At 40.5% G+C, this 72,089-nt stretch overlaps 2 protein-coding genes across 6 annotated transcripts in view; both read left to right on the top strand.

Annotated features, from left to right (window-relative positions):
- Positions 1-10,595, top strand: part of LOC122656609 (protein ENHANCED DISEASE RESISTANCE 2-like) — a 24,104-nt gene extending 13,509 nt beyond the window's left edge. Inside the window, exons 16-22 of one of the 2 annotated variants that reach the window (XM_043851207.1) lie at positions 229-330; positions 458-508; positions 621-764; positions 1,453-1,548; positions 1,892-1,993; positions 10,029-10,193; positions 10,235-10,595. In XM_043851207.1, coding sequence (XP_043707142.1) covers positions 229-330; positions 458-508; positions 621-764; positions 1,453-1,548; positions 1,892-1,993; positions 10,029-10,121 — 588 coding nt within the window. In that variant the 3' untranslated portion in view covers positions 10,122-10,193; positions 10,235-10,595. Of the gene's footprint in view, positions 1-228; positions 331-457; positions 509-620; positions 766-1,361; positions 1,549-1,891; positions 1,994-10,028; positions 10,194-10,234 lie in introns of those variants that run through there. The other variant, XM_043851208.1, reaches the window with a different exon arrangement.
- A 2,729-nt stretch (positions 10,596-13,324) lies between these two features.
- On the top strand, positions 13,325-53,701 carry LOC122656749 (protein-tyrosine sulfotransferase-like). Of its 4 annotated transcripts, XM_043851387.1 has the most exons (13): positions 13,325-13,412; positions 14,066-14,171; positions 14,769-14,946; positions 15,047-15,115; positions 18,238-18,526; positions 29,214-29,357; positions 37,220-37,324; positions 37,438-37,590; positions 39,525-39,569; positions 39,680-39,748; positions 39,907-40,035; positions 51,374-51,508; positions 53,006-53,701. In XM_043851387.1, the coding sequence occupies exons 2-13, from the start codon at positions 14,123-14,125 to the stop codon at positions 53,147-53,149; spliced, it is 1,509 nt and encodes a 502-aa protein (XP_043707322.1). In that variant the 5' UTR covers positions 13,325-13,412; positions 14,066-14,122; the 3' UTR covers positions 53,150-53,701. The 4 variants fall into 4 exon arrangements, with proteins under 4 accessions (XP_043707322.1, XP_043707323.1, XP_043707321.1 ...); XM_043851388.1 differs by lacking the exon at positions 13,325-13,412 and having other exon boundaries at positions 13,860-14,171; positions 37,438-37,585; positions 39,520-39,569; XM_043851386.1 differs by lacking the exon at positions 13,325-13,412 and having other exon boundaries at positions 13,860-14,171.
- The last annotated feature ends 18,388 nt before the right edge of the window (positions 53,702-72,089 follow it).

Genomic DNA, 72,089 nt, shown 5'->3' with positions numbered 1-72,089 from the left:
ATAATTGTTGAGTTATTTGAATAGTTTATTTTAAATGGAGAAAACAAAAAGATGATAAGCTCTAGCAGATATTGACCCACTTAATATATTGTGCGAGACTCCATGCTCACTATGTCAAACATAAATGGACTAGAAATAGATTCCAGTTTCGGAAGTGATACTTCTCTTGGAACTTGGAAGTTGTTATTTATGGTTTCATTCTCTACTGATGTGTTACCTTTTTGCCAGATCAAGGCAAAAGGAACCTTGATGCAAATGGTTGCAGCAGATTGGCTTAGATCTGACAAGCGAGAAGATGATCTTGGTGGCCGTCCTGGGGGTATTGTTCAGGTCGATCTATTACTGTGGTTCTTGAAATACTACATTATTGCAACTAGTCTTTTCATATGCATGTGCACACAAACCCAAAGAAAGACTTAAAATCTACTCTTACTTGTGAAGGATTGTTGTTATGCAGAAGTATGCCATGAAGGGTGGACCAGAATTCTTCTTCATCGTAAACATACAGGTCAATTTGATCTCTCTCTCTCCCTCTCTTCTTTTTCACCCCAACCTTCTTTGGGGTTCCTCTGTATTCAGAATTATTGGAATATTTAACACGGTCAGTACCATTAAACCAGGTACCTGGTTCAACTACATATAACCTTGCGTTGTATTACATGATGAGCACTCCTATGGAAGAAAGTCCCTTACTCGAGAGCTTTATCAAAGGAGACGATTCGTATAGGAATTCAAGATTTAAGCTCATACCATACATTTCCAAGGTTAGTAGGAGGAGCAATCTAAATTTGTTTGTGACCCACAGATGTGACTAAACAGAAGTATGTTTACTAGAAAGATATTTTTGCAATTTTATTACTGAGTATGCTTATTATCTGTATGTTCATGAGGTATGCAAAAGAGAAAATTCTGCTCCCTCCTCTGCACCCTTTGGTAAGAAATAAAGTAACAGACATGCTTACATGGAACATACACAGAGAGAATTGTGGTGAGGAATTCATAAGGTCAATTAATAATGTTATTATAACCTGACTTCTGGTTGATAGTGATTTTGTATCGCAAGGATAGAGACCTAGAGTCCTAGATGATAAATCGGGAGACAGAATCTCATGAGTTTGGGTCCGTTTGTTTTCATGTAAGACATTGAAAATATATTCCCAAACATTATTTAATAAGTAACAGGTTAATTCTTGTCATTTATCTAAATTATGGAGTTGATTGAATAAAGAGTCATTTCCTATAAAATTAGTAAAACAAAAAACTATGTGCTTCATTTTTCTCATTCATAAAATTAAGGATTATTTATATAAGTATAATTTAGCACTAATTTTCTGGATAATATTTCCATTTTTATCCTCAAGACAAACAGTGCTTACAAGAACAACAACGAGTGTGCAGCTTACAACTGCAAAGAGTGCTAACTGCTAATTAGGGGTTTTTACCATCCTGTAGGGCTCCTGGATAGTAAAGCAAAGTGTTGGAAAGAAAGCAATCCTGGTGGGTCAAGCTCTTGAAATAAACTACTTTCGGGGGAAGAACTACTTGGAGGTAAAATCACACCAACCTCTGCATTGATAGGCTATGGACTTAGGAATGCCATGTTTGTTTCATACAGTATTTGTTATGCATGCCATGCAAAAACAGTTTTGATGACAAGATTTGGACCTATTGGTTCAAGAATTTGGGAAAACCCCCTCCCCCCTTTTTTTTCAGTTATAGGTGATGGTTTGAGGTTGCCCTGACTCAAATGAGCTTGTTATAGATAATGAGTGTCTGTGTGTGTCTGCATGTGCGTGTGTGTGTGCACTCGCATATATTGAGCATGTTGCATTAATAGCATGCATATTAGTGTGATAATATACTAATCTTGCACATGGAATAAAATTCTCAGCTTGGAATCGACATTGGCTCATCCACAGTTGCAAGAGGTGTGGTCAGTCTTGTTCTCGGATACCTAAACAATCTGGTAATAGAAATGGCATTTCTTATACAGGTAAGACAACCATCCCTTAATACTGTGACAAAGAAATTTGTTGATTCTTCATTTTGGCAATTGTGATATGTCAACTCCCTTGCAGTTACCCAAACTCACATGTAAATGATATCACAACCTAAACCACCAGAACACAAACTGACATCTAGATTTCTTGATAAAGCCGTGGAGATACATGGAATTTGTCTCCATTAAAGTTCGAGGATGGGATAGTTAGAAAACTTGTTATGGATCGATTCTAGTAAAGGAACAAAGATTAACAGCTAGAGAAAGAAGAAGGAAAGTTGGGAGAAATCGTAGGTAAGAGGGAATAGTCTCCACTCACCTATTTTGTTCATTAACAACTCCTTGAAATTACATATGCCTCCCTGGGATGGTAAAAGATAAAAAGAACAAAAGGTAAAATTACAACTTAACATGACTTATAATGAGCCAGTGACAAAAGTACCCCTTACTACATAAACTCTAACACCTCCCCTCAAGCTGGAGAATAAATATCATGCATTCCCAGCTTGCACAAGAGGGTACTGAACTGGTGAGGGATGAGACCTTTGGTGAAGATATCTGCCACTTGATCACCGGTCTTCACAAAGGATGTACAAATGTAGCCAGAGTCCAACTTTTCTTTGATGAAGTGCCTATCAACCTCAATGTGCTTTGTGTGGCCGTGTTGCATTGGATTATGAACAATACTTAAAGCAGCTTTGTTATCACAATAGAGCCGCATAGATCCCTCAAAGTCAAACCCCAACTCTTGAATCAACCGTTGTAGCCATATGAGTTCACACACTCCATGAGCCATGGCTCTAAATTCTGCCTCTGCGCTCAATCGAGCTACAACTGGTTGTTTCTTACTCCTCCATGTAACTAGATAACCACCCACAAAGGTACAATAACCAAATGTAGATTGTTTGGAAACTGAACCAGCCCAATCAACATCAGTGTAGCCCTTTATCCTCAACTGATTATGTCTGGCATATAAAAGAGCTTTTCTTGGAGAAGATTTCAAGTACCGGATGATGTGATAAACAACATCCAAGTGCCCCCTCTTGGGAGCATGCATGAACTGACTTACTACTCCAACTGCATAAGTGATGTTTGGCCGAGTCAAGAAGAGATAAAACAGTTTCCCAACCAATCTTCGGTACTTGCCTGCATCTATAAGAGGAGAGCCACAATCTTCACTAAGCTTGTGGTTTTGATCAATTGGGGAGTTTGCTCGTTTACACCCCAACATTCCTGTTTCCTTCAATAAGTCCAGTACAAACTTTCTTTGGCAAATATTGACTCCCTTCTTTGATCTTGATACTTAAATGCCCAAGAAGTACTTTAAGAGTTCAAGATCTTTAATCTCAAATTGTTGGGTCAGGTAAGATTTCAATATACTTATCTAGGCATTGTCATTCCTAGTCACTACAATGTCATCAACATAAACAATGAAAGCTATGACTGTACCTTTTCCTCGCCGTATAAACAAAGTATGGTCAACCTGACTCTGGGAATAACCATTCCTTAGAATGACTTGTCTAAATCGCTCAAGCCAAGCCTTAGGTGACTGCTTGAGGCCAAAAAGTGCCTTTTTTAGGAGGCAAACTTTCCTTTCTGCTGAGGGTAACTTAAAACCAGGTGGAGGCAGCATATAAACTTCTTCTTTTAGGTCATCATGGAGAAAGGCAATCTTTACATCTAATTGATACAACGGCCAGTCTCTATTGGCTGCCATTGATAGGAGAACTCTGATTGAGTTGTGCTTGGCCACAAGAGCAAATGTCTCTTGATATCCAATGCCATACCCCTGATTGTACCCTTTGGCCACCAACCGAGTCTTATATCTTTCCACAGAACCATCTGATCAATACTTAATTATATAGACCCACCTGCATCCAACTGGAACTCTCCCCCTGGGAAGATCTACAAGTGTCCAAGTGCCACTCTTCTCAAGGGCCATCATTTCCTCAGACATGGCCGCCTTCCACTTTGGGTCAGACATAGCCTCAGTGACATTTTTGGGAATGGAAGAAGAAACAAGAGCAGTAGAAAAGGCAACACCTTTAGGAGAAATAACATCATAGGAAACAAACTTGGCTATAGGATTAGTACATGCTCTCTTCCCCTTTCAAACAACAATGGGAAGATCTAACTCAGAGGGAGGAGGAAAAGTGTTACCTGACTGAGGAAGGTTGAGCTCAGGATGTGGATCCAAAGAGGACTCTAGGCAGGTCTTCTTTCCCTTTCCCTTCAAGCATTCACCTCTTTTGTACACAACAAACTCCTCTTTTTCATTGCTAGCATCAACACCTGAATTTTGCATCACTTCTTTGTATTTCCCAATGTCAAGCAGGAATGGGGAGTTGGAGGTAGGAAAAGGAGATAGAAAAGGAATGACATCAGTAGCCTGTTCACTTCCATTAGTCACCTCTTGAAGAGGATGCTGATGAGGAGAAAAGAAAGGAATAGACTCAAAGAAGGGTGGCATCTTTGGAGAGAAGTCACCTTCTGGAGGAAGGGTGGTAGCATTTATACCCTTTAGTACAAGAGGAATAGCCAAGGAAAAGACATTTGAGTGCTTTGGGCTCAAGTTTTGTCCAGGCTGATTTATTGACATGGATATAGCAGATACACCCAAACACTTTACGAGGAAGAGAAAAAACAGGAGCCTAAGGTGAAAGGTTTTCCAATGGAGATTTGGAGCCAAGGAGCTAAGTTGGCATCCAATTGATTAGAAAGGTAGCAGCAAGAAGGGCATCAAACCAAAAGGTCTTAGGAACATGCATGACAAATGGCGGTTTTTCCTCTCAGCCACCCCTTTGTTGAGGGGTGTCAACACAAGCAACTTGATGAATGATGCCATTGTCAGTAAAAAATTGTTGGAGCCCCCATACATATACTCTCCCCCCTTATCATAACGAACTGTTTGAATGTGAGTACCAAATTAAGTAAAAATCAATTGGTAGAAAATTTTTAAAGTATCATAAACATCACTCTTTTGTTTCATAAAAAAAGTCCAAGTGGACCGAGAATAGTCATCAACAAAAGAAACAAAATAACGATATTCAGACAAGGAGGTAATGGGAGTAGGTCCTCAAACATCAGAATGAACAATATTAAAAGGAACAGTAGATCTATTACCATGATAAAGATAAGAGGAACAACAATGTTTAGCAAAAATATATAGTTCACAATGAAAAACATGAGAAGAAGAAAAAGAAGTAAACAAATGTGGTAATTGTTTTCTCATAACAACAAAGGATGGGTGGCCCAAACGTTGATGCCAAAGCATCACAAAATCCATAATGCTACTGTCGCTCCGACTACACACATAAGGTTGAGCAATAGGCAAAACATGTGTCAAAGCAGGTGCCCGAGACTCAAGAAAATAGAGTCCTTTTTCCTCACGTCCACTGCTAATGATCCTCTTCGTCACCAAATCCTGAAAAAGACAATAGGAAGGGAAGAAGGTGACACAACAATTTAAGGATTTGGTTAGATGGCTTACAGATAATAGATTGGTGGCAAAATTAGGGATATGAAGAATGGAATCAAGAGAAATAGAAGATGTGACTCGAACATTACCCTTACTAAAGATAGAAGAGGGAATCATCAACAATTCTAACCTTGTCTCTACTAGAGCATATAGAATAGGAATAAAAACATTGAGACATACCAGTCATCTGATCGGTGGCACCAGAGTCAATGACCCAAGAAGGAGCAGTGGAGGGTGCAGAATTAGAGGCTTGCAAGGTTGAGGCTGAAGAATCTAACTTTGCATGAGTAGTAGAAGAGTGGCCTAGACGAGGCATCATCTTCCGTATTGCTGCAATGTCCTCTCTAGAAAGGGAATCAGGGTCGGTTTGTAGTCTAGATGACGCTGTCTTAGCTGTCACAGTGTGGGCTCTAGCACCCCCTCTCCTACTACCTCATATACTAGGAGAACCACCACGCATACCGGGGGGTTGGCCATAAAGTACCCAACATCTTTCTTTAGTGTACCCCAGCTTCCCACAATGATCACATTTAAATCTATCTCAGTTATCTCCACGGGGTGGCCCTTAGCCTATCCCCCCACCTTGCCAATCTCTATGAGAACTAGAAGTAAGAGTAGATCTCTCCAAGGATGGTGCAGTATCCATGCATACTCTCCTTGTCTCCTCACTCTGTAAGTAGATAAAAACTTCATCTAAGGATGGAAGAGGAGACCGCCCCAAGATTTGCAGTCGGATTGACTCAAATTCTGGATTAAGCCCACCAAGTAAAATAAGGACACGCTCCTTCTCAAGTGTCCTATACACCTTTGCTTCATCCTCAGAGTTGGACAACTGGAGATCCCTATAATGGTCATACTCCTCCCAAAGACCAATGACAGTGTTGTAATATTCATAAATGCTTCGGTCACCTTGTTTCATATTGATGACTTCTTGGAGAATTTGGTAGACTTTTGCTGAGTCACCTACTCGGTCAAAAGTCTTAGATACATTGTCCCAAATTTCCTTTACAGTCTCCTTTCTCATAGATCTCCTACCTATCTTAGGTTTCATGGAGAAAATCAGCCAAGTCATGATAGTGGAGTTCTTAGTCTCCCACTTCAAGTATGCTAGATCAGTTGTAGCAGGTGCCTTGATAGAACCGGTAATGTACCCCAGTTTCCCCTACTTCTCAACGATAACTTCAGAGAATGAGACCAATCCAAACAATTGATATTGTAAAACTTCACAATAGCTATTTGAGTATTGGGGTTATCAAATGGAGTCATGCTAGGGTGATAAACACCCAAACCACTAGCTAAAGCTTCACTAGGTCCACTGACCTCAGATCCAGACATGATGTGCAAACACTCAAAAAATCACTAAAATATCTTGAACAAGTGGGAAATATACTTCTCCCAGAGAAAGAAAGCAAACCAACAACCAAATATATCACCAGCAAGTAAACAAACAATAGTTTCTTGATGATAACCAACTCAAATATACTTCTTGCACCTTAGCTTCATTATATAACAACCAAAGACATTCAAACAGTGTAACTCTTTAACTCACAACAGCTATTCAACACCCCACAGTCAAAAAAACTTCAAACAGAGAAGAAAGATAGCACTTGGCGGTACCTTCGCAGCTGCAAAGAAGAGAGCTATGCTTTCCAACCATCCCTCCTTACCAACCGAGCCCTTAAAAGGAAACTCTTCGGCAGTCCAAATGAGCTTGGCCTGATTGCAAACAAAGGTGAAATGATGTTGAATCGAAAACAAGAGGAGACAAGCTGGCGGTAACTCTGGTTTTACCTTCTAGGGCTTCAATCGACTCCTACAGCCCTTCAACTCCTTCCATTAAGCATTGGTTTGAGGATTACGACTCCAATGAATATGCTATGTGAAATATTTTACATAATATGGCTTCTGTTGGAACCCTCTACCTTTCTAGGGTTCCAGAGAGAGGTGAAGAGAACAAATGAACTTGGTCGACTCTCAAACCAGCTCTGATACCAAGTTAGAAAACTAGTTATGGATCGATTCTAGTAAAGGAACAAAGATTAACAGCTAGAGAAAGAAGGAAAATTGGGAGAAATCGTTGGTACGAGGGAATAGTCTCCACTCACCTATTTTTCTTCATTAACAACTCCTAAATTACAACTTAACATGACTTATGATAAGCCAGTGACAAAAGTACCCTTACTACATACACTCTAACAGGGATATCTTTACGTCAAAAAGGATAATGACAGTGAAGAATAAAGTTAGCTAAATGAGTCGCTTATCGAGGAGATTATCAAGTATCAGAAATCTTACTCATGGAAGCTTTTTGGTGTTAACCGCAGAAGGTTGGCCTTGGCTGTCTAGTCATTGTTCCATGTGAGTAGTTTCTTGTTTGGAGCTATCGTCTCTGGCCTTATGAAATAAATAAACAAATATTACAAGCCTTAATCTGTGGCTTTTATTGCTTGGGAAAGAGCTCCTAGCAATGAGGTATTCTAATCACCCAAGGGATTAGGATTAGAAAACCTCATTTAATCCAGGATCATAGGGATAAGAGACTCAAAATTGAAACCAAATTTAGCGACTTCCCAAAAAGCACCTTTGATTGAGAAACTCATAAAATAGCAAGCTGCCAAAATTAGTAGCTATCAATATAATAACTAACAGATTTAGAAGGTAGAAAATAGAAGCTGAAATTAAAATTAGAAACAAGGGACAGAATTAGAAGTAATTGAAATAGCAAGTCCAGATAGAGCAACTACTGGGAAATAACAAGTAGGAGCCGAGAAATAGGAAGTCAAACTCAAAATAGAAACATAGAATAGCAAGTGAATCAGAATTAAAATTACTGAATAAGGAGGACAGAAGTAGCAAGTGAATTAGAATTGAAAACTAGTAGGAAAATAGAAAGTAATGGTAGAAGTAGTGTTGTAACAGCATCAAGGGAGAAGCAATGAACTGCTAATACAATTTGTGATCGATGGGAGAAGAAGATGGCAATATCAACACTAGAACAACAACAAACTCAGCCTTATCCCAACTTAATGGGGTTGGCTACATGGAGTCAAACAAAACAAGGTAGGAAAAAAGAATGAAGAGATGGGGAAACAGGTACGAGAAGAAAAATGAAAACTGGGAAATAAAGGAAAAATGAAAGATGAAAGATCAAAGCAAGAGGAAAAGGCACAGCCCAGCAAGTCAGGAGGATCTCAGCTAAATGGGATCTGCTACATGGATCCTTGCCTCCTATAGGCTCTATCCGAGGTCATACTTGGAACAAGACCTAGACTGTACATGTCCTTCCTCACAACTTCTCCTATGATCATTTTAGGCCTGCCCCTAGATCTTTTAGCTCCTTCAATCGGAATCATATCACTCCTCCTTACTGGGGCATCCCTAGGCCTCCGTTGGACATGACCATACCATCTTAAACGACTCTCTTGGAGCTTGTCATTGATCGGGGCAACTCCCAAGTCAGTTCTAATACGATAATTCCTTACTTTATCCTTCCTAGTTTTTCCGCACATCCATCTTAACATCCTCATCTCTGCTACACAAAGCTTCTTAATAGGATACTTCTTAACCGCCCAACATTTCGCCCCATACATCATGGCCAGTTGTACAACAGTCCTATAAAATTTTCCTTTAAATTTTAAGGGAATACGTCGGTCGCATAGCATTCCGGACGCACCTCTCCACTTCATCCATCCCACTTTAATTCTGTGTGAAACATCTTCCTCTATGTCACCTTCTTTATTTAAGATTGACCCTAGATATTTAAAATAGTTACTTTGTGGTATCTCTCTTTCTGCAATTCACAACAAGTCGGCATCCATCATAGTATGATCATAAACTTTCCTTCTACCAAAAAAAAAAAAGTTCATCAACTTTCCACAATTTGCACAATATCAACACTAGAACCTGATCTAAAAATTTGATTGAATGAAGAAGGAAAAGATAGAAGAAGATACGAACTAGGTTTCCCACCTGGAACTTGATTAGCAATTAATGAAGTAGGAAACCCCTATTTATGGTAGGAGGAATCCCTTACAGTCTAAGTCTCTTCAAAATGGGAATTATTCTAGAACATTATAAAATGGATCGAGTTTCCCACTCACCATGGGGCTTCAGATGCATGTGGGAGGTTATCGGGAGGTATTTTGGGGAACATACTAAAACTCTATAGGGGTTTGTGAACCCTAGGATGGTGTGGTGAACCTTCACCAAACTCTTCTTATAAAATAGAAATTAACTACTTAATCCCATATTGGACTTAAATCCCTTATATTTGGGCTTATAGAATTGACCCGTTACAATAGTAAATCCAAAATTAAACATATTAGTCAATTCTTGGTCCAGTTTGATGGACTGGTTTGCTGCTGGCCTTCTTGCTCTTCTGAATTGCATCACCTAGATATTATGTGACTGAAGCAATTCATCTGGCAATCTGAAGGATCACCTAACAGATGAATGTTTTGTATTGACCATTAGTCTGTCTCTGTGCAAGTTTCTTAGTTTTGCTTCTCTACAAGTTTAGTTACATGAACTTATTTTTATCATTCATTGCAGGCTAATACAGAAGAGGAGTTACCAGAATTCCTTCTTGGAATGTGCCGTCTTAATCATCTAGATGCATCTAAAGCAGTTCTTGTGAAACCATGATCTTCACCCAAACAATTTTAGATTACAACCTCTTTATGTCCACCACTCCTCCACCTCCCCCTCCCCCTCCCCCTCCCCCATGGCCAAGAAAAAAGCCTCCTTTCCCCTCCCCCATGGCAGGGACCAAGAAAAAGGGAAAAAGGACAAGCTGAAAGAAAAAAAAAGTGGTGATTGTGCAGAGCTGTTCTGGTGCATGCTCTGAAACTAACTCACTTATGTAATTCTTTTATTCAATTAAATGTAAATTGTTATAAATGTATGTTATTATTCTGTTCTTGCTGAGGGGGCTGCAATGTTTGTATAGATAGCTTGTCCCTAGTTGGTGTTCATTCTTCAATTTATTGAGTGTTACAATGAATTTGTATTCACCATCATATTGAAGACTAATTTTTTTTCCCTGGTGGAAGTGAAGATTACTATTATAATACAAAGTGTTATTTGGAATTTGTTAAATTGCATTGATCATTAGCTCTTCCTTAATGTAAAGAGTAAATGTTAGAAAACTGGAATCAAAAGAAGGAGAGGACGGAGAGGCTGCCTGAGTCGAATGAGAACACTTTGTCCTTAAGACAGTATTTGTACCCTTACTACTGCACTGGGTTGCAGCAAATCTGCCTCCCAAGATAAAACAGGTTGGATTGATTACTGATTTGCAGAGACAGTAATCACTTGAAACCATCAGAGAATTGAGAAATTGTTAATGCCTAACTGACTGAAATTGTACCACAAAAATTGAATAATTTGGGTTGTCCATTTCACCTCTATTTATAGTGGTGGATGTATCCCTTCAAGATACCTCATGGAATGGGTGTGTCCATTGACATGAGTGGATAGGATTAAAAGATTCTAATCCAAGCACTTATATGTAAGTGTCTCTTGAAGATACCCCATGGTGTAGGTGTGTCTCTTGGTTCAATGGATTAGATTAAAAGATTCTAATCCAAGTGCTATGAATGCACCTATACAAATGGATGTCTCTTTGAAGATACATGTTCCTTAGTCAAAAAATCTGGCCAACATTGAACCAAAGAATGACCCAAAATTGTCAAAAAATCAGATCAACATTGAACCAAAAAATGACCCAAAGCCATCCACACAATTATTGAAAAAATTCCAACAGTGAAGAATGCTCAGAACAGGTTCCAACCCTAACTACCGTTATTTGGCTTAGTCAGTGGCTTAGCTATGCCACTATTGGTGATACAAAGAAAAGCTCCTGACATGTTGAATAACAACACTAAGGAGTTAGTGGCAATAGGTGTACTCCATCCAAAGTGAATCATTCAGTTACTAGTTTTTTTAAATTGAGAATTGAACAACTTTTTTAATCCTTACTTAAATTCAATTAATGGGACTTAGTATAGAGTTTGAATGTTTGATAGTTGTTAACAGTAGATCATATCTCTACAAGGGAAATAATAAATAACAAGCATATCATATAGGCGACTTATGACCCCATATGTCTTTGGAAAGCAGTCGCTCTGCAAAACAAAGCTAAGGTTGTGTACATTATGACCCTCTCCAGACCTCATAGTGTTGGGAGGCCTTGTGCACTGGGTACGCCCTTTATCATATAGGTAACTTCCAACCATGATTTCAAGGGCCCGGGTCAGGTGTTTCTGCATTGATTCTGGTTCAAAAAGATTTTCAGCTGATTCCAACTGATGCTGGCCGAAGTGATCGGACCGATCCTGTTGTCGATTCCAATTTTCTCGAATGGTGACAGCCAATCTAGATTTTGATAATTGAGTAAATTACTCAGACCTCCCCTAACCTTTTGACAAATACGCGAACCTCCCTTACATTTTTGATAATTACTCGAACTTCCCTTACTTTTCAAACTTTGTTGCATTTAACCCCAATTTGTTAACGGTGTCAGTAAAAAATCTACTGTGACCAAAATACCCTTATTTATAAAGGACCAACATCAACACACACCCTTTTCCTTTTTCTTGTTCTTCCTCCTCCTGCAAACCCACCTGCCCCCACTCCTTTGCGACCCCATCCACGCAGGCCGTAACCCCCACTCTCTTATTTTTCTTTTTTCTTTTTCCTGCAACCTCACCCACCCTCATCCCTCTACAACCTTGCAATCCAAACCCTAACCAATAAAAACCCTATCCATCCACGCAAGCCGCAACTCCCACTCTCCTCTTATACTACAAGACGATGGGTGGATCGATTGGATTTGCAGGTTAGGGTTGAGTTGAGAGAGTTTCTGGAAAGTAGCAGAGACAAGGGGTCAGAGACGATTAGATTGAGTCATCATTTCATTAAGGGCAAAAAAGTAACTTCCTTAAGGAGCAAATAGGTAACATCAACCCCATCAAATGTAATATGATCAATAAAAAATCGATTTTCAAATTAAATTGTTACATAACCTTAAAACACTAACGGACTAGGGTTGAGAAATTTGTAAACTAGGGGAGATTTGAATAATTGTCAGAAACGCAGAGGAAGTTCGTGTATTTGTAGAGAGGTCAGAGTAATATACTCACGATCTTTGCACGTGAAATGACTGGCATATCCCTAGCCCTTTACACTTTTCTAGACGTAGCGGCACACTAATCCTAGATTCTCTCTTCAGTGGATGAGGAGATTTTCTCCACCATGAATGGGGTGATGGAAATTTTTTTTCAGAAAATACCCACCATCAAGAGCTAAGTTATTCTTTGGATTGACCCCATTACAGTATTTCTTCCCCTTTGTCGATAGAAAGAAAGAAAGAATTTAGAGCTTTGTAAAACCGAGCTCCTTTGGTTCACGTTGACCAAAAAGTGCGCCTTTTTATTGCTTTTTCAATTACCGTTTTGTCCTGTAAGTGTCTCTCACATGTGTATATCTTTTCGCTCGAGTTTTCCTGCAAGAAGAAAGGAAGGATCAAACGTTGAATTTGGTCTTCTAGAATTCCATTAACGTTCCGCATTAGATGTCTTCGGACACACAAAGAGAGAGAGAGAGAGAGAGAGAGAGAGAGAGTGAGAGAGAGAGAGTAAACGTAAGGTTTCCAGGATCATTTTCAGAAGGGGGACGATTGAAGAAAGGGAAGGAAAGGAAAAGAAAAGTTGAATTTTTGATTGCATGAGTTTGTTCGACTTCTACTTCTGTGCTGTAATGCAGTTTTGTTTCTCTGGTAATAAAAGGGTATTGGGAGCTTTCAGCGGCTCGTGAGATTAGAAGGTTCTAATGTCGGTCTCTGTGTGATCCCCCTTGTTGATCGTGAGTTTGTCTGCCACAATTCCGACATAAGTTCTAGGATTTATGAGCACAAGATCCCGGAATCCCAGACTGGTAGGGGAAACCCTTTTTCATTGTTTTTCTGGCGTAAATGCATTTTTTGCCGTTGATGTTGCGTCTTGGGTTTTGCTTTGGTTTCTTTTTGTTCTTTTTATGAGAAAATCCAGAGGTCACTCGTTCTTCCGCTCTGACGCTCGAATGTTTATGATTCTTTTGAAACCTGTAAAGTTTTTGGCGAGTTCTCTTCTTTTATTGTTCCCGGAAATTGAGCTTTATTTATATGATTTTAATGCCTGCCCTTCTCTTGAACTTCGTTGTTTCATTTGGTGACTGGTTGGTGCTTCTCATATTTGAATCCCAACCATTTCATGTTTTCCTACACAACTAGAGTTGGGTTTTGTTATACTAACGGTTGAGTTCAAAACTGAAATGCAGCACCTTAGCTTTTTATGGGCTTTTACTTTTGCCACATTTGCTAAGTTGCGTATGTTACACAGTTTTGAGATTTTTTGTTGCCGTTTCTTCATGATATCTTGAATTCTAATTTTCCTCACTATCTCGATTGTAAACTGGGAGGAATTTTGGTAACTGTTCGGTCTTTGGTAGTAAATTGTCTTTTTTCCCCATGTTTATGTATATATTGTGGCAACTGGGACAACTATTTGTTCCTCTCATTTCTTCCTCCTCTTTTGCCTTCCACTGATGATGTAGTTTTGTTACTTTTGTTTCTTGTGTGAACTAACGGGACAGGAGAAGAGGTGGATATGGCTTCTGCTAAAAAATTTGCCATGCTGATGACGTTTTTTGCCTTGGGTATGTATATACATATGACTCATTTTCTCTATTCATCTCAGTTGTTTCCCCAGTAATTTTATTTGTCTATTTTGGAAACTAACTTCATACTTTTCTACTCCAAAAAAGTTTTCTTCTGTTGACAATACTTTTTTGCACTGGGTATGGATTTAATTTATGTTTCCCCTATTCATCTTAGTTCTCTATTGTCTAACCCGGAAAAAAAAAGGATTTTTAATTGTCGACTGTCATTTTTCCCCCTTTTAGTTGTCTACTGTAGTATGATTTTTTTGGCCTTCACATAGCCAATGCGTTTTCCACTTTTTGATGTACTTTTTTCTATCAGAAAGCAATTTCTGCCTTTCCTCCTTTCTACGTTGTTTTGTCACCAAGTTGCTTTTCTTTCGTGCTATGGTTTCCTAACACGTCTGTAATATAAACATGAGGATTCTCATTATAAGTTGACAAGTCATTCATGCAAACTTATCTCATTTTTCTATCTCTGTTAGTGGCTAAATGTCCTGCAATTGATTTGTTTCTTTGTACTTCTCTCTTTTAGATGTATTATAGGGTTTGTTGGTAAAAAAATTAACATTTGATGTTCTACTGTCTTCCCAGCGTATACACCAATAAATGCTTATTCTACTGAGAAAGATTTTGTGCGTTGTCAAAGTACTGTCAAGAAGTGGGCAGCTTCTTCTCTTGATACAGTGGTCAAAGAAGACAAACACAGATTGCGGGATTTGCTGTTTTTCCTCCATATCCCCAGAACAGGCGGGCGCTCATATTTCCATTGGCAAGTAGTCATACGTTCAACAACACATTTCTCCTAAAATTCAGACTGTGATTCCAAATTATTGGTCTTCTCCACTTATGACCATCTTTTTATCTGACAGCTTTCTGAAAAAACTATACACTAATCTCGAATGCCCCCGATCATATGACAAACTACGGTTTGATCCAAGGTAATTTTTCCCAATTTTATTACTCTTAGATGTCTGTAGTAGAGTTTTTTTTTTTTCTCTATATATTTTGTATTTATAAAATTCTATTAAGTTAGTCTGGACTTTAATAACATATTGACAATTGAAATGGTGCCTGTTCTTCTGAGTTATTTGGCAGGAACTATGTGGCAGTTATTGTTTTAGACTTTTAGTTCTGGTTTTTGTAACGCTCCTCCACACCCCCTCCACACCCCCCCCCCCAAAAAAAAAAAAAAAAAAAAAAAGGAAAAAAAAAGGGAAAAAAGGGGGGGGGGGGGTTTGCCGGGAATACCTTTCATAATCATGTCAATCAAAAAAAAATTGATAAAAAATGAAAATTCTGCTGAAAAAGATGTTGAAGATATAACACTGAATTGTCTAAATACAATGATGGTTTATTTATGCCTTCCATGTAGGCCATGTTTGGATTCAATTTTAATTCTCAATTCTGCCAATTCTGTTCCATTCTCAGAACTCCAATTCTGCCTCCCCTTCTCAGAGAAATGGCTGTGAAACCCTTTCAAATCCATCTCAAGTCATGATAAATTAACAGTACACACACACAGAGAGAGAGAGAGAGAGAGAGAGAGAGAGAGAGGGGCATGATGACTTGACGTCATCCTCACCTTCCTCTGGCTTATCATCGGCAGTCTGTTCAGGGTTCCAAACTCAACGGTGGCAACTAAACACGAGGGTTGCGCTCGTTGCGGGACTTAACCCAACACCTTACGGCACGAGCTGACGACAGCCATGCACCACCTGTGTTTGCGTCCCCGAAGGCACCCCTCTTTCAAGAGGATTCGCGGCATGTCAAGCCCTGGTAAGGTTCTTCGCTTTGCATCGAATTAAACCACATGCTCCACCGCTTGTGTGGGCCCCCGTCAAGGGGGTCGGCTGCTCTTCATTAGAATATCCATATATAATTCTGGTAACAGCCAGTTCATCGGAATAGAATATTCAAATTCGGTTGGAAAAACTTTCCTATTATCTAGATCCCTTTTCCTTTCGAAATAAGAACACGGGAATTCTTGAAATAGTTGTTTGATTGAAAAGTTATTATTTGTAATAATACATTACTTTACTTTTACTTGTACTGGATTCTAGTAGAATTTTGAAATGAAGATATTGTTATTTAACAATTGATAGAGTTTGATTACCCAACTTAATCTTAATTATTAATACCTCTAGAGTCCACTTCTTCCCCATACTACGAGCGAAAGAGAAAATGTAAAGACTACCATTAAAGCAGCCCAAGCGAGGCTTACTATATCCATGTAAATTATGTCCCCTATCTCTATGAATATATAGAGGATGAAGATTGGTGCCACAACAGTATTTTCCAGACTCATGTGAAGTGCAATAACCAATTATGTAACATGGTGATCGATGGAGGTAGTTGCACTCATGTTGTCTCTGAAGAAGTTGTTCGTAAGTTGGGATCGCGGACATAGCCACATCCAACACCCTACAAAGTTGCATGGGTCAACAACACTAATCTCAAGGTTACTGATAGGTATTTGCTCACCTACTCTATTGGTGGATTTGTGGATATAGTACAATGCGACGTCCTCCCTTTGAAGGTGTGTCATATTCTTCTTGGTTGACCGTGACTGTTTGATAAGAAGGCACAACATTGTGGCTATACGAATACCTACTCTTTCATGCATGACAACAAAACCATGAAGTTTCTTCCGCTAAGGATCTCTCCAACATTAAACTCAAGAAAGTAGTGGGATTGTTCCTCCTCCAGTGTGTTGACTTAGACGGCCTCCTTGGTCCTTTTCCAAACTCGACATAGTCGAGTTCTTTTCAGAGGAGGAGAATTGATACATTAACACTTGATTGGTTGGACCAGCATGACCAACTTTGGAAACCCAAACCTATTTTTTATCTTTTAGTACCAAGGTAAGTTATGTAGAGTTGTCTGATTTGAACTCTATTTTAGTTTTAGAGTTGGTTTAGGATTCTTTTGCTTTTCTTTATTTATACATTGTAACCAACGTTGAAACATACAGATTTTTTAACACAAATTGTTGGTTTGTTCAAGGAGAATGGTTGTGCGTGTGTGTTCCCTCTTCTCTCCCTTGCAACTCTGAGATTCCTCTGAGATTCCCCCTTCTTCCCTAGCTGGCCCTCCATTAATGATGCTTCAGCAGTGCTCTCCGTCTCCATCTCTGGCAAAACTTTTCCCATCTAAATCTCTGTTTTTGGCCAGAAATGACAGATCAGATTGTGAAATGGAATTCATATTTGACACCGACTCTCTGTTTCAGTTGCTTTGCTTCGGTTGAATAGAGCTTTTGAATGGGTTATGATATTTTTACCCCTAATTGTTATACTGTGGACCCAATCTTCATTGTTTGGTATTCTAAGTCACCAGAGAAATGTAGTGGCAGAGTGCCAATTGCCAGAGGCTGGTCGGCCATTCACTAATTGAAACGAGATCCCAAGGGTTGTCATTGAAACCTTTCTTTTACCCCTTTTGTTCTATAAGTTGATAAAAGGCACAAATGTCCCCTCTCATCCGCCTAATGAGCATGTGTTTGCAAACATATAGCAGAATTGGCTTTCAGAATTGTCTTCTTTGAAGGAAAAAAAAAACACAGAATTGGAGAATTAGACTTCCGGACAATTCCGGCATGTACATAGTTGGTAATGATATCAAGGGTGAAAATGTTATGACTTTAAATTAAGCAATAGTTGCATTCTAAGAAGTGCTAGGTACAGCATGAGACCCTTGCTCTTTTTTTTTGGGGGGGGGGGGAGGGGGTGTTGCAAAAGCTATGGGGTTCTATATTCTCTTTGAATTTTTTCATATGACTTGGATTTCACCAAGTATATAGTTCTCTCAAGAAATGAACCCAAAAGTTTAACATTTTGCTGAAATATGTTTCTTACATCATTACACAAATATCATCTTTTTCTGTGAAAATACGTAAGTGGCTGGTACTGTCAGGAAAAAAGGTTAATATCAGTAGCTCGATTACGAACTCAAGGTCAAAGAAAGCAGTTTCTTACTCTTAAGGCTTCGAAATCAGCTACAGTAAAACTTTTAGTTGGTTTTATAAGGTGTTGTGAGAGTTGGTATTTTGCTTTTTATGCAGCAAACCAAATTGCAGATTGATGGTTACTCATGATGACTATAGCATGGTGTCCAAGCTTCCAAAGGAGAGAACTTCTGTGGTTACAATACTGAGAAACCCAGTTGATCGTGTCTTTAGCACATATGAATTTTCGGTGGAGGTCGCAGCTAGGTTTCTGGTGCATTCTAACCTAACTTCTGCAACCCAAATGATGGGACGTATTCACTCAAAGAAAAAGGGAGTAAGCACTTTGGATATTTGGCCATGGAAGTGTTTGGTTCCTTGGATGAGGGAGGACCTTTTTGCGCGGGTATGTTCTGTCTAAATTTTAATGTAGTTTGTTCTGATGAATGTTTCCTTTATTTGTTAATGCTAATGATGAATTTCATGAATAATGGCTTATGAACAATGCTCCCACAACCTCTTTATTTATAATCAAGGGTCATTACAATAAAGGATATAAAATCCTAGTCAAATCACATGTGCAACATGTGCATAATGAACCTGGACACTTTAATGTATCTGGATCCGGGTCACGGGTCAACTGGTAATCCGTGAACATTCAACACTCCCCCTCAAGTTGGTGCATGTATATCATGCATGCCCAACTTGCTAATTACAGAAGAAAAAGACTTATAACAAAGACTTTTAGTAAGGACATCTGCTAGTTGATCACTGGACTGAACAAATGGAACACATACAACTCCTTGCTCCAGCTTTTCCTTGATGAAGTGCCTATCAACCTCCACATGTTTGGTACGGTCATGCTAGACTGGTTTGTGTGCTATACTAATGGCAGATTTGCTGTCACAATAGAGACGCATGGGAAGAGTTGTGGGAAGGTATAGGTCTTGTAGAAGACCTTTTAACCATAGCAACTCACATTCTCCAAGTGCCATGGCTCTGAATTCAGCTTTAACACTTGATCGAGCAACAATAGATTGCTTCTTGCTCCTCCAAGTGACTAAGTTCCCTCCAACAAGGGTACAATACCCTGATGTAGACCTCGTGTCATCAGGGCAACTAGCCCAATCAACATTCGTATATGCTTCTACTTGAGTATGGCTGTGAGGAGAATACAAAATTCCTTTTCCAGGTGAAGACTTCAAGTACCTCAAGATTCTGTAGGCAGCCTCCAAATAAGAAGAGTGAGGGTCATGCATATATTGATTGACCAAGCTCACGGAAAATGCTATGTCCGGTCAGGTATGAGATAAGTATATCAAGCGACCAACTAATCTCTAGTAGTTGCTTTTATCAACTGGATCTCCTTCCTTGCTCTTCAGATGAGTGTTAGGCTCTAGTGGTGTGTCTGCAGGCTTACATCCTAGCATTCCCGTTTCACTGAGCAGATCAAGGGTATATTTTCGTTGAGACAGAGAGATGCCACGTGCTGAGTGGGTAACCTCAATTCCCAAGAAATATCTAAGTCTCTCTAGATCTTTTACTTCAAATTCAGTCCCCAGGTACTTCTTTAACTTCTTCACTTCTTCAGTATCACTTCTAGTGATCACAATGTCATCAACATAGACAATCAACACTATGACATGCTGCCTCACTTTCTTTATAAATAATGTGTGATCAGCATTACTCTGCTTCTAGCCATTTGACACCATAGCTTTGTGAAATCTCTCAAACCAAGCTCTTGGTGATTGCTTCAAGCCATACAATGCTTTCTTCAGATGACAAACTTTTCCCTTAGTCTTTGAAGTAGCAAACCCAGTTGGAATCTCCATGTAGACTTCCTCTTCAAGATCACCATGGAGGAAGGCATTCTTTACGTTTAGTTGCTGAAGTTCCCAGCCTTGGTTAACAGCATAGGAGATTATCACTTTAACTGTATTCATCTTTGCAACTGGGGCGAATGTTTCCTGGTAATCAATGCCGTGGGTTTGTGTGAACCCTTTTGCAACTAATCTGGCTTTATACCTCTCAACAGAGCCATCCGCCTTTTGCTTAATGGCAAAGACCCATTTGCAGCCAACTGTTTTATTCCCAAGTGGAAGAGATGTCAATTCCTAGGTTTTGTTCTTTCCCAGAGCATCCATCTCGTCATTCATTGCTTCTTTCCACTTCTGTTCGGCAATAGCCTCCTGTCAAAAGTTAGGAATAGAAATAGAGGATAGGGAAGAAACAAATGCTTGAAAGGAAGGAGATAGAGAGTTATAAGACACAAAATTAGAGATTGGATGTTGAGTACAACTCCTTTTAGGTTTCCTAATAGCAATAGGTAAATCAAGACTAGGATCATAGACAGGCTTACCAGAGTTTAGAGCAGGTTAAGTAGAACTTGGAGCCGGTAGTACAGGTGGAGGTGGGTCAGTGGTGGTAGTCTTTTTGTGCCATGTTCCTCTGGCAAATGTTTCATTGAAGGAAGTATATTTTCCAGTCTCCCCCTGAACAATAGGCTGCTCCTGAAGCTCCCCCCAATCCTGTTCTTGCCCAGTGATCCCTTCTTGAAGCTCTATTTCTGTAGATGATTCATCAATAGTTGGAATCTCAACCTCCAATGGCTCAATTAGAGGAGTCATCTCTCTACTCCTAGGCTCCCCCTAAAGAGGTGTAGTAGGTGAAAAGTAGGCCTCAGATTCACGGAAAACAACATCCATTGTAACAAGCATCCGTCGTGTGGGGGGATGGTAGCACTTATAGCCCTTTTGAGTGGCAGAATATCCTAAGAAAACACACCGTAGACCTCGAGGATCAAGTTTACCAATGTGGTGCTGATTGCGTGCAAAAACAACACACTCAAAACACCTTTGGAGGTACAACAAAGGATGAATTACCCAGAAGGACTTCAAGAGAGCAGCGAGCATCCAAGACCCGAGTAGGTAGTCGATTAATGAGATAGGAGGCAGCAAGCACAGCATCTCCCCAAAACTGTGGAGGGACATTCATGGTAAACATGAGGAAGCGAGCAACCTCCAAGCGATGGCGGTTTTTTCGCTCAGCAACACCATTTTGGGCCGGTGTGTCAACACACGAGGTCTGATGTATAATCCCATGAGTGTCAAAGTAGGTCTGAAGACGGCCGTCCATGTACTCCTTCCCATTGTCAGTGCGGACAATCTTCACTCAGGCAGCAAATTGATTTTCCACCATTTTATGGAATAATCGGGCAAGTAAATACATCACTCTTCTGATTCATCAAATAAACCTATGTGGTCCGACTAAGGAAATCAATGAAAGTAACAAACCAACGAAACCTAGATGTTGACACACAACGAGCAGGGCCCCACACATCCGAATGAATCAAACCAAAAGGAACTAAACTTCTTTTGTCAGAAATAGGAAAAGTAGCTCTAGTTTGTTTAGCAAATATGCAAGCATCACAATTGATATTGTTCGGATTACATCTTTTAACCAAAGAGGGAAATAAAGTAGTTAAGACCCCAAGAGAGGGATGGCCAAGACGTCAATACCATTTATTAAGTTCATCAAGGGCAGAATCTGGAGGGCCAAAAGGAGAGCCGTGTGAAGCCAAAGTAGAATTTGTAGAAGAGGATCCGTCAAGTACATAGAGACCACCAAGCACCTTACCACTACCAATCATACGTCTCGAGTCCAAGTCCTGAAACAGGCAGTGAGAAGGATAGAAGGTTACTTTGCAGTTCTAGTCCCGGGTGAGACTAGATTAGTAGAAAATTTTAGGACATGTAAAACAGAGGAAATATGCATAGAAGGCAAGCACTGTACAGTCCCTTTTCCAGAAATAGGAGAAAGGGATCCATCAGCAACACGAACTTTGGAATTACCAGATAAAGGAGAATAAGTTAAAATATTGGAAGGAGAACCTGTCATGGGATTTGTTGCTCCAGAGTCAATTACCTAAGAAGTGGAATCGACGGAAGAACAAGAACCACTAAAAGAAATACCTGAACCAGAATTTTAGGGCCTAGAAACGGTAGAGGCAACCGTAGAAGTAGAAGAAACATTAGTGTCCAGTCGGCTCATCAAAGTACGAAGGTGCTGCATCTTGTCCTGGGAAAGAGCCCCGGTCTGATCAGAAAAGTGATCATCAGAAACAGCTTGGTTTACCCGGGCAGAACAGTTTGAACCACATCCCCAGGTATCAGCAGGACGCCCATGGAGCTTCCAGCAACGGTCCTTGGTATGATGTTCCCTGCCACAGTAGTCGTACTTGACCGGAGGGCGATATTGCTCATACGATTAGTCCTAGTACCACGGGTAGAATTCCCTTGGGCCCCAAATTGAGAACCAAAAAGAAGAGCAGATCGTTCTTGGGTAATAGGTTGAATCATTGCTGTCCGACGATCATCTTCAGCAGCAATCAGAAAATACGCTTGTTCAAGAGAGGGAAGAGGATCTCGATTTAGGATGGAGGCCCGGATCTGATCAAACTCAATGTTGAGACCAGCGAGAAAATAAAAAACACGCGAGTCTTCCCATTTTTGAAAAGCAGTAGTATCCGCATCATAGCCTCACAGGTAGCAGTAAAGGTCCCATAAAAGTCTAGTTGTTGTCACATGATACACTACTTGGAATCATATTGGAAAGAGTCAACTCCAATTGCTTGGTCTGAAGGAAGTTCATACCTAGCAGCAACATTGCCAATCTTAGAGTAAATATCCTTGGCTGTTTTCCAAATCTTCGCAGCCGTATCAAGAAGAAGATAATGCCCGACGATTTCTTGTTCCATAGAGTTCACCAAATAGGACATGACAAGAAAGTTAGACGTCACCCACTTGTCCTGGGCAGCACCAGCATCAGTTGGTTTGGCTACCGATCCAGTAATATAGCCAAAAGTCCACGGGAACCAGAGTGAGACCACAATAAGTAATTGCTACCGTTTAATTTAATGGAGCTGGTTTGGAACAGAAGGAAATCATGCAGAGTCGTGCCTTCGTGTCCAGATGTGGCAGTGGTAATGTCAGAATCTCTTGGCATGATGGCTGGTTGAAGAAACCCGAATGATAAATCACCAGGTAGGGTAAAAAAATTCCGGACAGATGCTTGAAGCGTATGGATCAGAAACACCCCTTGGTGGGAGTCAACTCACCACCAAGGGTGAAAAAGGGGAGGCGGTAACAAAAAAGGGCTGACAAACCCTTCCGCGAAAAAAGAAGATGGGGCGGAAGGGCTTAGGGAGCATCGTTCAAGAACTCGCGAGAGATCTCCCCGAGATCTCGCCGAGTTTCTCGGTTATTTCAAATCTCGAGATGAGAGAGCCTATGGTACATGAAATTACAATTTTTCTCCGAGATCTCGGATCTCGGATCTCGGTTTTGGTTTTGCCCATGGTTTCCACCTAACTCGACAGAACTCGCATATCTCGGCGAGTTCTGTCCTAAAAGGCTAAAACACTCTCCAAACACCCCAAAAACGATATTTCTTCTTATTGGCTTCAATTTTTTGATAGATTGCAAGTTTTGAAGTGTGATTCAACTACAAACTTGAAGATTCAATTCTAATATTGCAAGAATCATCACATATTTGAAGGTTTTTTCAAAGGTATCCCTTCTTTTCCCCAAATCTATTTTTTTCAACAAAAATTGTTCAATCCTTGGTATGTTCATGTGATTTTGAGATGCTCTACAGCCTCATGGATCAGTTTTTTATTTTCACCCATTAAAAAAATAATTTATTTTTTAGAATTAATAAAAATAGTATTAAAATAAAAAATATATATAATATTAAAGAAAAGTACATGTTGCTTATAGAAAATTATGCACAACATATGTACATAATATTCAACTTCAAATAATGTCAAATACATCATTACATTATATTTTTCTTATACTTTAAGATATAAATATTTTTAATAAAAATTCAAAATATTATTTTTAATTAAGAAATAACTACTAGGGTTAGGGGATAAATAAGAGATAGCTATTTAATTGTTCTAGTAGCTTGACATTATGTTTAACAGTTATGAATAGAATACTTTAAGTCTTGAATACATTACTTTAAGTCTTTAATACAATACTTTAACTTTTTAATACATTACTTTAAGTCTTTAATAGTTACTAATACATGCTTTTTTATGTAACAGTGTAAAATATAAGACATTTTGTACACAATGTCTGATATAGCATGGCAACATGGAGTCCCAATGTCCGGAGACAAAAGGAGTTCAAATGCAATTATTGTGAAAAGTTGCTATGTGGAGGAGCCACTAGGTTAAAGCAATATTTGTCTGGTACAGGCGGATGTTGCCTCATGCCCAAATGTTCCGACCCAAGTGAAACTGGCTATGGCACAACACTTGAGAGGAGGAAGAGTAAAGAAAGCTGAGAGGGAAAGAATACAACAACAGTTTGACGAGGCAGTACTAGAGAGGCTTGGTGTAGAGGTCCGTGGAGGAGATGATACTGAATTTAGGCCTCTACCTGGTGAGTTTGAATCAGAAGCTGAGAATTTACCAGCAGACTTTGGCAGAGAGTAGACAAAGTTTGCATTTTGAGAATGTGAGAAGATATGAGCAGGCAAGAGGAGCTGGTGGATTTGGCTTAGCTGCACCAGTGCAACAAGATGAGAGGAGGAAAAGCACTGGGTCAAGACATATACCACGGCTCCTAACCTGACCACGAGCACATTCCCCAGATCCCATTTTTGAGCAGGATCCAACAATTTTTAGGCAACAAGATGCCTACCAGCCAACCATCTCGCAAGTGTTTGGTGGTAAACAAGAGGAAGCACGAAAAGCCTCAAGTAAGTTCATGTTATACAATGACATTCTAGCTAATGTAGCACACGGAACATACTATAATACATTCCTTGATGCTGCACGGAGGGCTGGCCCAGGATGGAAGGGGCCTTCACTACATGAATTATATAATGTATATTTGCCTCAGGAGGTACAAGAGCTGAAAGAGTACATTGATGGTTTGAAGCCAATGTGGGAGACGTATGGGGTTACCCTTATGGCTGATAGTTGGACTGGACCTATTAGACTGTCCATTATAAATTTCATAGTGAGTTGCAATGGGAAGACAGTATTCTTGAAGTCTGTCGATGCATCAAAGCATGTAAAGGATGCATCATACTTGTATAAAGAGTTGAAGCTAGTAGTAGACGAGGAAGGGGGAAAGAACGTTATCCAAAGTGTGACGGATAATGGTTCTAACTTTAAAAAAGCTGGAGAGAAGTTGATGAATAAGAAGAGTAAGAGGATCTGGCTCTTTTGGACTCCATGTGCAGCATATTCCATTGATTTAATGCTGAAAGATATGGGGAAAAAAACTTTGGTGGTGGGTATGGTAAATAGGGTAAGACAAGTGACAAATTTTGTATATAACCATGGCTATGCTTTAGCTACGTTGAGGGAAAAATGCAATGGGGATTTAGTGAGGCCTGGTGTCACTCGATTTGCCACCAATTACATTGCATTGAAGAGCTTTTAGACACAGGTGATAGGTCTGAGGTCTATATTTGAAAGTGAATAGTGGTTTGGTCGGCATGGTTCTAAGTCAGAAGAAGGGAAGGCAGCACAACAGACCATTGCAAGTGACAGATTCGGGAAGGACTTGTATAAAGTGGTTGTCATATTAGAGCTAGTGGTGGCAGTACTGAGGATGGTTGATACAGAGAGGAAGCCTACCTTGGCCCACATTTATGCTGCCATTCAAAAAATGAAGGAAATGGTTAGAGCTACTATACCTCAAAGTACAAAGTCCTGCATTAACATCATTGATGAGCAGTGGGAGAAGCACTTGAGTCATCCATTGCATAAAGCTGGTGAGTTCAACATACTTTACTCTTTAAATGTTAAAACTTTTTATATTTACATAGTTAAAACCTAAAGGCACTAAGTCACTAACAAATTATATTTGTGGTGTCTGCTTTACCAGCATACTATTTGAATCCAAAGTATCAGTATTCCCATAATCTTGGGTTACACACAGATTTGTTGGTGGGAGTTCAAATTGTTATTGAGAAGTTGGAGCCTAATCCAAAGATACAAGCTACTTGCAATGATGAGGTGAGAGTATGAGACTTTGATACTTTGGTAGTTAGTTTATGAATGTAATTACTAAATAGCAAATACTAATGTCTCTAACAATGTTTGAAATTTAAAATGAAAATAGATCAAATACTTTAGAGAGGCCTCAACAAGTTTCGGTCGACAAGCTGCAGTGGAGGGTAGACAAAAGTCAGACCCTGGTAGGTGGCATAACATTATATTTATGAATTATAATTTTATCCTTTTAGAATGCACATATTCTTAATATTCTATATTTGTAATGCAGCTGACTGGTAGGTGCTTTATGGTACAAGTTCACCCAACTTGAGGAAGGTAGCAGTGAGAGTGCTCTCACAAACTTGTTCATCCTCCGGATGCGAGCGCAACTGGAGTACTTTCTCATCGATACACTCAAAGAGGCGGGACAGGTAAGGTAGCGAACGACTGGAGCAGCTTGTGTAGGTGCCCTACAATATGAGATTAAGGATGAGGCACATACGTGAAGGAATTGAAGCCAATGACAAAGAACCCATCGAATTGTCTAACATTTTCCAGGAGCACTCTGATGATGATGAGGATCCCCTATTCCAGTGGGTGAGGGATAGTGGTACACCCGATATGGATCAGCCTGGGGGTAGGCCCAACCCCACCATTGCGTCTGTAACCGGTATTGATGTTGAGGACTATATGTTGCAAGAGGGGCACATTCAGAGTCACCGAGACCTTTTGAGGCTGCAGTAGGAAGTCCTGCTGCTGCTGATGATGATGATGATGATGATGATGGTGGTGATGGTGGTGGTGGTGTGGCATGCGGAGTGGTGGTTATTATGATGATTGTCATGAGGGGATGCGCGAGCAGTACCAATATGATGTGGAAACGTAAGCGGACCCGGTGCGTTTCACAGGTGAGTCTCAGTTTACGCATGCTACTCAAGATCAAAACCATGGTGGTTACACTAAAACGTACAATAAAAAGAAGGGTCGCAAACACTCACATGCTCAGGATGATGACAACAGTATAAACACCATACTTGTAAGTTTCGGAAGCATGAGTATGGATACTACTAGTGAGCATCAGTCATGGCATTCATCTCAGCATCATCATGACTATGAATATGGCCAGGAGAGCACCGGTTCTGAATATAGTGGCTATGGTCAGTTTGGGTAGTCAGCAGTTGAGTTTGACAATCAAAGCACTGGGTCAAGTTTTGAGCACATATTCCCAGTCCCAAACCAGCCATACACGCCTCAAACTCAATATGACAGTAGTAGTGGATCTCACACCTCATACCAACAGCTTCCCATGTACCCTAGGATAGGGGGTTTGATATATGTTGATAACTACACTGATATGGAGGTTATGTCACACTATGTGCAACACTACAACAATTCTATGACATGGGAATTTTATGTGGATCAATATGGGGAAGAATTCATTACTCAATCACATTTTGTGTAACAAATTCAGAGAAGATTGATGTACTGTACTCGTTATTTGAATGTTTTGATTGTTATGTATTACTAAATTATGTGTAGAGTAGGGTGTTTTAGTACGACTCGTCGCCTACCAATCTATGGTCCAAAGTGAAACTCATATTTGGACTTGTTTTTTGGAAAATCTGGGCATGCCATTGTGTTTAAATGGCCTGAAATAGGCTGAATGCCAAGTTTCAGATCCAAAATATGCGTAAAACCCACCGAGTTGGGCGTCTGAGTCCCAAAAAAAAAAAAATGCACAATCTCGGTGAGATCTCGACTCGTCTCGGTTTTCCAAGGGACTGAGATCCCAACGAGACCCAATTTTTCAAACCTTGTTAGGGAGGCGGAAAAAAAAGGAGGGGAGGGGGTGGCAGAAGGGTTGAAGATGGTGGTGTGGCGGAAAAGAAAAGGCGGAAGGTGGAAGGGAGGTGGAAAGTGGAGGCTGGCGGTGGCTAGAGGCACAATCATGAGAAAGAGGAGAGGAGAAAATAGATAAAACTCAACTCCAGGATTCCCACTTTGATACCATGATGAATTTCATGAATAATGGCTTATGAACAATGTGCCCACAACCTCTTTATTTATAATCAGAGATCATTACAATAAAGGAAATAAAATCCTAGTCAAATCACATGTGCAACATGTGCATAATGAACCTGGACACTTTAATGTATTCGGGTCCAGGTCGCGTGTCAACGGGTAATCCGTGAATATTCAACAGCTAATCAGTTTGCTCCCTTTCTTCTCATAATGATCCACAAGTGCACTTTGAATCCAACTTGCATTACCCAAAGGATCCAACTTCCATTACCCAAAGGATTTTATGACTAATTTAACCTCTTCCTCCCCTCCCCCCCCCACCCCCTTGTTTTCATGAGAGCTTTGCCCTTGGTTTCAATCTTCCAGAGATAAATTGGCATTGGCTACTACAAATAACTATGGATTTGAACGGTTTGGCTGGACTTACATAAAATAGACTACACAATGCTTGTATTATTCCATGGATAGATTGGAGTGGCCCACAGTGATTGTTCGATCTGTCCATGGGTTCGGTGTCCCAGTCTGCATCCCAATTTGGCCCAATCTTTATTTCTATCAATTGGAACCAATGATGGCTCCTGATCCTAAAAACCATGTAACCACTGTTTAGGATGGTTCACTTTTAATCAAGGAAAGTTTTTCACTTAGGTGCAGTTTTTTTTCACATCCTTTTTTTTTTTGGGTAAAGTTTTTTTCACATCTTAACACCGTTCTTTTTGTTACTGATATTTTAGAGGATGGGGAGACATCAAGTGTAATTCTGAATTTCTCAATAACGACTAGAGTTTTTAAAACTGATGTTGAAAAGATAGCTATGAGCTTCCTAGACTTGACATGAAATCCCAATTCCAGGGGACAGCGTTGCCTTCTTTTTCCTTGTGGGGATGCCCCCGGTTGGGGGTGTTTCATTCTTTTTTCCGCGATGATCAGTAACTTGATCCTATCTTTCTAACAGATTGTTCTTTATTGTTTTCTCTTAAATTTTCTCTCTAGTGAGGAATTCCCCTAACAAATTATGTCTACTGATCAATTTATCTTTTCATTCAATGGACAGAGAGATGCTAGAAAACGTGGTGATTTTGGTTCTATTAGAGAAAGCAATGATCCATTTGACATGGAAAATATTGTTATGCCTCTACGTGAATTCATCAATGATCCTGTAGCTCATGACATCATTCACAATGGAGCAACTTTCCAGGTATCTTAGCTTCTACAGTCATCAAGTGTATGAATCCGTATTACAATATTGCGTGGTTTCTTCAGATTACAATTATATTTGATGGTGCCTTGAATTTTCTCAGCTTGTAGTTTACAGCTTGTGCTAGTGCCTAATAAGCTTGACAGAGGTTAAATTGTTGATTGCTAATGACCCTCTGATGGAATGATTATGCGCATAGAATTGATTTTGTTCTACATGTTTCCTTGTTTTCCTTTCTTCACATTTCTTATTTTAATAAATCTGTTCTGACCTTTAGTGTTGACAGTGAAGGTGATACAGGACTATACCAATGTAGAACATTGACTGCATAATGATAAAAGTTCTCCCCTTTAAAAGGGATATTAAATTTAGGATTTAGATCAGTTATGTCGCAGGTGCTAGTGAGAAAATGAGCCTAGTATTTGTTACTTCCTGCAGGTCCCCACTACAGGGTTTGGATACCTAGAAAGGCCAACCTCGAAAATAGAAGACAAATGAGAAGGTTTGTGAATGTCATTACATATATATGCTTATGTATCTACAAGATTTAGGGGTCAGTTGGTGAAGCTTATTTTACAAATAAGTGCTTAACGAATAAGGACTTTTTTTTAACTACTTGTTTTGAGCAGTCATTTACACTTAAATCCTGCAGCCAAGACTGCTGATAGGGCTTAAGAAGTCCAGATTTTTGGGCCATGGATTAGTTCTATGAGCCTTAGGCTACTTGTTTATGGGTTATTTGTTGTAATGGGCCTTAATTGTAAGCCCATATATGGTGGGACTTAGGTGTACATATGGGAATAGTAGTATGAAGAGCCTTAGTTGCTGAGTTAAAAGAGTTTGAGTTAGATTAGGATACTTATTAGCTAGATGTAGTTCTGTTTTGAGTTTATTAAGTTAAGCATGATTTGATAATTGAAATTAAAGTTTTTTTCAAGAGATTTTTTAGCTATTGAGCATGGATCGAGAACTTGCGAGATCTCGGCGAGATCATCGCTGAGTTTCTCGGTTTTTGGAAAAACCGAGACGAGATTGCCTGCGAGTCTCAAAAGTGCAATATCTCGGCGAGATCTCGGATCTCGGTTTCGACCCTTTTTTTACCCCACCTACCACTTAAATACCTTACCTAACTTGCCAAAACTCGACATATCTCGGCGAGATCTCGGCCAAATCTTGGATCTCGGGTTGACCCAAAGTTGAGGCTTCGAGTTGGGAAAAAAAAAATGCACCAACTCGGCGAGATCTCGACTCATCTCGGTTTTTCCAAGAGCCGAGTTGGTACCGAGACCCGAGTTTTAGTACCTTGCTATTGAGCTCTTCAAATGTGGGTGAAGGCTCTTATTTTGGCCTATTGTGGTGGAGGGCCGGTTAGGGAAGAAGAGTAAATCTATGAAGGATCTCAGAGTTGCAGGGAAGAGAAGAGGGAACACACACACACAACCATTCTCCTTGAACAAATGATGCAGGGAAGTCACATAATGGGCTTATTTTATTGGAAATAAGCCTTGGGTGGGGTTATGTATACATTGGGCCTTTGATTCTATATGTTTTCTTTGTAATGGGCCACTTTTTTTTTTGGTGAATAAAAAATATATTACTAAAGCCCCAAAGGGGTGGGGGGGGGAAATACAAGATGGGGAAGTGAGGGGGGTGGGGGGGTGGGGAAACTATACAAGCCTCACACCTAGCAAGAAGAGGGAGGAGGCTGCAAAATAGAAATGTCTAGACCCTAGGATACAACAATATGCCTCTTCCTCGGAGTATCTAAATTGGGACCATGGTGGAGAAAACTAAGCTTGGAGGAGACAAAAAAAAAAGATGGCTTTCTAAATCAAGTCAAAAGAGGGAGAGTTGGAGGTTCATCTCCTAATGTTCCTCTCCATCCAAATGTGGGAGAGAGCAGTGCCAAACACAAGCTTGCCAATTGTGTCACAAATAGAGTAGCCGGGAGAAAGTCATGATCAACCGGAGCCGTTCTCTTGCAAAGGGCAGGGGTTTCCTGCTACGAGGCCAAATGAACGAAAGGGCTTTCTTCCAAATGGTGGAGGTGAAGGGGCAAGCGAAGAAAAGGTAGTCAATGTCTTTGGTTCCATTCCAACAAAAGATGCAGGAAGGGGGGACATGGATGTTGCGGTGGATGAAGACAGCTTGGGTGAGAAGGCAAAGGCTAAGGGTTCTCCAAGCTGTGAAGCTGTGACGAGGGATGTGTCTTTTGAACCAAACGAGCTTGTGCCATAGGACAGTGTGGGCTTGGTGTCTTACAAAATTCCAGGCAGATCTGAAACTAAAGAGGCCGTTGGGGGAGGGGAGCCAAATAACCTTATCCGTGAGAGAAGGGGGGAGGGAAGGGCAGATCTGGGAGAGGATAGGGACAGGGGGTAGGGGGAGACCAAAAACCATGGGAAATGATGGAGGAAAGGGGGGCAGATAAGGGGATGCCAGAGGAATATATTGATCTGGTCCCGAAGACACAGTAAAGGACCCCTAGGGGGTGCTAAGAGTCAAGCCAGAGGGAGGTGGTTGATCCATCCATGATAGAGGAAGAGGTAGCTGTAAGCACGAGGAGGCATAGGTGGAGGATCTTACGCCAAATCCAAGAGGAGTTAGAGGGGATGGAAGCAGTCCAGATGGAGTAATTTTTGAGAGGATAGGAATAGACCCAGTTGACCCAAATGGAGTCATGCCTAGTGGAAATTTTCCAGATGAGTTTCAGAATGCCCTCGATATTGGAATCACGGATGCGGCGAATGCCAAGGCCCCCTTCAGATTTAGGGAGACAAATGGATTTCCAGCTAATAGGGTGGAGGAATTCGGAAGTGTCTTTCCCTTTCCGGAGGAAAGCACTAAAAAGGTTTTCCATAGCTTTGATGGTGGCTTTAGGGAGGCCAAAGATGCCACACCAATAAATGTAAAAAGATTGGAGAACCAATTTGATGCATTCAAGCTGACCAGCATAGGATAGAAGATTGCCTTTCCAGAGTTGGAGACGCTTGTGGATATTGTCAAGCATGGGGGTGCAGTGGTGACAGGAAAGCCTAGCAGGGATGAGGGGAAGGCCCAGGTAGTTTACTGGAAGGGATCTAAGGGTAAAGCCAGTTAGGCGCAGGAGGAGGTCTCTGTCAGAGTCTGAGATGCCAGAGAGAAAGATTTTAGATTTAAGGAGGTTGATACGGAGGCCAGAGAGGCGCTCAAAGAGATAAAGGGAAAACATGATGGCAGAGATGAAAGAGGGGGAAGCTTTGGAGAAAATCATCAGGTCATCCGCGAAAGCCAGATGAGTGAGATTGGGGTTTTTACATTTGGGGATGTTGGAGATGAGGTGAAGGTCAGTTTTGGCTTGAATGCTCCTAGAAAGGACTTCCAAGGCTAGGGAGAAGAGAAAAGGAGAGAGGGGGCAACCTTGACGGATCTCGACTCCATAATGGAAGAAGCCAGTGGGGGAGCCATTGGCGATAACAAAGAAGCTAAGGGAGGAGATGCAAGTATGAATCCAATGGATGAAAACGGGGGGGAAGGCCATCTGGGAAAGCCCATCGCAGATGAAATCCCATCGGAGGGAATCAAAAGCTTTATGGAGATCAATCTTCATAAGGGCAGTTGGGTAATGGGATTTACCGTCGAACCCACACACAATCTCAGACCAAAGGATGATATTGTCTGCAATACTTCGGCTAGAAATGAAGGCTAGTTGGTTTGGGCTAACAAGAGAAGAGATGACAAGCTGAATTTTGTTGGCAAGGATCTTTGCAATGAACTTATAAAGGAGATTGCAAAGGGAGATTGGTCTGAAGTTAGACAGGGAGGAGGATCCATCTTTCTTAGGGATTATGCACAGGTAGGTCTGATTGATCTTGGCGAGCTGGTTGGGGTTAAAGAAGAAGCTACAGATAGCTTTGATGAGGTCCTCTTTAATGAAGTCCCAGCATCTGAAGATGTTATACCCGCACCCAAGATCCTAATTATTTTATATTATTCCTTGTGACGTGTAGATGGTGCTACCATGTATGTTGGTGAGCTGTTCGCAATGGTTGTCAAGCCCAGTCACAAGATCATTGACTATAATACGTGTTTGCCTGTTGAGGAAAGATTCCTCAACCGGGTGTGGGGGAAATTCGTCGATGATGACTTCACTGACTATCCTCTTAGCACAAGTCCCAAGAGCGAGGAGTACTGGAGGGCACATCCTGTGTCGTGCCATATCGACACTTCGTCTCACGATGAGGTTAGCTTTGAAGTGAGGAAACTCTTCGGGATCACGAAGGACACACCGTGACGGTCAAGAGGTAAGTTACCTACCTTGTTTACACTTATGTATCCTCCCCTCTACAACCTTGAAGTGCGGGCCAAGGCCTGGTGACTTTTCTGTGGTTGTTCAGCCTTTTTGGCTGGAACGGATACACGAACGGACCCACTGCTGATGGATCCGTTCGTGAATCCGTTCAAGCTGTTTGTTATGTTTGGTAAGTTATCTTTGTGGGCCCCACTTGCCCGTGTCTCGGACACCATGGCAAGGTCTCCGAACAGGGTGGACCCACCCTTATCTTTCCCTATATTGTTGGACCTTGTATGTGGGCCCACAAGGCCCAAATCTGTCTTTAAATAGGAACATGTTTAGAGGGAACCATCCAAATAGGCCTTAAGTGTCCACTTACCATAAATAGGGACCCTTGGCCATTTAGTGGCCATTACTACCTCTACTAACCAAACCGTGGAGAGCTTGGGAAAGAAAGAAGGAAGAGAGGAAGAAGGAGAAGGTGGAGGGACAAGGAGTTGCCACTTGGAGGGCTTTTAGTGGGCATCATCTTGCATAGGTAAGCTTACTCACTCTTGCACTCGCCCTCTCTTCCACCAATACCCAATTGGTTGGACTCTCCCTTCCTTGGACCGAATCCTTGGGACCCGAAATCCTACCTATGGTCCCATTGTTGGTTCACTCATGGGCCAATTGACCTCTACCCTAAGTCTAAGAACCTCACTTTAACAAATTATAGTGGTTTAAGACTCCAAACCCTAGCCCTAGAAATGGGAACTAACTTAGGAGGACCAAACCCTTGAACCTCTTGGCATCTATGCCTAGGGTAGTATAATGTAGACCTTTTTGGACCTAAAGTAACCTTCCCTAAGCACCAAAAGGGTAAGAACCCAAGAGAAATGAATTGGGGAAGCTAAGACCTTCAAAAACTGAATTTTACCCTAAACGTCAACAACGGATCCAGGCATCGGGCCTCCGTTCGAGAATCCGTTCAGCCTTTTTAAGATTTAAAATTTGAATTTTTGCACATCCCGTGGTTATTCCCTTTGAAGCCAACATTGATTCAGAGGTGGAGCATGTGGATTTTATCTTTCCACCTAAGTTTTTCGAGGAGAATGGACCACAATTGATCGATTACATTCCTAACTACCGTGATGTCACGGCCTGCCCAACAAAGGCCCACGGGCCTAACTTGCAAGCCCATGGACTTGGACATTGGGCTAAGACCAAGTCCATGGCCTAGAACTCTCTACACTTAGAGAAGAGTCTAGAGATAGTCTACAACCTCCAGAAGCAAGGATGGTTATGGAAAGTTCTAGAGAAGCCTTGTAAATAGCCAAGGAAAGGGGAGACTTCTAGATTTCTCCAAGTAGCTAGAATCCTCCACAAAGGAGGTGGGAAGGTTCTAGTCTCTTAGACTAGAAAGTTCTCCACCATTGGATGGAGGACACTTGTAAATATCTTAGGTATTCTTTGGGTTCTTGGTTGCCTATAAATAGAAGTGGCCTCATTTGGCCAAGGCAGCATCCAACCAACCATCCATCCAACCAACCAACCAACCAACTACCCAACCAACCAAGCAAGTGAGCTATCAAGCCTTGTAATCCAAGCTTTTGAGCAATACAAGTTCCATTCATTCAAACTCTCGTGTGTTCTCTAAGTTCTCTTCCCAAGTCCCTTGCTAGAGTTGCGGAAAGGCTGACTTAGTGCTAGCGTGAGTGCTAAGTGCCGGCACGGTTGCTTAGAGAGGTCTAAGTCCGTGATAGTGAGCTGCCTGAATTTTTCTTTTGTTTGAAGCTTGATTCGCATCACCTGAAGATTTTCCCGAAGCATACCAAAACCAGGTTGAGTTTTTTTTGAAGAAAGTGAGAGTTGATGCAGGCAATTCAGCCAGCCCGCCAGGCCTAGCTTACCAGGCCCAGCCCAAGTTCATGAAACCAGCAGCTGGCCTATCAAAGAAGGTCCAGCCCGAGTTCATGACCAGCCCAGATCTGTCCAACCTAGGCTGATTACAATTCTATCCCTCACAGCAAATTCATGGACCCTTGGGACTGCCAAGTCTGGTCCCACAAGTCAACAACAGTTTAGTGACTTTTCAATCCCAGCAGTGACTCTTCAGTTCCAACAAAGTGTCTTTTAATTTTCCTAGTTTCTAGTTAAGTGTCTCTTCATGTTCCTAGGCAGTTTTACTGTTTCCTTTAATTATTCTTGTTTGTAGTTCCTATGTATTGGGATTTGGGAACATTTTTCTATGCATTGGTTTTTGTTTTCTAGGTGTGGGATTCCAACAATCTCTTTATGTCAAATGCATGTATCTCAAGAGGATGCTTAGTCTCCTCTTCCCCTATAAATACCAAATCATGGAGGCTGTTTCAGCAACCAGAATTTCAACAATAAAAAAAAAAAAAAGAAATCTTTCTTTGAAAGACTATATCCTATGGATCTCAGGTGAGCTGTGGACCCAGCAAATTACATCCAAGGTGGATCTCCTTGGTGCTGGCATTGGTGGATCTCCAAGAGTCAAGACACTAGTAGATCTTTAGTTGCCACATACCTATCCTCATCATCTCCATCAATTATCATCATCATCAACCACCATCATCCATCTCCATCTTCATCATCAAAGTAAAAGGTCCTCATCTAGTGGCTTATAACTTGCTGGTTCTCAACCAGTTCATCGATCCTTCTTATTTTTGCATCAGTAAGTGAGTGATTATAGATCTTAGTCACTCCTAGATTAATCTGAAACCAAGGCAATCTAACCAAACAATCGCATATAACTTCCCAGATCTATGATCCTTCCTCTTCACCTTCTATTTTCTATTTAAATATCTTTGAGCCTCTCTTTTGAGTTTAATTGTTGAGAATGGAAGCTTTTTTTTATGATTAATAATTTACTTGAATTATCTACAAAATGTACATACTAGGAGGTGTTTACTTTATCAAATTACTCAGTGAGCATCATTTTGTATAATAATTTATATAGATATAATCGTTTGTTTCTGTTTATTTATGGTAATTTTATCGTTTCCGGAATGTCAATATCTATTTCGTGAGTGTAGTAGTATTAGATCATGCAAACAATCAATAGATGAAAGAAGGAAGAAGAGAGGAGAACGTGGAAGAGATGGGGAGATCGAAGGAGAGAGGAAAGGAGACTCACAGCTAGGGTAAATACCTTCCTACCGTGAACATGTGCTGTTATATATGAAGTTAAAATAATGCGGTGGCAAATCTAGCTCACATTAGTATAAACTAGGTCCATAATACCCCTAGCTAAACACCTAAACCATTAACAGCCAAAGCCCATAATACAAGTTTTCTGTATGTTTCTTAGTTTTAAGTGACTGGCATTTTCTCCAACAGCAACCTCTTACACCTTGTGAAGAAAACAGTTATGTGGTGTTGGTTTTTGGTGTGGGACACTTTTGTACATAATGCAGAGGTTCATGAAAACAGGTTGAGAATTTATTTACTATCCATTGTATTGCCTGTCTAGTCTCAGATATTTTTCTTGAAATTGTGTGAATACTGCTTGGATTATATATTAATATGTAACCCAATAAATGGATGAATTGTTAATTACTGGCCGATTCAATTTTATTAACAGGTAGCAGGACTTACAAACAACTCATATTTGTCGGAAGCAGATGAAGTGCGGCACTGTGTAAGGAAGTATGTGGATCTTGGTGAATACGTGCTTGAAGTTGCCAAGGTAGTGTCGAATGGGAGTTCAAAACAACCCATAATATTGTGCCATGAGTTGATTCTTTTGAAAGTTTCCCACTTTAGAATGGGAATTATCGATAGCTCTATTAAATCTTGCAGAAGAGGTTGGACAGTATGTTATACATTGGACTCACCGAGGATCACAGGGAATCTGCCACAATGTTTTCAAATGTGGTTGGGGTCCAGGTGATTTCCCAATTGCAATCATTGAGCTCTGGTATGGAACAAGCAGAAAAGAACAAATCAGGTATGCTACTGGTCCTGCTATCATTATCAGTTCTCATCGTCATTGTCATCATCAGCAGCACTACCACCACCACTACCGCTCAACCTTGCCCTTGTGCACTAAGTTCAAAGAATAATCAAATGCAAAGGTGCAGACTATTGTAAGAGAGAAAAACTGATAAGAGGAATGCTAGCCCTACCCGCCTATAAAGTGGGTAAAGTTTGCACACCGTCAATTGCTTGACAAGTGCACCACTTGCAGTGTTGCTGCTGTAATATTCCAAGCATAAGCATGGGAGAGAAGAGATAGAGTGGTTACTGCTATTTAAAGTAGTCATTTTCATCTCTGCCTCAGGTCATGTTCTGGTCACACTTAAGCAGGACTAAAGTTCATTTAATGCTTTCCATTTCCTAGATTTCCTTGATAAAATTGAGCTTGCTCAACCAATGTGCAAGTCCATGAAAATGCCTAAAAGTAATGTCCCCGATGGCCTTAACTCTGTTCTCATTCACAGAATCTTGAACTACAGTCAGTATATTTTCCAGTAATGTGAAGAAAAGAAAGATTCACTACCTATGAACAAAAGTATCAATAATTCAGAAATCAGAACATCCAAACCCTAATTCAATTCTCTATGCCAAGCCAGCAGTTGTTCCGCACATAGCTTCCAAAGTTGGGGTTTTGAAATCGAGAGGAAGCGGTAAATATGGAAGAACTTGGCATCAGTTTTGCAAAAGGTTTTGATTGCATCAAAGAAGCATGGAGAGAAAGAACTTAATCTTGCTTTTGGAAACTGAAATGCAATGTTAAACAGGCTTTAATTCATAAAGAACAAATTGAAGGGCCTTTGATGTATATTATGTAATAGCCTGTGTGCAAGCTGTGCCATGGAGATTTGGGGGTTCGTGAATTATTTCTTAGAAATGATATCACATTTTTTGAGCTTTTCCACTGGTTGCACCTTCCATCACAGGTCATCAGTAGTGTATGATTAAAGGGAGTTGGGTCTCTTTTCTCCAATATCCATTTCCTTTTTGCGATTCGTGAACACACTTTTTTTTTAGTCTTTTAACAAGAATAACTGGCTCAACATGTAACAAGTTTACTAAAATAAAGGTATCAGGCAATGAAGGGCATGTAATCTCTACCCGCTTTAAAATAGGTAGGGCTACATCAACCTAATGGGTCCAAATTGCTTGAATGTGAAAGAGAGGACTTGATTTAGTTGGTGATGCCATATCACTTTTCTACAAGTATGAGATAAACTGATCAAATTTATGATGACAGAAGTTAATGTTCCTGTTTCCCTGATCTTCTCTATTGAAGAGATAAGGTCTGGTAGTCAGGTCTAGTAAACACCTGCTTATGCAGACGGGCTTCTGTATACTAACAAATCCAGCCTTAACTTTTGATTACAAAATAAATAGTTAAGATATAAGTCATTGTTCTAAAGTTTTACTTCTGATTGTACTCATTAGTTGCTTTTATATCTTGTCCTTATGTCATAAGCAAAACAATAGAAAGAAATCCAATGATCATTTTGGACACCTGGTCCTTATGTCATAAGCAAAACAATAGAAAGAAATCCAATGATCATTTTGGACACCTGGTCCTTATCTCATTTTGGGGAGGGTGGCTATGGCAAAAGTGGACAAGGGGTGACAAAAATGTAAGAGACAGCAAAGCTAGAGAAATTGCCTAAATACTTGGGGATAAAGCTAAGGGTCATGGTGGTGGGGGCAATGATCATTTTGGACACTTTCACTTTTGGTTGAATAATTTCTTATTTAAGTTTCACTTAATGCATTTGTTAGAACTTAGAAGAAAAAAAAATCCTACAAAAGATGGACCAAGTAGAGAGGTGGTGTTCATTTTATCTTCTTATTAGATAGATGGTTGATTCTGGTGGTGAGAAGCATATGATTCCTCATGAATCTTTGCTACTTTTGCAACAGACACAAGCTCTTCATTTCAAAACTACCAACCTGACAGTAACTATCTTCAGGTGAATGCTTTTTGGGGTACTTCATGTAATGTCTGAAAATTCAAAATTATATGCTTTAAATGTTTGAAGTATGGGATCATCCTTACTGTTTGAATTTATCTGAATGTTAGAATAGCATCAATGATCAGAACGGGAGTGACATTTCTGCTACTGAAAATATGGAAGAAACAGATGAAAATGTAAGATCGCTTCCAATATATTAAAAAAATAATTCTCCCCCTCCCCCCCCCCCCCCCCCAAACTCCACAAACTGAGACTTATTCTGTCTCTTATGTTGAGTTGTAGAATATGATTTTTTTTCCCCCTAATTATTTTGTGGCTGTTGTGAAACCACCAGAAAAATCAGATGACAGTGGGAAAACTGATGGAAACTTATGAAGAGTGCACTTCTAGATTACGGAAGGCCCAATCTCGTCGACGGACCTTGTCTTTGAAGAAAATTTCCCCGGCATACTTTACAAAAGAGGTAAGACTCACATGAAATAAAAGCTTTTCTTAAAAGTAATTGTTGAAGGTGATCTTGTCTTTCTATGTCATCTTCTGTGAGTCTGTGGTAATCTTTTGTTTTAATGATTGTAGAATTTTGGACCTGTTTGTCCATTTCAGTGCATACTGTGGTTGGGATGGTGAAGATCCACAAGTGACCACCACAAGGAACAAGATGAATATTGAATAAGGTCCTTATTATTGTCACAACGTTTTGCCATTTTGGCGTATCACAAACGGATCAAGAGTTCATGACTGTCCATTTCCAGGAATCTTTTCATCTTAACCATCCAGTTTGCAAAGTTTTAAAAACATCACCTTCTCCTTTTCCAGCAGAATCGCCTAAAACTGTGTTAGAAGATGAGAGAAAGAGTTTGGAACTGAAATGCTTGGTTAGTACGTTAGACCACCCAAGCTTCTATTTATAATAGAAGCCTCAAAGAGGAAAATTGCACTGGTACCCTTACTATGACAAAGGAAAAATTACATATTAAAGTATCCAGATACCCCCACGATATACACCATACAATTTAACACTCCCCCTCAAGTTGGAGCATAGATATCTATCATGCCCAACTTGGATACAAAAGGATGAAATAGTTTTCCACTCAATCCCTTAGTGAACACATCAGCGAGCTGATCTTCAGACTTCACGAAGGGAATACAAACAAGGGCCACTCTCAAGTTTTTCTTTAATAAAATTTTTGTCAATCTCCACATGTTTAGTACGATAATGCTGAACTAGATTGTGGGTTATGCTGATTGCAGCCTTCTTGTCACAGTATAGCATCATGGGAAGAGAACTAGGAACACCAATATCTTGAAGTAGCCCCCGACGCCATAATAACTCACAAATACCTTGAGCCATTGCACGAAATTCAGCCTCGGCGCTTGGTCTAGCCACCACATTTTGCTTCTTGCAGTGCTATGTGACTAGGTTGCCACCAACAAAAGTGTTGAATTGTCTAGTGTATATTATGGGGGTATACATGGGATTTTACTAGGTTGCCACCAACAAAAGTCTCTTCTGCTCAGGACACTCCTTCAACTCTTGGAGTTGATACTCCTCTTGTGGTGGAGCACAATGCTTCGTGCTCGTGTGATGACTGCGCGTTCTCTTGAGCTGCCTGACAGACCAAGCTACTTCCTTTCTTTTTGTTTGTTATAACACTTTAGTATATAGACTATTGTAGATATGTCTTTTGGTTCTAAACTACAGTGTGGGATAGTCTTGTAACTCAGTTTCACTTTTATATATATATAACTGTTTTATCATTAGACTTCCTTATTACTGCCTTATCTCTATATTTAAATTGCTTCCGCTGTGTTTAAATTTTGTATTGTGATAATGATTATGAATAGGGTACTGCACTTGCGATCCTGGTGGGTTGGTTGGATGTCAGAGACATCCAGTCACACTTGGCCCGTATAAACCGGGCCCGGGGTGTGACACCTTCAGTGTCAAATCCCAATTCTTGAATAAGCCTTTTCAACCATATGAGTTCACACACTCCATGAGCCATAGCTCTAAATTCTGCCTCTGCACTGGATCTGGCTATAACATGCTGTTTTTTGCTTCTCCATGTAACCAAATTACCTCCCACAAAGGTACAAAAGCTTGAGGTAGATCTCTTGTTTGTAATGGATCCAGCCCAATCGGCATCAGTGAAACCTTCCACTCTCAAGTGATTGTGCCTTGCATACAACTGTCCTTTCCCTGGAGAAGACTTCAAGTATCTGAGAATGCGATACACAGCGTCCAAGTGGCCACTCTTGGAGCATGCATGAATTGGCTCACCACTCCCATAGCATAAGAGATATCAGGGCGTGTCATAGAGAGGTAAATAAGCTTCCCCACTAGCCTTTGGTACTTTCCTGCATCAATAAGAGGAGGACCATAATCTTCTCCTAGTTTGTGATTCTGCTCAATAGGAGAATTTGTTGGTTTGCAGCCTAACATCCTTGTCTCCGTCAACAAATCAGGAATAAAATTCCGTTGACATATGTTGATTCCTCTCTTGTTCCTTGATACTTCAATGCCTAAGAAATACTTCAAGGGACCCAGATCTTTGATTTCAAACTGTTGAGCCAAGTAGTTTTTTAGTTTTTCTATCTCAGCCGTATCATCTCCAGTGACTACAATATCATCAACATAGACAATGAGGGCTGTGATGGTACCATTGCCCCGCTTGGTAAAGAGAGTGTGGTCAGCTTGACTCTGGGAATATCCATTCTTCAGAATAGCCTGTTGGAAGCACTTAAACCATGTCTTTGGTGACTGTTTGAGTCCATATAGTGCCTTCTTGAGGAGACACACTTTCCCTTCAGCTGAAGGCATTTTGAAGCCTGGTGGGTTTGCATGTACACTTCCTCTTCCAAGTCACCATAAAGAAAGGCATTCTTCACATGTAACTGATATAATGACCAATCTTTATTGGCAGCCAATGATAAAAACACTCTTATTGAGTTATGCTTAGCCACGGGAGTAAATATCTCCTGATAGTCAATCCCATAGACTTGACTGTACCCCTTGACCACCAACCTTGCTTTGTATCTCTCAACAGTACCATCAGATTTATACTTGATTGTGTAGACTCATCTGCATTCAACTGGGACACGTCCCCTAGGAAGATCCATCAATTGCCAAGTACCATTCTTTTCAAGAGCCATCATCTCCTCAGACATAGCTTGTCTCCACTTTGGGTCAGACATAGCATCAGTAACATTCCTAGGAATAGAAGCAGTAGAGAGAGCAGCAATAACGGCAAGACCTGTAGGAGAAAGAGCATCATAGAAAACAAACTGGGCTATAGGATTAGTATAAGCTCTTTTCCCTTTTCTAAGAGCAATAAGAAGGTCTAAATCAGATGGAGTAGAAGGGATGTCACATGATTGAGAAGGATGAAGCTCAGGACGTGGATCTAGATTCAAAGAGGACTCTTGGTAGGTCTTCTTTCCTTCATTATGCAAGCCTTCACCTCCTTTGTATTTAATGTGGTAATCATTTTCCTTACTAGAACCATTTTCAACAACCAATTCTGTATTCACCGCTGGTTGATCATCAGTATCAACCACATCTACAGTCCTGTGTTTTCCAATTTCAAGCATAAAAGGAGAGGTAGGTAAAGGAGAATGAAAGAAATCAGCAGCTTGTTCACTCCCACAGTTCTTCCCCTGGAGAGGATGCTGAGAAGGGGCAAAGAAAGGGACAGACTCAAGGAAGGTGACATCTTTGGAGATGAGGCACTTGTGAGAAGAGGGGTGATAACACTTATAACCTTTGGTAGTAGAAGAGTACCCAAGAAAGAGATACTTGAGAGCTTTAGGATTAAGTTTAGTGCGATGTAATTTGTTAACATGTACATAACAATCACAACCAAAGACATTAGGAGAGAGAGAAAGCAGAAATCTGTGGGGATAAGACTTCTAAGTGAGATTTGAAATCAAAAAGTTTGGTAGGTATGCAATTGATGAGAAAGGAAGCAGTGAGAAGAGCTACAGACCAGAAGGTCTTGGGGACATGCATGACAAACAAGAAACTACGAGTGACCTCCAATAAATGGCGATTCTTCCTCTCAGCAACCCCATTTTGTTGGGGTGTGTCAACACACGCTAGCTGATGGATAATGCCATTATTAGTAAAAAAGGCTTGGAGGCCACTAAACATGTATTTCCCCCCCTTTATCAGATCAAACAATTTTGATACTAGTATCAAACTGAGTAGAATCATTTGATAAAAATTCTGAAATGCATCACAAACATCACTTTTATGTTTCATAAGAATAGTCCAAGTAGCACTAAGAAAAATCAACAAATGAGACAAACTAACGATAGCCAAATAAAGAGGTAGTAGGGGAAGGTCCCCAAACATCAGTATGCACAAGATGGAAAGGAGCAGCAGTTCTATTACCAGGATATGGATAAGAAGAATGATAATGTTTGGCAAACATACATGGTTCACATTGAAAAACATGAGAAGAAGCAACAGAAGAAAATAAGTAAGGCAATTGTTTCCTCATTACAACAAAAGATTGATGGCTAAGACGACAATGCCATAACATAACAGACTCCACAAAACTACTATCATTTCGTCCACACACAAAGGATTGAGTTGTGGGCAAAAAGGTTAAAAAAGGTAAAGGCCTTGCTCCTCACGTCCACTACCAATAATCCTTTGCGTCACCAAATCTTGAAAAAGACAATGAGAAAGATAAAAGGTGACACAACAATTAAGAGATTTAGTCAAATGACTCACAGATAAAAGATTAAGAGTAAGGTGAGGGACATGAAGAATAGAAGTAAGAGAAATAGATGATGTAACAGGGATACTGCCCTTACTAGAGATGGAGGAAAGGGAACCATCGACTACCCTAACCTTATCCTTACTAGAACAAATGGTATAGGAATCATAATAATGGGACGTACCAGTCATGTAGTCAGTGGCACCAGAGTCAATGACCTAAGACTAGGCTGCAGTAGAAGCTGAGGTGGAGACCTGCAAAGCTGAGGATGAGGAGGAGCTGGCCACTGTGGGTACAGGAGATGTGCTCAGCTGTGACATGACTCTTTGAAACACCGCATCTGCCAAAGTGGAGTCATCCTGTGTAGCATCTGCCTCAGTCATCATAGAATGTGCTCTAGCTCCCCCTCTACGGCCACCACGACCTCGAGTAGCAGGAGGACGACCATGAAGAGGCCAACACCTCTCCTTGGTGTGTAGTGTAGTCCTAGATAGGTAGGAGACCTACTAGGAGCCAAACAACAGGATCAAATAACAAAAGGGGCTGCTGGTTCGAATGGACAGCACTAGGATTTAGGTCAATTCCTAGGGTTTAGGTTGGATATTGGGAAAGGGGTTTATAAGGTATTAATGGGCAGGTCTAGGGGGTCAATATGGTATAAAAATAATAGGATTTGGGAAGGTTTTAAAATTCTGCAATTCTGGACAGAATTGAGTTGCAGGTTTTGGGTTTTAATGGAGCGGGGGAATGGAGGGGTTATAGTGGAGACTAAGGGTTGTGTTTAAGGTCGAGTATAGGGAGAGGTGTGGAGAATATAGGCTGTAAGTATGGTTCAAAATTGATGGCCAGATCTGTAGTTATGAGGGAGTCCTAGTTGAGGTAGGAGTTGCAGGTTTAATGGAAATTAGGGTTTGATGGATGGAGAGGTGTGTGGATTAGGTTAGAGGATGAAGAGGGGAAGGATATATGTAGGAAACTAAGAGTACTTACTAGTTTGATCTCCTTCAAAGGCAGCAGCAGCAGCTTGAAGAAGCTCGATTGAATAAGAAGAAGGACCTCCCGATCTACAAGATGCAAGGAGTCGATCGGAGTCCACCAATCTCTTCACCGTGATATTACTCACAAGACACACTCACGATGGAGCAAAGGCAGTAACAAAGGCAGCAAGCATAAAGCTGAGTTTTTATTAATCAAAATTCGTGTACAATGTTGGCCTCCCTTACAAACTAATATAGAGGACTCAAAAATAGACTTAGACACTAAAAAAGAATGGTCTAATCCTATTCCTAACCTATTAGCTAACTTAAACTGACTAGGAAACTGAAATGGACTCAAAATAGAGTCCTAATCCAGCCCAACTAAACAACTAAAAGAAAAACTAATAAAATCACTTAAATTGAACCATTGGTTGAACCGGTTCAATTTAAAACACCAAATAAAAAGCTAAGTATGGAAATAAAACTAAGTATGGGAGCTAATCCCGTATGCAACCTATTTACCCATATTTTAGGCACATAAAAGTGGCCTATTACATTAGAAACCCATGGGATCAAAGGCCCAACATGTATGTAATCCAACCCTAGACTTATTCCCAATGAAACAAGCCCTATTTGGTGATGAATCTGCATCAGTGTGTTCAGTCCTCCCATAATGATCACATTTAAACCTGTCTCAACCAACTCCATTGGCACCAACTGGCTCCACTGTCACCACTGCTCTATCTTCCTCACGGTTAGGCCCTGGTCTCTACCACCTCCACGGGTGTCTCGGAAGGAACTCAAATTAAGAGCTGACCGCTCAAGAGAATGTACTGGTGTTGGTTCCATAGCAGCACGCCGAGTCTTCTCACTCTATAAGTAACTACAGACCTCACTAAGAGATGGAAAGGGGGACCAGCCTAAGATCTGGAGCTTGATTGGCTCATAGTCAGGGTTCAGACCACCAAGTAAAGAGAAGACACACTCCTTTTCAAGAGTCCGATACACCTTTGCTTCATCCTCTGGGTTAGTCAATTGAAGGTCCTTGTAGTGGTCAAACTCCTCCAAAAGACTAAGAAAAGCACTGTAGTACTCAGAAATGGTCCTGTCGCCTTGCCTCATTAATTTAATTTTTTGGTGAAGGTGATAGACCTTGGCAGGGTCACCCACTCTATCAAAGGTCTGGGAGACACTATCCCAGATTGCCTTAGCAGTTTCTTTTCTTGTAAACCTTCTCCCAATCTCGGGCTTCATGGAGAAGATTAACCATGTCATAACTATAGAATTTTCTGTCTCCTATTTCTCATAGGTAGGTGAACCAGGCTCTGGGGCTTTAATAGCACCTATAATGTACCCAAGTTTCCCTTTGCTTCAAAAGGAAAGCTTCACAGAGTGTGACTAGTCCAAGTAATTAGTGCCATCAAGCTGCACAAAGGAAATCTATTGATGGGTGCTCTCATAAACCAATTGAGGAGCTGTTGGAGTGGCCTGTGAATCAGCCGAACCAAGGCCAGATGTTGCCGAATCAACCATAGTGTAAGGGAAAAAACACTTAACCATAAACAAGAATACCAACAGCAAGTGGGAGCAAGGTACTAAAACTCGGGTCTCGGTACCAACTCGGCTCTTGGAAAAATCGAGACGAGTCGAGATCTCGCCGAGTTGGTGCATTTTTTTTTTCCCAACTCGAAGCTTCAACTTTGGGTCAACTCGAGATCCAAGATCTCATCGAGATATGTCGAGTTCTGTCGAGTTAGGTGAGGTATTTAAGTGGTAGGTGGGTTAAAAAAATGGGTTGAAACTGAGATCCGAACCGAGATCCGAGATCTCGCCGAGTTCTTGCCGAGGTATTGCACTTTTGAGATTCGCAGGCAGTATCGTCTCGGCTTTTCCAAAAACCGAGAAACTCAGCGAGATCTCGCGAGTTCTCGAACTATGGTGGGGAATACACACTCAACCCAAGAAATGATTCCAACACAGAAAAATGAAATTCCAGCAAAGAAGAAAAGTAGTATAAGCTGGACCAGCCTTCACCCAAACACTTTCCAAGCAACAAAATAACACTTAACAATGTTCCAAGACTTCAAACAAGATGTCCATAATCATTTCTCAACTAAGAGGGGAGCCTATTGTACTCCAAATGCAAGAATCGGGACCAAATATTAGTCTCAACTTTACCTGGGCAGAAAAAAGGTCACACGAAAATGAGCTATGCTCCCATCAAGAGCAAACATCTGAGGCATAAATAGGATCCTGGTACGATCTTAAAGAGCTACTCCATGGTCTAAACACACCTCGAGATGAGGAGAGACAGGGCCAGCAACATAAACCTGGCGGAAACCCTAGCTGAGGCTTGGTAAGCTCCAAAACTTCATAAGGGCTTCAATGTAGCTCAAGGGACAGCTTCAATCACTTGAATAGGTTGTAAAGAACCTATTTCAGACTCCTTCAACAAGCAGTTTACATAAGAGCCTCTTCCTTGGAATCTCTTATGTTCTAGGATTCCAAAGAGAGGAAAAGAATAGGAACAAGGAGGATGGATACGACTCTCAAACCCTTAGCTCTGATACCAAGTTGAGATTTAGGTTAGGAGAGCAAGTAGAAGAGGGGGAAGAAGAGGAAAGAAGAAGAAGAAGAAGGAGAAGAAAATATTTCGGTTGTAATGGTTGTGTGTGAGAGAGATCTCTCCACACCTATATTACTTCATTAATAGGCTTGAGAATATTACATATACCTCCCTAGGGAGGTAAAAGATAAGAAAGGTAAGAAATAGAAAAAATACACAATAAGGCAACTAGATATAAGACTAGTTCCCAAACATCCCTTATCACGTAAGATCTAACAACTCTAACAACCTCGATGTTCGAATTTTCCAGGCGAATGTGTGTCACGGACATAACACACACAGCCAAAGGTGCGGGGAGGGACAATAAAAGTGAAAGACCCCTCCAAAACCCCAATAGTTATAACAGATTCTTGTTTCATTTTCAATTCCTTTCAAGTTGGAAACGCAGGCTACTAGTGGGGCTGTGCCTAATCTTCCTCTTATGTTTTCTATTGATCTGATTATTCTGATATTAACAGTATAACTTCAATTTTGAATTGGGTTAATATTCTGTGATCCGATCATTCCTCAGACCCCTAATTTGACAGTTCTACCCCTATCCTAATCAAGGTTCTAAATCTCAGTTTCAAGGCTGGTTTCAACCAGACAGGAAACTGAGATTTCCCAGGTTTCGGTCAAAATCTGGTATTTTTTGGGCAAAACTCAACATGTCATGGGCTGGTCAAAACTGGTTGAAACTATCGAAACTGATCAAAACTACCAAAACTGGTCGAAACTGGGCTGGATGAAATTGGTTATAATTCGTCGAAACTGGTCAAAATTATCGAAATTTCTGAAATATTGTCGAAATATGTCGAACCCTGGTCGATACAGTATTACATATGGGTTTCGTTTTGGAAACTTGGGAAACCAAGACCTTGAACTATGATCCTATTCTAATTAGGATTCACTATTATACTTTGATTCAGCCATTGGATCCTGCTGAAACTTTCACCAAGGTTTTCATTCACTAATAGGAGATCTCGACCTGAATATCAGGTCCATCTGATTGCTGGATTTTTGTTTTATGATATTTCGTTCAAAAACTAGTTCTTTCTCTGTTTTCGTTTCTGTTGTTGGTACTGTTTTATTCCTTTATATACATTACTAGGTCATCAAATTTAACAACTCCCCATTTCTATATTATTTAGGCTAAAGCTGCACTCCATCTTTCATCCAGCTTATCTTACTATTTTATAATGAGGCCACTCATCAATTTTGAAATCCCAAAACCTAAGGTTAATACAGCTTTGCTGCTAAATACCAAAGTCTCAGAATGCTTCTAAGTCTTCATCCTTGGATTTTTTATTCAATCAAAGGAAGAGCTGATTCTTTGTCTTCAAAGAACCGTAGCTGATGATGAAAGGAACTGCCAGGTGGTCTTATGGCTCTTCTGCAATATTGCACGACATTGTTGTTCTCGATAGTGTCTTTTGGGGTGGAGTAAGAAATTGGATGATACTTAAGTAAGGGCCAGAGGATGGTGGGCTGATTAGCAGCTATGTTTAAATAAATATCACATATTAGTCATGTTTATAAAGGGCCTTGGTTCCCCATATTATGTTAAGAAATAGAGGAAGCCCTTTCCTGAAATCTAAAACCATTCTCTTGAGTCCTTGGAAATGGTAGTAAAAGAGTACAAACGCGAATCAGGAAGTCTGACAAAGAAGGAAATTTGTAGTCAAAAAAATTCTCAAGCATCAAAGAAGGAAATGTATAGTGACTAAAATTCACAAATCTTGTAGCATCAACTACTAAAGCATCTCAATCATGGTTCAAGGTCTCGATTTCGGACCTGGTTTCGGCTAGGAAGAAAACTGACTTGCGCCGAGATCTCGGTGAGTTGGTGCAATTTTGTTTTTTAAACTCGGTGCTTGGCTTCGGTGGGTTTTTGACCTAGTTAGGTCATGAAACTTGGTATATAGCCTATGTTGGGCCATTTAAACACGACACTATTAGATTTTGAAAAAATCAAAGTCCAAATACGAGTTTGACTTCGAACCCTAGGTTGGTAGGCTACGACGTATTAAATTATTAATAGGCCCTATTCGACACATAGTTTAGTAGTAGAAAGCATACAATTAATGTAAAACAACTTAAATAAGCATTAGAAATGTAAAAATGTAAAATACATGAATCTTAACATAGACCTCTATCAACTCCTTTTTCGTTCTCACTCGAGTCACTTCTCACTTCTAAAATACATCAAATACTAATACATCATTCCAATTCTATCATAGAAACGAGTGTCGTGCTGGATCAAAACCTTAAGACCTTGCTTGACTCTGCCGAAGCAAGGTAGCCTCTATCTGTGACACAGGCTTCCCATGTCATAGTGTTGCTGAAGAATCACACATACTCTTCCACACAATACAAAAAAGTGGACTAATCAACAAACTGAAGGTACCCTATTTTAGGGTATGGATAACACGGTTGCGATGAGATCGAACCACTGCTATTGGATAGTGGCTGTCGAACTACCATTGGCATGTATGGCTTGGTTGGGGTTGTGAATATGTCGTCCACAAAACCTAACCCAATGCTCTGATTACCTCCAAGATTTTAACATATTTTTTTTGCAAAAATTAGATTTAGGGAAAAATGGCTTACCTTGGAATCCTCAAATCTGCTTCAAATCACTGCAGTCTTATTGTAGATCGATGTTTCCACGAGTATCTCCGTGTCATCCGACGATTTTCCGTCGAAAAATGGGATGAAACACCAGTTTTTGGAACTCTACTGAAACCAGCGAGATGACCGAGACCGGTCGAAATCTCAACTTCTTTCGGTCGAGATAATGTATTATATAACCTGGGTTTGGTTTGGTTTTGGTTGAACTGAGATCTCGGTCTCGATCGAGTCGATGTTGCTTTACCATTTAGTCCCTGGTATCATTTCGGAGTTGAAAAAAAAAATGAGATATTTCCAAGATCTCGGCGAGACCTCAGTCCATGATCTCAATTGGCTATTTATCCCACCCCCACCTCCACCCCCCAAAAAAAACTCAACTGACTGCTTTTCTAGGATTAGAGGAAGAATCCTTTAGTAGCTCATCTAGCCATAGTTATCAAGGTGTTGCCTAGGCGATGCCTTGGTGTCTAGGTGCCTTGGTCTCCATGCGTCCTGGCCCCCTACAACGCCTTGGTCACCTAGACACCATGACAACTATGCATCTAGCAACCATTCGTCATTAAGGAATTGTATTAATGCCTTCACTCTAATCTGATTTGTTCCTGTCAAACAAATGTCTCAAGATTTAACTCTCAAGTTATGATAGATAAAAGGCATTATTTGACTGTCCATAAGAATCACTTTATAGAAAACCAATTAATAGAGAAAGGTTTTTCTTCATCTGCTCTATTTACAAGCATCCACATTCGCAATGACCCCTTCCCCCGGCACCGGGGGCATGATGTTAGACTGGAGTTAGAAATTAGGAACTCTCTGCTGAAATGGATTTATTTTGATATATTTTTCCCTCTATGAATCCAACAGGCACGCCTTCAGGTTCCTGAAGTGGTACTCCAGCAGATATTGTCGCTGAACAACCTTGATGTGGAGTTATACAAGTATGCACAAGACATATTTGAACAGCAAAGGAAGCATCTTATGCAGAAGTCAGTAGAAGTGGTTAGTGCCCATTTTGTCTGCTAGAACTATATCTTATCAATGTTTGCACTTGGCCTCTCTTCCTATTTCTTCTACTGTTTTGGTTCTTAAGAACATTAGAGGTTTCCTATAAACACCACCCCCCCCCAACACCCCAACCCAAAAAAAAGAATAACACTAGAACATGTGTGGTTTAAGTTATGGTAAAGTACCCAAGGCAGAGCAAAGGTCTTGCAGGATTCAAAGTTAATTTTTGAGGAAAGGAACCTCTATTCTCCTTACCTTCTGAAATACTTGTTCTTAGCAGCCAAGTCCACTCAACTTTAACTAAGCATTATCCCAGCTAAATGGGGTTGGGTGCACAAAACATGTTTCCCGTTCAATCTATTTAAAATCATGTTATTTCCCGAGCTAAAGCCAATTTCTATCTCTTTTCACTACTCCCTAAATCATTTTGGGTCTACCCCGTGTTCACAGCTTCTTTAATCTGTATCATATCACTTATCTTTGTTTGTACATTTATGTTCTCCATACAAGGCCAAACCACCTTGACTTTTCACAAACATGTCACCTATGGAACCTTTCCCAAACTATATTGAATCCATGTAGTTCTTATTTTATCCTTTCTGGGTTTGTCAGATCCATCTCAACATCCTAAGCTGTCGATCAACAGCACTCCAAACTACCTCTCCACTTTATCCACCTTTGTCTATTTCTGTGTGCGACATCATCTTTAATTTTTCCTTCTTTGTGGATCTCCCTATTATCAATGCTAACACATCCATTTTCGCTCCTATTTTTATTAGAGTTACAGTCTAAGTATTCATTTTTCTCCACCTCATCTTAAACCTTTCAGTCCCAAAACATTTCTCCATGATTCTAATTTGGCATTGTGCTTTCTTTTGTTTTAGCTACTAAGTTCATGAGCAAAGATGGAACTTATCTTGATTATTATGTCTAGTTTACTCCATTATTAAAGCAAAGAGAGCAGAAGTTTCTCAAATACACGACTGTACAAATTCCCACACAATTGAGGTTTTATTTTTTCTGGTCAGGTCTAGGGCTTGATATCATTCTCTGACTGAATTGGTAGTTGACACATCATCCCCACTAATTGTCATTTATCCAGTTATTCAATTATTATTTATTGCATTATTCTTGGTGACTCAAAAGCCTTGTACCAACTGACTGGGGTCAGCTACATGAATCCTGTTTTGCCATCAAACCTGTTCAAAGCCATTTCTATTTCTATTAATTGCATTATTCTTTCACTGTTCCTCCAAATTATTCCATAATAGGGGATGGGTATCAAAGACGATTTGTTTACCACCTCATCCATGTTTTTAATATTCTACGTACAGAGTTGCATGCATTATAGTTACATGTATAGTATAAGATTATTATCCTCATTGCGAACACAACAGTTCATAGACTGTATTCTTCTCCGGTTGGTATCTTTCTAAATCTGCCATACTTCCTACATTGTAAGTTAATTCATATGAAATAACAATTTTGCAGGAGAAGCAAATGAGCACTTTCAGCAGTTCATATGGGGCACCTCTTTGGAAGATTTTATCATTAGGCATGACAGTTCTCATACTCCTTGTGCTTCTATTTCTCCTTTCAAATGCAAGAAGAAGAACTTTGAAAGTCAAAGTATAAATGTGATCTAAATACATAGGGCAGGAATGCATAAAGCAATTTTGCAGGAGATGCATAGAAGAAAAGTCTATGGCTGATTTCCAGCAATAGGCAACATGTCCATCACCCACGACTTCAGGGGCATTGATATCTCAACATGGCTTGGCTAAAGAAAAAAACTGACCAATTTCTGTAAATATGGCCATCTGATGATTACAGAGGGGCAGATGTCATGCTCTGTGGGTAACTTTCACCACTTGCTGTGTTTTTGTCATTTTTCAAGTGGCAAGTCTTTGTCACTCAAGAGTAAATTAATAGTTGCTGATAGGGAGGCTTGACTGGGGGAAGAAATTTCAAGTGACAGACCTTAAATTATTCCACCTGTGAGCTCCATTTCTCCTTAGAGAACACTTTCCTTGGGGAAAGAATGGAAAGGTTCCTTTTGCACCTAGCAATGAGAATTTGGGATGGTTGATTTCTTACTGATGTTAATTCATTCACAAAAGGTGTGTATGGGGGAGATAGGTTGTCATTGATGATAAAATCTCAAATTTCGGACTTGATTGTAATTTAGATAGTGATTTCACAAGATGGATGGTTTCACAATTACCTCAATGGTTGCAACATCTGGTTGTGTTGCCATAAAGGCTGAAGTATGAAGTTTGCTATATCATAAATCCAACTTTGTGGGAGAAAACTGAGTAAGGAAAATGTGTCAATAGATGAGCTTGGCCTCAAGCTGGAGTAGTTTGTTGTAACCCAACAATTAAGAACTTTCTCAGGTCTTGACCCCATATTATTGAACTGGCCAAATTATAAACCCTAATTACTGACTCCCAAAAAAAAAATTTAGTTTTCTTAAACATGGCATAATTTCCTGCACCAAACATTGACATGGGAATGTATCATTTTAAAAAAAAAAAAAAAAGTAAAAGTCTAAATTTGACATAAAACCAAAAATTGAAAATCACTCTATAGATATCCAACGGTTAGAATTACCTTCGTCTTTAACCCCAAAAAAATTTTTTTTTACCTTCATCACCCTTCCACACAGCTTTTCCCAATTAAAGAAACATAATTGTCAGTATTGGAACTCCACAGCCCGGCTACAAACAAGTGCAGCCGGAGCATATTGGGATCTAGAGAGAGAGAGAACACAAGTGGTCTGTCACTCACTCCTCAGTATGGGAAGAAAGGTTCACTCCTCTTTGTTGGGATAAAGTTTTATACAACGCCAGCTCAAAAATGAAATTATCACCCCCTCACATATCGGTCATGTGAGAGGTGATGCATTATAGATGCTCTTTTCCTTTTTGTAGATTCCAAAAGGGTTCCTTTTTTTTTTTTTTTTTTTGGTAAATAAAAAGGTTCGTTTATTAGACTGAAACCGCTTAGATAGTGTAGGGAATCCTCTCCATCATTATATCAATAAGTGCGTGTGAATAAAGATATGAAGTTCTGAAATCTGATTCACATGGTTGAAATGACAGAAATGCCCTTCCAATGCATGAAAATGAATGTTGCATGAGCCAACATTGTCCAATCCCAAAATAACATTTCGAATATGTTTGGTGGCATAGACTATACAGTTAGGTGCTTTAATCCTCTCTCTCTCTCTCTCTCTCTCCCTTTCAAAATTAAAATATCTAAGTAATAGAATTATAAATAGAATTATAAATATGTAATTAATAGATTGAAAGATGGCAATATTACTTCACATGCAAATTTTCCTTTCAGGTTCCATTCACGACACCGATGGTGGTAGCTACGAGCCGATGATATTTCTTTTTTTTATTTATTTATTTTTTTTTAAATTTAGAAAATATTATTGTTACAATGGTTTGTTATTTTTTCAAACATCAAACTCTGCCATGTAGATAGATGATGTATCCATTTCGACCTTTGGATAGAGAGGACATGATCTAGATTAATCATGTGCCAAATTTCAAAATCTTAATCAATCGAATATTCTTTTGTGTTTTTGATATGCATACCTTGAATTCAAAGTAATTTAGCTATTACTATGCACTCTACCAACTTTATTGAGAAGGAACGAATGATTTAGATAGTTAAAACCATGAAAAAATGGATGATAAATATGTCTCGTGGCTTTTGAAATGTCACAAGCAATTGTGACTCCAATAACTTATCAATTTAATTTTAATGTAAATATGTAAATCATCATACCATGTTTGTAAGGTAGTTATCTATGTAACAATGGAATGTGATGTTTTCTAAAATTACTCGACAAAATTGGAACCATCAATATATGTTTTTTTTAAAAGAATAAAAATTTAAACCATTTGTTTTCCGCTCTGTGAAAACCGCAATAAATTTAAACTTTGGAACTTGTGTGATTTCAGGTAACAGTGCTCAGTCTATGGTTGCTTCAATGCTATGGGCTGCATCGATCGAGGATACAGATCAATCACTTGACACACCTATGAAGGATTCTAGGGATTCTTCCCAACTTGCCCTTCTGGAGTCAGAGGACTCCAATGGAACCCCGCACTTAAGCTACCTGTGTCTGATCTGCTGCCTGGATAGCATGCAGAACCTTTCCATCAATTAAACCCATTGTAAGTGTGATTTATTGTATTTTATAGTGTATCATACTAACCTATTAGAGTTAATAGGGGTAGTTTAGTAATTTGCCTCTATGGGATCTACATCCCCAGTGGAAAATCCTATTTCCAACATTTACCCGTACCCTGATTACCCCTGATGTCATATGACATCATTATATAATTAGAATAACCTAATTAATAACTAATTTTAACTAAAATCAGATTTTAGAAGTAATTATGAAAACAGATTTTTGTTTAACTAAACAAACACATCCTAACTAAACCACTATAAATATAAACCTATTTACACTATTCACAATTCACAAATAAGAAAGACTTAAGAGAGGAAATCGATTCAGCCTAAGGAAAAACCAAAGAGAAAAAATAGAAGAGAAGGAGAAAAGAGAAGAATAAGAGGAAATTGAGAAGCCACCCCTTAGGGCTTTGGTTACATACCTGATCTTGGAGCTTTTAAGCCTTATTTGGAGTTCTTACTGCCCAAGATATTACTACCATCATCTCTTCTTGTTGCTGAATTCAGGTAGGCCATGGAAAACATGCTACTCCATTTTCATCTTCTCCATTCTTCATCTCTAATTGAATTTATGTTAAAAATTTGCCATTAAACCTTAGTTATATTGGTCTAGTCGATCAATAACCCATCTCTGACCTTTTATTTAGACCAATAATGGTTCAGACCTGATGTTAGACTACCAATTTCATGTTGTCCATCAAATTACAGTTGAAACCCTTAAGTTTATTAAACCCTAAATGGGTAATTGTAATTAATTAACTAAAAACCCCCCAAATTCTTGTGGTTTTTTAAATCAAAACACAATTCCATGTTGACCCACCTTAGAACAATGTTAAATGTCAAAAATCAGACCATGGATGTGAAGATCCATGCACCTGGGCTAAAAACCCCAATTCTGGCCAGGTAATTGGATGGAGTTGCAAGCCCAGGGGCGGTCATCCGACTCCCTGGAGGCCTGCATTTGGCTGCTTATTTTAGTACATTTGTGACCTGGACCCTGTAGGGCTTGACCTTGGACCATCACAAAAACTAATTTTTGTGAATTGTCTAATATCCAGGGCTGTATACCCTATTCTTATCTGTATTACTGGGATCTTTGGAGGATAATTGACTTAGACTAATCTACAGCTTCAGATAAGAGAATTTGATTTAATTTTAGTGTGTATAATGTCTTAATTTCATTTTGTTCAGTGTGCCATGTCATGCATCACTATTATTGTTCAGATCATGTAGTTTATTAGCTTTATAATTTTTGCATTAGACTGCATGTGATTAGGTTGCATTGGCATACTGTATTGAATTGATATTATTTGATACTGTACAATGATGTTAATGATGTACTGTTTACTCTAAAATTGAACTGTTCATACATATGCCATCATGACTAGACTGCATTGGGTTAGGATGCTTCATAAACCCAATACTACGTCCCTTACCAACAGGAGAAGAGGTGTTGGATAACCTGTGGTAGGTCCGAAAGATAAATTCTGGAATGCCATTCACTGTCCCATGTTAGCAATCCGCTCCACTGTGGGAACAAACAGTAGAGTTAGTCACTGGAGGTCCGTTAGCGTCAAATGTATGATGCCTGAGCTGTCGGGTCTCCACCGTAGTAGAATGCTTTCGCTCGGATGACCGACGTCTGGTTATGTATTTCCGGGACCGATGCTAATATTCTATTACAGTAGTACTTATACCTCATGCGACTTAGTATCCATGTTAGGAGCATGCTTACTTAAGACATTCATCATGACTGTTGTGATATATTTGCATGCATTTTCTTACTGGGCTCAGTGGAGCTCACCCCTTGTGATCACCTTATTTTTCAGATGATATTTCTACTACTGCTTCTGGTGCTTCTGTGGGAGTCTCCTCTACACAGGACTCTCGTTCAGCTCTTAGAGTTGACACTCTTCACACGGTGGTGCACGATGCTTCGTGCTCGTGCAATGACTGCGCATTCTCCTGAGTCACTACTAGAGCAGCCTTCTTCCCCTCTTTTGTTTATACACTTTTGTATAGTTTATGTAAATAAGTCTTTTTGTTTTATTCTACTGCTTTTGGAAGAAACAATGTAACACAGTTCTTCCATATATATATATATATATATATATATATATATATCATACTTCAGCTTTAGACTTTTTTTATTGCTGCCTTATTTATGTATTTAATTGCTTTCGCTGCATTTAATTCTGTATTTATGAATATGATTGCGAATAGAGTACTGCACTTGCGATCCTGGTGGGTTAGTTGGATGTGAGACACATCCAGTCACACTTGGTTCTTATAAACCAGGCCGGAGTGTGACACGCTCCAAGTTGAAAGTGCATAGGATATCTAGAGTATTGGTACAAATGCGTGGACATATATAAGATGTGTGTCAATTCAAAAGCGGATATTTAATTGAATTAAACTCTAAAATTTTACATGTGATTAATCTAAACAATGTTTTCTCTATCCAATGGTCGAAATGGACACATCATCTATTCACGTAGCCGAATAGATGCCTCGTGACATTTAAAAAAATATCATTTCTTTATGACAAATGTCAACATATCATGTCTGGTTTAATAATAATATTAAACGAAAAGCAAATCTCTATAATATGATAAGTACATGTGCCACATTGGCAGCACTACCACAATATTCAAATCTAATTTCTTTACTGATGCAGCTCTCTTCCAACACCAAGGCTATGGGGATAGGCTGCTTTATTCTTGATGATCAAGAATCGACTTCTCTTGGTGGCTACTGATCATTTTTTCCCCCTCCTCAGTTGTTATTGGGGAAACTCTCACACTCAGTATGCACAAAACCTTTTACCATAAAATAATAAATAATAAAAGATTACAATATTTTGATAAGACTTGGGAGTCATCTAATTAAGAATTCAAATTAAATGAAAAATGTCAAATGGAAAAACAAGATCCCACGAGAAGGGGATCCTTGTTTGTCCAATGCAGCATAGTCACTCACATTGTGGAACAGACCCTTGCTCGTGCACTGGAGCCAATGAGAGTGCACGTGTTGATATCATGGGTTATGATTTCTGTTTTCCATGGGACGAGGTGATCATTTTGTCCCCTTTGTATATTCTCCAACAAAGAACTTTTCTCCATGAAAAAATTAGAAAACCCACCCCCCCCCCCCCAAAAAAAATAAATAAATAAAATGAAAGAAAATAACAGAAACAATAGACACGAAAACGTTATGAGGGATTGTAAGTCTTATGACTTGTGATTTATGAAGATTTGAAGACTATGTGAGAAGTCTTCATCTTAAACAAACCAATATATATATATATATATATATATATATGTGAGATGTATTTGGGTATGCTAGTTCCTAAACTGATATAGATCGATGTCAATATGTATTAGGTTTTATCAATCGTATGAGATGTATTTGCCCTTAAAGATATCATGTCAATATTATTTTTTTCATTTTACCCTCTATTAGTAGCGTACCATTGATCTGTTCCTGGTCTAGATACCAATATGAATTGATCGATACAACCAATCTAATACCGATTCTTAGAACCCAAGCGAAAAGGTGAGAACTATATAAAGAATCCGGATCAATGTGTGGATAATCAAAGATGGGCTACATGTATTTGCCAGCATGCTCTCTCATTGGCTGCCATCTGCGTAAGTAGCCCCTGCATTCCCCCACCTAGAACACGAGTCTAGTGACTCTTCACGTATGTGAGCGTACGTGAATGACTCACAGCCGTTCAGATGGAATATTCTCCCAGATTGAATTCCATCTGAACGACTCTGAATCGTTCATGTACGTGAAAATTCCCTGCTCACCCTCCCTTTGTTTTCCACGTGTTGATTTAGGAGCGTATGAGAACCGAAATTCACGTTCTCGCACGTACACCTGATCCGGAAAGAGTGGGGGGTTGTCACTAGACTTACCCGGTAATACTGTCGGTGGGCATCCAAGTGTCGGCACCGACAGCCAATACGCCATTCCTGTTTCCGGTGAATTCTCGCTTCTTTATTTTTTTTGTTTGTAATTCCAAATTCTGAACCGTGTTAACGTATGCATGTAGAAAAACAGCAGAAGAACATGGAGGGATGGATTGATGGGAGAGTGAGTGAGTAGTAGTTATAATTGAGGAATTGGATAACATTTTTGTCATTTTTGTCATTTTTGTCGGGTAGATTTCGTCGTGCTTTCGTTTTCGTTGTTTCTTTGAATAGCCCATTCACTCTCTGCACCTGTTTCCACTCTTTTTTTCCTTTTTATTTATCCGTTGTTGACCACACCGATTCATTATCCGGCGGATTCATCCGGATCCCATTAGTTTCTGTCAAAGCCAATCTCGATTCTTAATTCATCTGATACTGTTAGGTACTTAATCGATATGCCAAAGGTTTCGAAACTGATGAAACGCGTTAAATTAAACCTTTTAATCTATCTTAAATTAGGCTGGTCCAATCTAGTAGCTATACACTAGAATGAGACCCATTAGACACATAACAGATACCAATCTATTAGTATGGCTCATGAATAAAAAAATAATAAAAAAGTTTGGGTAATTCTGTCCTATCTGACCCAGTTCAGGATGATCAATATCGGCCAAGATCGATACTGATCCGATTCCCCATTACTAAAGCCTTGGTTATGGTATTGGGGTTTTCAATTAGATCAGCCATGATGATTCAATACGGGTAAAAAGTAAAAACTTGTAATTCATGTTTTTTTTGGGTTTGCCAATATAATGGTTGATCCCAAAAAAGTACTCATAACTCATCGTATCAGACTGATACAGATCGTTCAACCGTAAGTATTAATAATCGGTATCATTATTTGTTGGGTTCTAATACCCTTAAAAGCTTAAACCATGACATTAATATGATCCCAAGTAAGGATGTCAAAATGGAAATGGAACGATCATTTACTATTGAACCGAATCGGACATTCGGACCATAGTGAAATGATTTGATTCTAATTTCTTGGATTTTTTTCTCAATTCAATTTGGTTTGAAGATGAACGATGAGGATAAACTGTTGAATAAAAAAGTAATTAAATAGAAAACTTGAAGAAAAAAATGAATATAAAAAATGGGAGAGAGAATAAACGGGTGGGTGTTTTCATTTTTTACTATTTTAATAACAAAAATAGTAAAAAATAGAAGAAGAATGATAGATTAAATAGATTAGCAAGTTACTAGGAGAAAATGAAGGGCAGTCGGAGCATTTAAAAACATGAAAGTAAATGGAGATGTAAAAGCTTAAAAGCAGGATAACTTCAAAAAAGAAATTTAAGATAGGGTAATTTTAGTGGAAAGTTTTTTTTCCAAATTTATACAATACTTATAAAAGTAGGGTTTTAAGTACTGGTATCATATTGGCCATATTGATGTTGTCAGAAATCAATATTGATATGGGTTCTAGGTATTGGTATCATATTGGCTGTATTGGTATTAGTGTTACTGGAGATCAATACCATAATGGGTACTGATATAGATCAGTTGTACCGGCCAACCAAAAATTAAAATTTTTGACCAGTATTGATATCAATATCAGTATTGGCAGTGATTGATATAGTACCCGATATGATGTTCTATGGCTGCAAAAGGGTTCCAAATTAAAAATGCAGGTAATAGAATTGCAAGGCGAAGGAAGGAAGAACCTTTCCTTTTCAATGACCTCCTCTTCATTGATGGGATCGTCGGTAGAAGCTGGACCCAAGCAGAGATCAATTTATTGGGGTTGTAGTTGTACTAACCAAAAACTATGTAGGCCAAGCTTTCACAATCTCATCTTCAATTAGGGTTACCAAGCAATGTTGAAGGATTTCTTCATTGAGCTACCTAAGTGGCTATAGTTGATCGAGCTATATGGCATTAGGGTTGAACCAATGAAATCAGAAGACATAGATTGACATTCTATCTGCCGACAGAGGGCGATTTTGTCCGATGCCTAAGTAAGTCACCATGGATTTAGTTCACGGTATCGGTGCTAGTATCGTATTGATCACCAACATCTTATTGATCGGCCATGTCGGACCGGATCAGAGCATTTTATCTTTTAGAAAAACCGACACTTTGGTGTTTTTAACCGTCTCACCCTTCCTTATTCCAATGCCACCGATATGGTATCAGTCAACTATTGGCATCAATCACAACCAATATCAATATGGTCAATCCAATATTTATACGTAAAACCATATAGGTCATTGTCTTGTCTACTCAAAGTAAGATGAAACTTCTTTTTATGGTAGCACATTCTTTCCAACAGTGCATCTTGGCGTAGACTACGTCGAGACACATGGGGTAGGGTTTGGATCATTTAGGAGGGTGGGTCAGATATTTCACTCACCCCTATGTCTAGGCGTACACTACGCCCCTAGTTCAGAAAATTTTATCATTTTTTTTTTTATATATAAGAAGGACAAGAAAAAACAAGAAAATAAAACCACATGGTGCATTAACTGTAAGTGTACAACATTATTCCTGCACCTGGGCCCTTTGAGCTAACAAGTTACAAACATATTTATCTTATCTATAGAAACAGAATAAGTGTTCAAGAGAGTAATGATATCATAATAGGGGCACTGTTCTCTGTGCCACAGTGCAGCCTGCGCCCAGGCACATGGGGTAGGCACAATGATCATCCTGTCCCCTTACACAGGCTACCCATCTGCCTAGGCGCAAGCTGCGCTGCAGCACGGAGAATATTTTCCCTATCATATAGTACCACAAATAGCTCCCATGGCCATCCTACCTTGCTATCTAGTGAAAGCTAGGTCTCCAACTGCTAATCTACTATAAACCCTGCAAAACTTTAGATTCTCAGATTTCATTATAGACCTAGTCATTGAAAACTATTTTACTTTTAATAAACTAATACATGTACCAAATACACCTACAGAATTGACATTCAATCAGTGCCAAGAATCAAGTAATCTCTCCATGAATTGTGGAGAATCTTCCATGACTTTATGCATGGAAGCAATAACATATTGTAGTCCTAATAATATTCACTAATTGGTGGGTCCATGCTATGAAAGGTTCTTCATCCATCTCATTAGTCAACAAAAATTGACATTATATATGATTAAAAATTTTGTCCAAATTTATAAGAAAATTACAAACATGCCACTGACCTGGAAGAGGACAAAAATTATCTTGATTTGTCACTTGAAGAGAGAGAGAAGAAAAAAAATATATATATGTATTAATAAGTCCACTTCTCATGCTTGTTACTTTCTAGCTTACACTTGAACACCTCCCAAAAAAAAGAAAAAAAAAAACTCTGACCTCCTTCCCAAATTTTTAGATAAAAGAGTCTCAGTACTTAGTTGATCAATGCCGCATCAATCATTTTGTCATCCACATTCTAGGAAAACTGCTCCCACACATCTCATTCTTGAAAATTTTCACACCCCTCTAAGTTTTGTTATGTTGACAAGATGATTGGGCATTTTGATTGTTAGTTAGAGAGTAAAACCCCTTATTATATAGGCTTAAATCCCAATTTGATAGTCAATCTCAACAATATGACCCATTGTTCAATTTTTCAATGGTCCTTGTTAATTAGGCAACCTCATTTTTCTTTTACACAATTTGTATAGCATTATAAAGATACATAGAAAATTCATTTGTGTGAAATTTGGTACATGAGTACATGACCAGTGAATCTAGGTATAAACTTATTTCCTTATAACAATTTTGTAACGGGTGTGTGTGAATCTCACCACCCACTTAAAATTTTTTTTTTTTTTCCTTCAACATATTTATTGAAGTAGATGCATGTTGATGAGGCATTAGTCAATCTAGTATTGGATCTAATTGTTCTTACAAATTTTAGACGGGTGAGACATAAACGAGATATTTGGGGTGTAGATTTAAAAAGTCCTAAGGGCTCGATTGTTTGGTAGAAAAAAATGGGTGGGAAAAAAGGTAAGTTTTTTATAAAACATCAAAATCAATGTTTGTTTGTGATAAACCATAAATATACGGGCCAATTCCAATCTGCCATGTGGCACGATAGGAAGAAGAGAATGACCCAGGTCCAGCCACATTGAGACTCATCCTTGGTCCAAGAGGAAGAGACTCAGTAGGTCACTCAAGGACCAAGATCACTACACAGGTTAGCATGACGTCACCACAATGATCTACATCATCCTATCGGCAAAGGGATCTTATCCCAAAGAAGATGTATCTTATCTGTACTCAACCCTCAAGGATCCTATCCAACACGGAGGGAAGCACATGTCCATCTGTTAGGGAACACCTTCCCTACTCGGACTCTACCTCCCAAGAGGAGGTGATCTACTACGTGATGGACTCTACTACCAAGGAGACTATCACCAACCACCTAGACTCTCTACCGCCATACACAGCTATAAATACCCAGGTAATCTATCCCATTAGGGGGATCTTGAATTCCAACAATTCATCTGTTGCTCAGAGAGATCTAACTTAGGCATCGGAGAGTCCTAGGCCGGAGCCACACCGGTTCTCCCTTGTCCCTGACGTCCTTTTGTAGGTTGCGGCACCCGAAGGACCCACCGGCGATTTCTTGACGCACTAGATTGGCGCCATCTGTGGGAACGACGCTAACCAATGTAACTACTAGCTCCTTCTTCAAGCATTCAATGGCACCACAGGATAAGAATACTTCTCCCTCCACCAACGCTGCAAGGGAGAGGAATGGGTCACCTCCACCGGAGCGCTCTCGTCGGAGAGCCAATGATCATGAATCCCAGGAGATGGAGAACCCAGAGAACGAGCATGTCAACGTAGTCAACCTCAGTAACGAAGTAGCCATAGAGGCAGCTCCTGACCCTAAAGCGCCAGCAACTATAGGTCAGATCAATGACTTACAGCGACAGATCCTCTAGGACCAAAGACTCTTTCGAGATTATCTAATGCAGCGGGTGACGTCCCACAGCCGTAGGGCATTGCCACCACCAAGGACAGAGCCAATCCCTCGACAAGAGCAAAACCCTAGGAGGTCACCCCCTGGGGGTGAAAGATCGGAGAGACTCGCAAGGCGCGCAAGTTCAACTCACCAGTGAGGAAATCCTTCACATCATCCCAAGAGATCGGTGAATCTGTCGATCCGATCAGAACTTGGGGTATCACTGACACACCAGTCGGTGGAACCTAATCAAGATGGTTCGATCAAAAGGTCAGTGTTCCAAGGATGACTAGGAGGAAGTCGCACACCAAGGCCCAGTAGGACCTACCGCGAAGAAAGTCCCTCACATTCACATTAAGGGTCATCACGTCGTGACCATTCACCATCATGCCAAAATTCACGACGGGAGGAGACATCAAGGAGAGGTTGAGAGAGGGTTCACAATGCGCGCAACTAGGCGTGACGGACAGTCACGTGAGGAGGAGCTAGATAAAAGGCTTCGAGAATTGGACGAGAAGTTGGAAGGGTTGAAGAAGCAGACGAAAGGCAAAACACATTCCATATCGGGCCAACATCCATTCTTGGTAGAAATCATGGGCGCACCTCTCCCCTCCAGATTCAGGTTGCCTACCTTCGAGCTCTACAACGGTACCACGGATCCAAATGATCACATCAACTACTTCAATGGGATGATGACCCTATATGGGGGATCCAACGTGATCTCCTGCCTGGCATTCCCAACATCCCTTAAGAGTGCAACCACTTCATGGTTCTCAAGGCTTATGCCTTGATCGATGAGTTCATTCATGGAACTCTGTGAGCAGTTTGTCAGCCGCTTCCAAAGCAGCGTCAAGCAAAAGAAGACCACGATCAATTTGTTGAACGTGGTACAAAATCCTGGGGAATCCCTTAGGGAATATGTCACTAGGTTCACGAAGGAGTCCCTGGAGGTTTGAGACCTAGACAACCAAACCTAGCATGCAGCTTTGGCTAGGGGCATCAGAGACCTGGATTTGATCAAGGACCTAGCACGACATGAGACCAGGATGATGAAAGAGCTTCTAGAGCGGTGCAATGAGTTTGCCAACATGGCCGAGGTACTCCAAGCTTGGAAGAAGGTGATCGAGGCCAAACTGCAGGACAACAAGAGATCGACGCCGGAGGATCGTAAAGAGGGTAAGAGATGGAGGACCGAGCACCGACAGGAGAAAGGTGATTGCCAACCAGAGAAGACTGAGCGCCGCCCAGAGAGTAATGATCGAGCTAGAAGCCCCGACTACACTCCCCTGAACACCACAAGGTCACAGATCCTCATGCAGGTCCAAGACTGTGGCTTGCTCAATTTGTCGCGGCCCATGCTTGCAAGATCGGAGAAGCGAAATCCAAACAAGTACTATCTCTTCCACAAGGACACAGAACATGACACAGAAGACTGCATCCAACCGAAGAGGGAGATATAACAACTTGTAAAGGTGGGGAGCATAAATAGATTTGTGAGAGGAAGACGAGAGGGCCGTTGGGGCAAGGAGACAGGGACCATAACCAAGAACGAGAGGAGCCACGACACGAAGAAAGGAGAACAGATCGGGGTCGAGAGAGAGACAGACTGCCCAAAGGAAAGGAAGGACCTAGCGGGACCAAGCAACCCCAGAGGAGCCCCAATCCTTACCATACTGGGAGGACTAGGGCAGGAGCCCACAAGAAAGGCCAAAGCCCATGCTAGGTTCATGGGAGTAGTAGAGATACCGAGCAAAGTAGCTAGGACCGAGACAGTCATATCCTTCTCGGACGCTGACATAGAAGGATTGAGCCTGCCACATGAAGATGCCCTGGTAGTGTAGGTGGACATAGCTAACTGAGTTGTGCACATGATGCTGGTAGACACCGGAGCATCTGTGGACGTGCTCTCACTGGAAGCCTATAAGCAGTTTGGGTTCAGCGACGACTAACTAAAGCCCGAATTGACACATCTCCACGGGTTCTCGGGAGCCACCGCCTCCATCAGAGGAACAATGGAATTACCCATCACTGTCAGAGAACACCCTCCGCAAAGCACGATCATGGTTAACTTCATAGTTGTGAGGTCCATAGTGTCCTTCAACGGCATTCTAGGACGACCATCCCTAATCGCTCTCAAGCGAATAGTCTAACCAATCCACCTGAAGGTGAAGTTCCCAATAGAGAATGGAGTGGGCGAGATCAGAGGAGACTAGAAGAAAGCCAGGGAGTGCTACATGATGTTCGTCAAGAAGAACAATGGCAACGCTCAGTGGATGGCACTGTGTGTAGAGAACCTCATCAGCGACCAGAGAGATGAGCTAACAAAACAAAGAGGAAGGCCAGTGGAGGACTTCGTACCGTATCCTCTTAGCGAGGACGACCCCACCAAGGTAGTACAGATTGGATCGCTGCTAGGCGAAGAATAGAAAAACAACTTGGGGGATTCCTTAAGGAGAACTCAAGCGTCTTTGCATGGTCGGTCTCGAACATGCCCGACATACCTCAGTACATAGTCGAACACAAATTGCACGTGGATCCAACCAGGAAGCCAGTATAGTAAAAGAGAAGGAACTTCGCCCTTGACCGACAAGCGACAATTAAGGAGGAAGTCGAGATGTTGAGCCGTTTGGGGTTCATCAGAGAGGAGAAGTTCTCGACCTGGCTCGCTAATGTGGTGATGGTACCAAAACCAAACAAAAGATGGAGAATGTGCGTCGATTATACCGATTTAAACAAGGCATACCTAAAAGATGAATACCCCCTGCCAAGGATCGACTTGCTGATCGACGCCACCGCAGGCCATGAGATGCTGAGCTTCATGAACGCGGCTCCGGCTATAACCAGATCCTTATGAATGAGGAAGATGAGTCCTACACCGCATTTCGGACAGACAATGAGAACTACTATTACCGAGTCATGTCGTTCGAGCTAAAGAACACAAGGGTGACCTATCAGAGAATGGCCAACAGGATGTTCGAGGAACAGATCAGGTGCAACATGGAGGTGTACGTGGATGACATGCTCATGAAAAGCGTCAAGGCTGAGTAGTACCTAAATGACTTAGGGGAAGTGTTCAGGGTACTGAGGAAGAACTAGATGAGGCTGAACCCCACCAAGTGTGCCTTCAACTTAACATCAGGGAAGTTCGTAGGCTTCATGGTCTCAGTACGAGGAATAGAGGCCAATCCATCAAAGATTAGGGCCATCCAAGAGATGTCGCCACCCCGAACGATCAGGGAGGTACAGAGGCTGAATGGAAGGGTCGTGGCCCTATCGAGGTTTGTGTCACGGGCTGGGGACAAGTGTCTACCGTTCTTTAAGACATTGAAGAACCTTCAGAATCCTAAAGACTTCACGTGGACGGAGGAGTGCCAAAGAGCCTTCGAGGAACTGAAAAGGTATCTGGAGAGTCCACCACTGCTGGGACGATCGGAACCTAATTAGGAGTTACAACTCTACTTGGCCGCCACCCTAGTTGCGGTAAGCATAATATTACTGAAGGAGGAAGGTAAACAACAGAGACATATCTACTACGTCAGCCACATGTTGATCAATGTAGAGGCCAGGTACATCTAGATCGAGAAGGTAGCCTACACACTCGTGATTGCGGCAAGGAAGCTGAGGCCATACTTCCAGGCCCATACAATCGTGGTGCTCACGGACCTACAATTAAAGAAGGTGTTGCATAAACCAGATGTGTCATGACGATTGATCTCCTGGGCGGTAGAGTTGAGTGATCACGACATTAAGTTCTAATAGCGGACAGCCATCAAAGGTCAGGCTCTAGTAGACTTTATCGCCGAGTACACCCTATCAGAGGTCGAGTCAGAAGAAGCGGAACCTGACGAGCGTGATCGAGGACCGTGGGAGATGTTCGTGGACAGTTCGAGTAACATGGCAGGAAGCAGGGCTGGATTCATACACACCAGTCCCGAAGGTTTTCGAATGCAGTACACCCTCCAATTCACCTTGCAGGCCTCCAACAATGAGGAAGAGTATGAGGCACTACTTGTCGGACTGCGAGTGGCCAAGGCCATCCAGGTCACTCACCTAGCCATCCGAAGCGACTCCCAACTCGTCGTAAACCAGGTGAACAGGGAGTATGAGGCGAAAGATGAACATATGGCAGCCTACCTGGCGCGTGCTCAAGAGTTGATCGTGGAGTTCGTGAAGTTCGAGATGGTTCGAGTCCCAAGGATTGAGAACGCCACAGCAGACGCCTTATCAAGGCTAGCAAATGATGAGCTCCAGAACTTGGCTAGTGTCGTGTACGTTAAAATACTTCATGAGCCGACGTACCAGGAGAAACAAGCCAACAAGATCGAGGAGGGGCCAAGCTGGATGGACCCAATAGCCAACTACCTACAGAACGACATACTGCTGGAAGACAAGGTCGATGCCAGAAAAGTAAGGATGCGGGCAGCAAAGTACACAGTCATCGACAAAGTGCTATACGAGAGGGTGGTCACATCTCTACTGCTCAGGTGTCTACGACCCAAGGGAGTCAAATATGCCTTGGCAGAAGTTCACTGTTTGAGTTAAAATAATACCGCAAGCGTACGGGTCAATCGTAGCTACGGGTCGAACACGAGGAGATATACGCCACTCTATTTAATTAACTTAAAAGTAATGCAAAGTGGATCAAATTAAAGTGTTAAATTAAACTAATTAAACTAATGAAAATTAATGCATCATAACTCATAAGCATCTAACAAAATTAAGGGATTAAATTGGCGTCCTAACGCATGAGCATCTAACCTATCAAACTAAAGTGAATTGAAAGGAATAATAAAAACGCAGCCACACTTCATAATCACATAAAAAGAAATAAGGGAATAAAAGTGCATCCACATACCACAACCATATAAAAAAAATAAAAGCAATAGAGGGAGAAGAAGAAGAAGATAGAGAGAGATATAGGAAAGGGAGAATGAGATTAAGGGTTTAGAGAATGAGATACCTTGATGTGCTTGAATACTTGAATAAACTCATCATGGCTTCCTCTTCTAAATCTCCATGTCTTGTCATCAACATAGGAACTTAGACTAGGAAGCTTTAAACTAAAACTATTACAACCATTAAACTAGACTTATGAAATCAAAACTAAGAACTTGAAATCAAAACTAAGAACTTAAGCCAAAAATAGGAAAAGAAGAGAAAATTTCACTAGGTGAATGAAATAAAAATTACACTAAAAAACTGAATTAAAATTGAACTAGAAACTAACTAAAAACTGAACTAAAAAACTACTAACTCCTTACAACCCAGAGGGTAAGGGGTATTTATAAGAGGAAGAGAGGAGAAGAGAGAAGAGAGAAGTGTAGGAGAAATATTCCCTAAGAAAAGAGAATATTCTCTTCTCCTTCCTCTTTTACAATGCCTTGAATCCTAAGAAAAAGAAAAAAATAGAAAGAAGAAGAAGAGAAGATTGTTTACATGCACCTTCTATTTCTGAAAAGTAAACTTTCAATTCTAACAAGTCTTCCTTTTCTTTGTAGATATCTTCTCCAAGCAATAAAATCAAAGCATCTTTGATTTTTCAACTTTCCATAGGTGAGAGAACATCTTTCAAAATAAATCTATCCCAAGTAGAATTTCAGAAGTGCCCTTGAGAAGTTGGAGGAGAGAGAGAGTAAGGGTGATGACTAGGATTCCTTCAAGAATAAATAAAATATCCATTGTTCTTCAGAAAACGTAGAGCATGGGGTGCTTATATAGGCCTCACCATTGTGTTCCTTACGAAAAATCACCCAAAATAGACCCAAATTTCGTCCAATTTGGAGTTCGGGAGCCCAAGATATCTCAAGTTGAAGTTGGACTGTCCAGAGCCCTCCAAATGGAATCTTTCGGGTACAGGAAATATAACTTCAGGTTATTACGTTAAGGCCCCTAGAATCCGAACTTTCGCTTCACTTTGTCTCCGGCCGACTGTCAATAATTATAAATAAACCCCTACAGACCATTTTCGCGCTTTGTTACGGAAATGGCCGTAACTTCTTCGTTTCAACTCGGAATCAAGTGCCGTTTGAACCGTTACGAAGCTGACTCGATGGGCTACACATCCAAGCCATTAACACCTTTAAACAACTTAAAAACATTTCTTTAGCATCATCTCTTCCATTTTCTCAAGAAAGCACCGAGTAACTCTGTCCAATGTGGTAAAATGTATGCTTTATGTCCTAAGATTTCACACATAAATGTGCTCATCATTCACGAAGAAATATGCGGAAGCCACATGGGTGGGTGAGCGCTAGCCTATAAGATCCTCCGCCAAGGGTTCTGTTGGCCCCGGATGTAGGAGGAGGCCATAGAGTACGTCAGAGCCTGCGAGCAATGTCAGCTGTTCGCCCCAGTGCCACACGAGCCAGCCACCAAATTGACCTCCATCCTCAACCCCATCCTGTTCACCATGTGGGGCATGGAAATCCTTGGTGACTTCACCCCTGCGTCCTAGAATAGAAAGTACTTGGTGGTCGCCATCGATTACTTCACCAAGTGGGTGGAGGCTGAGCTATTAGCAAAAATAATGGAAAAAGAAATGCAAAAATTTGTTCGAGACAAGGTAATCTATAGGTTCGAGGTGCCCAAGATCGTCGTCACGGACAATGGGAAACAGTTCAATAATCCCAAGTTCAAAGCTTCCTTCTAGTCATACAACATTGACTATCGGCCTGTCTCCGTGGCTTACCCACAGGCCAATGGTCAGGTAGAGGTGACAAACAGAATACTGCTCGAGGGAATCAAAAAAATGTTAGAGGGAGCAAAAGGGAAGTGGGTCGAGGAGCTTCCTAGTGTCTTGTGGGCGTACCGAATAACAGTAAGGACCCCTATAGGGGAGAGCCCATTCTGACTTACATATGGTACCGAGGCCCTAGCACCAGTGGGAGTCCTAGCCATATCCCACAGAGTCTTGCGCTTCAAAGAGCGCACATATGATGATGGACTCAGGGCAAACTTGGATTTTCTAGACGAGGTTCGCGAGAAGGCACTACTTAGGAACGTGGCATACCACTAGCGAATGACCAAATACTACAATACAAGGGTCAAGGAGAGGCTATTCCACCACCAGGGGGACCTAGTACTAAAGAGGGCTCGAGCATCACAACCCAGGAAAGAAGGCAAGCTGTCTGCAAATTGGGAAGGACCCCACATAGTTTTCAAGCAGATACGGTCAGGGACATACCGCTTGAAAACCCGGGGGGGCAAGAAGATAGATCGAACATGGAGCTCAGAGCACCTGAAGAAGTACTACTAGTAGGACATATGGCTTTCAGCCACAGGTAGTTACAGTTATAGTAGTCGTTTAACATTCTTTCTGGATTTAAAGTACCTTTTTTGAAGTTTTGAAGATTTTGAAGTAATAGAAGTTTGCTCTTGGCTACATCTGTGTATCTCTCCATCACCGGTCGAGCTTCCTCAAACACCAAGGCCATGGGCCACAAGGCTCTATGCCACTAAGGCCATCGGCCACGAGGCG

The sequence above is a fragment of the Telopea speciosissima genome, chromosome 3 (assembly GCF_018873765.1).
Source record: "Telopea speciosissima isolate NSW1024214 ecotype Mountain lineage chromosome 3, Tspe_v1, whole genome shotgun sequence".
Lineage (NCBI taxonomy): Eukaryota > Viridiplantae > Streptophyta > Magnoliopsida > Proteales > Proteaceae > Telopea > Telopea speciosissima.
This window is presented reverse-complemented; position numbering and strand designations above follow the sequence as displayed.

Excerpts from the sequence above, each read along its gene's own strand:
- LOC122656749 (XM_043851387.1), top strand. The coding sequence starts at position 14,123 with ATGGCTTCTGCTAAAAAATTTGCCATGCTGATGACGTTTTTTGCCTTG. Across the intron at positions 14,947-15,046 it reads GGGCGCTCATATTTCCATTG|CTTTCTGAAAAAACTATACA; the intron begins GCAAGTAGTCAT and ends TTTATCTGACAG. Across the intron at positions 18,527-29,213 it reads GGGAGGACCTTTTTGCGCGG|AGAGATGCTAGAAAACGTGG; the intron begins GTATGTTCTGTC and ends TTCAATGGACAG.